Genomic DNA, 72089 nt, shown 5'->3' on the forward strand with positions numbered 1-72089 from the left:
ATCATGTTAATATCACCACATCCGCGTGGTACAAATCACATAATATAATTATCACATTTATGCCCTCAACGGGCTAAAATTACCATTTACCCCTATCACGCAAACGGGGCTCACATGCATATTTATACTACCTAAACATGCATTCTAATCACATACTCATTTAAATTCATATATTATCACATTAGTTCACTTATTGCCCTCCAGGCACGCTAATCAAGGTCCTAAACCTTATTAGCAACTAGGGTGTTACACAAACCTACCTCGATTAGTAGACTAAGGACCTAGATGGTTTTATCACATGCTACAATAATGAGTTAATGGCCATTAATATTGTAGTCCTATGTTTATATGATATACATTTTCATGTTATATGTTTTATAGTATATGTTTTTAGTCTTATGATGTATGTTATGTTTTAGTAGATTTTCCTTGTTGGGCATTAGGCTCCTTCTTTTTTATTTTAGATGGTGCAGAAAAAACAGCTTGGAATGCAGGATGGATTCATGGTAGCTTTGGCATGTGTATTGGGGATGGATTGAATGAGTGGACTGCTGGAAGATCGAGGATGAAGTTGATATTTCAAGTCTTGTAATTTATGTATTTACGTTTTTCCGCACTTGGTATTTGAATAATTAACTAAAGGTTTATGTTTTCTTTATACTTTTATGTAATAACAACGGGATCCTGTACTTTGGATTTTTATAATAAAGTTCTATTATCCTATGTATGTATTTCAAAATAGTAGATATGTCTTAGTAGTTTTTTTTAATGGTCCGAGGTCTTAGGGGGGAATTACAATGAATTCTTACCTCCAATGGTTGATTATGGTCCTAAGTTGCTCCTAGCTTATTCCTAGACACCAAACCTTAAATCCCTAAGCTTTGCATCCTCAAAATCCTCAAAATCTTTAAGTCCCCAAGGAGGGAGAGAGAGAGAGAGTGAGAGCTTTTCCTTTGTTTTTTTTTTTTACTGTTCCTCTGTTTTCCAAAGCCTTCCACACTGTCTAAGTCAAGACAAGGTCTTCCAAAAGACCTAAACTCCCGTAAACCCAATTTTCCTCTCCCATGCTCTCAAGGGAACTTTTATCAATTACCATCATTCCCTCTAGTTCCTAATAAACTCCACAAATCCAAATAAATTCCAACTATCTCCAAGTATAATCATTTATCTCCCATTACCCGATAAACCCCAATAATGTGTTAAATTACCAAATTACCCCTAGGCTCACCCTGAGCTGGGTATTTGACCCGTTGTGACTTTTCTGCTAACTTTCTCACTAGGATCGCCTCGTGCCGAATAACCCAAATATATCCACACAATAATGTGGTTTCAATCATAAAACACACATATTTACAATTTGTTGTACCCTAAAATTAGCACGAGTTCAACTACTCACCTTGGCTAGAGCTAGCAGATGAATATGTAGAAATATAGCAAAGTAGGATATCTGGTTAACAATGATGCGAGCAGCTCAAGACTCAATCGAGTTCGTACACGATCTAGAGGGTATTATCAGACCACCTCTTAGGATAACAATTGAGTTCAAGACCTATAATGGCTAGATCCAAATTTGGGCGCTCTGAGTTTAATACGAGCTAAGGTTTAGATAGTCTTTGAGGACAAGCTCGGATGAAACCTAGACAGAACAACTGAAGGATCCAAAGAGATTTGGAGTCTTCTTATACACTCATTAATGCCCAGGCTATATTGCATATCCACCATTTATTATCTGAGGTGACAGGAGTATATTCTATTCTGTTATCAAATAATATCCCAATGTAAATGGGAATAATCTGTATTAAATGTATTCCTTTTTATTCACGCGGTTACGCGAACTTGTCCATGAAATTCCCCTATAAATATCATGGATAATGGACAGAGAATGGGATGACCTTTTTGTATTACTAAAACTTTGTAGAAATTTAGAGAGAAAATCAATAATATTGTCTCGTAGACAAGGTGGATTTTAACCACTGAACCACGTAAAAGTTGTGTGTGTACGAGAGGGTTCTTTTATTTTTGTTACAGTTTATATTTAGCACTAATCTCCCTATTTGATTTCTTAATCTATTGCTGGCGAAAAACCACGTCAACAATTTGGTGCTTTCATTGAGAGGAAATTAGTGCTTTGAAAGTTTTAGTCTACATTCATCATGGTACTCACTTGATCGATGTATGACAATGAGATGGAACAGCCTGGTGGGTAGGAGGCCCATCATACTGTTGTTCCCACTGAAAAGGGCCCAGATGTTCAACAACGCCCTGGAAAACAACCGGTGGGTCAGGATGACGCTGGGAGTTCAACGTCACTCCCACCAAATCCTTATCAAGGATATTTGAGATGGAAACGCCCAATTAAGGAGCCATCTCGCTAAGGCAATCAAGCAGATCGAGGAGGTCTTGGCTCAGCTACCACCTCTTGTAACCGACGTTAATGTTGGAAAGAGGCAAAGTGGGTCTCATAAGTCCCACAGGAATAACTGGTCTAAACCTAGTCGTTTTTTCAGGACTGCCACTCTGAGTTTTATGCCTTCAGAGTGAAACCACCAGAGTGCTCAACCCACTGGTCATCACAGGGGTCATCATCATCATCTCAGTCAGTCGGTCAGAGCTATGACCCCCAGCTTTGTGCCTTCTTCGTAGATTCCCAGGAATGCCCACAACAACCCACCATAGCGTGCTGGGACAACTTCACGGAGGAGAAATGCTCCAGTGAATTCTCCTGTGCCACGACTAGAACCCAAGGACAAAGAACTTGTGACATTAGGGTGGAGCCGAGGCGATAGCCTCGCCAATAAGGAATCTGCCCTCACTGGTTAGAAATCCTACACCACCTCGCCCATAATGAGATTCTCCAGCTTATGGGAACAGTTGGAGAAATCCTCCCCCATCAGTAGATACTTACGCCCCACGGGCAATTGTTGAGAATCTAGGTCCTTGATCTCAAGCGCGGGCTGTAAGTTTTGCAAATGGAAGTTATTAGACGGGGGAGGCAGCATGGAGGCAAGTCTGAAAGCGACCTAAGGAATCATCTGAGCTTGGCACAAAGTCAGCGGTATGATCCACAACCCGACCTGTGCGATCATTTGAACTCATAAAAAGGTATCCAGCTCGGAATGGGGATGTTAGTTTTACTCGACATGAGGGAGGTATGTCTAACATACGAGACAATAGGAATGTCCCACCTTACAAAGCTTAGTATTGGAGGGAAAACAACCCATCAAATGCATACAATAGGATGGGAGCTGTTGAACAACCCCAACTAACCTAGAGACCAAGGACTTAACTCTTGAGCGACTGGCCTTGATGGAGGAACAAATGAAGAGGCTCTTATCTGGAAAGGGGGTGGATGATTGCAACTCAGATGAAGGGCTTGAACCTTTCTCTCCTTAAAATATGTATCATCAACGTATCCTATTGGCTTTAGGATGCCGAGCATGCCGACATTTGATGGAAACATAGATCCATCCGATCACCTCGGGATGTTCAACACAATGATGATGGCCCACAATGTTGGGCTCGATCTAAGGTACCTATTCCCCGAGACTCAGGTCGGACTTGCCAGACACACTATAAGAAAAAGATTTTTAGTTACAAAGAAATTGGTAGCAAATTATATATATTTAGTAGCTAATACATTTTTAGGTACCAATTTTTTTTGGTATCAACTTCATAGCTAAAACCCCGTCGCTAAAAGTATTTTGCTACCAAATTTTTTGTAGCTAATAGTTCTTATTTGCTACTAAATTTTTAGTAGCAAAATATATTAAATATAGTAGCAAAATAATTACTTTTTGAGACTATTAAAATTGTTTTGCTACTACAATTTGGTAGCAAATTTCTTTTAAACTGGTAGCCAAAGCAATTGTCATTAAAATTTTAAAATCCAACAAAATGATTTTACTACCAAATTTTTGTAGCAAGCAATTATTAAACTAGTAGCAAATAAATCTTAAATAATTTTAAAATATAGTAATTTTGCTACTAAAATTAGGTAGCAAACTTAATATACATTAAATTATGATTTTTAATCTAATATATAATTATTTTGTTATTTTAATATTATAGCATTTTTAATTATTTGTTTATTATATATATATAAAACATTATTAAAATACCCAAACTAATTTTTATAAAATTAATGAGCTATAGTATATATAATTTAAGTGTTTACAATACAAAATCTAAAATATTATACAAACTAATCACATATACAAATCTACACACTACATCAAAAGTTCATGTTACTGCATGTTGATAGTGACTGATCTTTTCCTCATTCCCTTTCCCTTGTGGTTTCCGAAAGAGCTAGAAGTTCTTATATGTGAGTTTTATTTTTATATTCTATCAGTTATAGAGGTCACACAAAATGAAGAGCCTGCAACACTCTTCTTTTTTTCCTTTGGCCCTTTGAAATGTCCATTAATTTCCTCTTGTATTAGTACATCCTCTTGTATATTATCATCACACCCCACATAAGAATAGCATCCTTTTGTTTGTCATGCTCCTTCAAGCCACTCGTTGATGATTGATTCAGGATCTGAATGTGGGTTTTCATATCCCAAGTGTTCTTGCCATTTCATTTTCTGTAAAAATGAAAAACAAATTAACTTTGAAGATAATAGCAACACTCACACTCATAAAATCTATTTTCTATGTCTAGAAAGGTTTCCTAATAAAAAATTTCTTACAAAAAAAAAAAACTATTCATGATAATATGCCCCTTCTTCTGTATTTTTTTTTTAGGATGTTCATCAGTGGTGTTATATTTAAGCAAGACGAATTGTCCTTACTGTAACATAATACTCCAATTTCTCCAAACATTTTCTCCTCCATGAGCTTTTCTAGTAACCAGAAGTAAAGGAACGTAGAATGTAAGGGTTGGGACTATTTTGTTTCTTTCATAATATAGATATATATAAACATGTATTTGCCATTTACAACAACAACAAAAAACTTTACAGCAATATCTGGATCGCTCATTCATATGCTCCACAATTTTATGAATCTTGCTGTCTATGAATTACATAGTATGCTCCAATTCTTCCTATACCTGCACTGTAGTGAAAAAGAAGTTGAAGTCAATTGGGAAAAAGAAGAAGAAGAATTGAAATTTGGAAACTATACATGAAGTATCACTATGAATGAGAAGGAGAGAATACAATTAATCTTGCAAAGTGGGACACGTGTGAAGTGGTTTGATGACTCAACAAAACTGATTAATATGTATTGGACAATAATAAAAATATCTTTGACAAAAATTTAAAAAACTAACCTACTATATATGCATATTCTATTTTTTAATAATAAAAAACTACTAAACTTAATTATTAAATAGTAAATTTAATAATTAATTATTTTTTAACCACACATTTAGGAAATAACAAGCATTAATTATTAAATAGTAAATTTAGTTTTAATTTATCATAAGAGTGGAAAGAAGCAAATAATAAACATTAATTATAAAAATACAGTCTAATATTTTCAAATTTGTATTTCATAAAAGATGCATATCTATATACTTATAATTAAGCATAAATGTAGGAAATAAAAGTATTAATTAAAAAAATAGAAATAACTAATTTGAATTTTAAATTTGAATTTCTTAAAGAGGTTACTAGCTAAGAAAATTAATATATATATATATCTTCTATATATATACAATATTTTTGTTTCAAATTGCTTTAAAATAATAAATAATATTCAATTACGCTAATTGAGGAATTTGAAATCTATGGCTTGATTTTTTTTTAATAAAACTTTCAAACTTACTTTAACCTTGATTTTTTTTATTTAATTTTTCAAACCTACGTTAACATTTTTAAATAAATTCAATAAAAAAATTGATCAATGCCTTTATTTAGTTTTTTGTTTACGTGAATGATAAAAATATCAAACTTGATATTTATGTTTCAAATTTCTTTGCATTAATAAACAATATTCAATTACACTGATTGGTAAATTTGAAATCGAGGCCTTTATTTTAGTATTTAAATTTTTTTTTATTTGAAAAAACTGTGCATAAATATGTAACGACCCAAATTTACTAATAAGGCTTAAGGCCTTGATTAGTGTGTCGGGAGGGCATAATTGTATTATATGTGATTTAATGATTTAAAAGCATGTTATATTATTATTCGAATATCTGAGATGCATGACTATGCGTATTAGTATGCATGTAGACCCTAAGAAGGGCATAATCGTAATTTTGGCTCGTTGAGGGCATAGCTGTATATATATGTGATAAATTTTTAATACCACATTATTATGTGGATATATCTGTAATCTGTGATTCGAGGCGATCTCAGTGAGCAGTTTAGCGAAAAAGTCACGGCGGAGATTTATACCCGGCTCGGGGCGAGCCTGGGGGTATTTTTGGGAATTTAGGTAATATATTGGGGATTATTTGATATTGAGGAATATAATTGGAAACTAGTTAGGTATTGGGAATTAAGCGATAAATATTAGAGATATTTGAGGAATTATCGGGAATTTGGTGAAATGACCAAGATGCCCCTAGGTGGATTAAAAGGCTTAGGAAATTATGGGAGGGTCTTGTGGTCATTTGGCTTATAAAGGATAGGTTTTATACTTAGTGGAATATGTAGAAGGGGCTGGAATTCTGAAGGAAAGGAAGGAAAGAAAGGGAATTAGAAGTCTGTTTTTTCTCTCCATCAGTTTAGGCTTTTCTCCATCAATTCTTGAGGTCTTTTGGAGCAGAAACTCAGGGAAAGTCAGAGTAAAATCTTGAGGCTAGAATCCTTGGTCTAGCTTGAAGAATTGGCAAGGATTTAGCAAGAGCAATCCATTCAGCTGAGGTAAGTTTCTAGGGTCTGCTCTTATGTTTCTGGTTCTGGCTGAGATGATTTTTCTGAATTGAGTTTTTATGGGGAATTAAGGGAATTAATGCTGAGGATTTGAGGAGGAGTTAGCCAAGGAGGTGTAGAGGCTAGCTTAAGGTCGAATCTCCATTGAAGGTATGAAATTCTAGCTCTAAAATCCTGAAGTTTTAGCTATTTTGCTGAGTTTCTTAGTTTGAGGTCCAACCATGGTGAATTTTGGGATTTGGAGTGCATGTGCTTGGATTTTGTGTGGTTGGGTCATTTGGGATGAGTTACACATGTTGATAAGTTTGTTTTTAATTTTGGTTGAAGTTTGGAAAAGTTTTGGAAATGTTTGGCTCGGGAAAATCGAAGGAGGGGAAAATTGCAGGGTTGCTGTTCTGTGACTAGCGCTACAGCGCTAGCCTTTGGGCGCTGTAGCGCTAGGCCATATTCTCTGGGACGTTTTTGGGCTCTGTTTTTAGCGCTGTAGCGCCCTCCAAAGAGCGCTGTAGCGCTACCCTGCTTCCAGAAAAGGGTTTTTGGGTTATTTTCAAGGGTTTTTGCTCGGGGGTTCGGGGTTTGATTCCACCACCCCGTTTGGTGGAATTAGGGCTTCCCCAGGGCTCGGGATTAGTCCCGAGGCTAGGTTTTGAACTTAAGGTTTGGTGATGATTTTGATCTATGGTTTTGACTAGGTGCGCGCTAGGGCTCAAGAGGGATCGTGCTTGAGGATCAATCGATCAAAACTACCAAATCTAAAGGTAAGAAAACTGCACCCGAGTATGTGTTTGTGATGGGACTAAGTGCTCCCGTTAATTGTATAATGTCATAGATGGTATTACGCCATGGGACATGTGATAAACGGCCTAAGGGTGCCATAAATGATACTTGCGCACAGGGTGCGGCTCGGCCACTGGTAACCGAGGACAACTTAATATTCACTGAGCTCGGTTTAAGCAGCATAATGGTGTAGCTCAATTGGATTAGCAATTTCTCGATTCAACCCATTCAAAAACCTTGCCATGGTTGCCTCCCGATCCTCTTCAACATTGGCTCTAATCATAGCCATCTTCATCTCTTTGTAATACTCATCAACACTTTTGTATCCCTGACGAAGACCTTGCAACTTAAGGTATAGATCTCGATAATAATGAGGTGGTACAAACCGTCGCCTCATCACCCTCTTCATAGCCTCCCAAGTGTCAATGGCACGATCTCCATTTCGTATCCTGTTGATGCACAACTGATCCCACCAAACAACAGCATAATCAGTAAATTCAATGGCAGCTAGTTTTACCTTCTTCATGTCAGAGTAATTGTGACAATCGAAAACCAACTCCATCTTCTTCTCCCACTCAAGGTATGCTTCAGGATCGTTCTTCCCCTGAAATGCTGGAATTCTCATCTTGATATATCCTAAATAATTATCTACCTGGTTCCTAGCTTCTCTATCCCGACTATACCTCCTATGGATACCCGCCGACATCCTATCAAACTCTTCATCAGAAACTACCCCTTCCAAATCCCCTTCATTCTCATCCTCCCTTTGGTACACCCTATTCCTCCGTGGCCTCCGTTGTGTTCCCTCTTCTACCCTATCCAACCTCTCATGTATTTGTTCACACTCCTCCCTCAACATCCTCCTCATCTTCCCCATTAAAGCTTCAATTTGTAGATTTGGAACTGTAGGTGGTGGAGTGTCATTGCCTGCATTTCTTTCTCCATTTTGTGACATGATTAAAAATCTGCAAAAAAATAAGGTTAGAACAGTTATAGAAAAAGACCTCACCACACTCCCTCACGTGTTTCACTCGAACAATATTTTCACCCAAATTGATACGAACCACACCAACACTGTGATGAAACCCGACACCAAATATGGAACAGCCACCAAGAACATACGAGATTGGAATGGAACCGCGACCCAATTCTTAGCCAAGCACGAACCTTGGTATGAGGAAGACGCCACAAACGGGGATGGAATCCGTTTGATAAGTCAGGATGAACGCCACAAGGAATCTCCTTGATAAGTTCAAAAGTTTCTTCAAGAACTCAAGAAGAAATAAACTCACAATTTCATTCAACATAATCTGATTTTTTCCAAATGTTTTCAAGGCATTATATAGCCGAAAATTACATCAAGACAAGCCCCTTTGTCTTCCTAAAAACCGAAAATTAAAGACAACCTTTTGTCTTCCTAATGAAAACCGAAATTAAAGACAAGCCTTTTGTCTTCCTAATGAAAACCGAAAAATAAAGAAAAAGGACTCTTGGACTCACACAAGTCAAATGTTTGACTTTTTCACAAAATAAATAAAGACTAAATAAAAATATAAGATGAAAAAATACAATAAGACTCATCAAGCTCCTAAACTGAGGCTTTTGGCTCGCGCCCTCGTCACCAGGCCAACTGGAACTAGACTTGGATCTTTAGTGATAAGAACCACACCAACTTTGTGATGAAACCCGACACCAAATATGGAACAGCCACCAAGAACACACGAGATTGGAATGGAACCGGGACCCAATGCTTAGCCAAGCACGAACCTTGGTATGAGGAAGACGCCACAAACGGGGATGGAATCCGTTTGATAAGTCAGGATGAACGCCACAAGGAATCTCCTTGATAAGTTCAAAAGTTTCTTCAAGAACTCAAGAAGAAATAAACTCACAATTTCATTCAACATAATCTGATTTTTTTCCAAATGTTTTCAAGGCCTTATATAGCCGAAAATTACATCAATACAAGCCCCTTTGTCTTCCTAAAAACCGAAATATTAAAGACAAGCCTTTTGTCTTCCTAATGAAACCGAAAAATAAAGACAACCCTTTGTCTTCCTAATGAAAACCGAAATTTAAAGACAACCCTTTGTGTTCCTAATAAAAACCGAAAATTAAAGACAAAAAGGACTCTTGGACTCACACAAGTCAAGTGTTTGACTTATCACAAAATAAACAAAGACTAAAAAACGTGATTAAAAATAAAAAGACTCATTACAAGAAGCTAAATATTGATCAAGCTCCTAAACTGGTGTCCTCATCATTCCTCCCCTCTTGGCTTGGATCAACTGGAACTTGACTTGGATTTTGAGTCTTGGTGTCCTCATCATTCGGGAATCGTTACCTGCATCAAAAGGACTCAAATCAGAAACATTAAAAGTAGCACTAACAGTATACTTACCTGGTAAATCGAGTCTGTAGGCATTGTCATTGATCCTTTCTAGCACTTGAAACGGCCCATCTCCTCGAGGTAGCAATTTGGAACGTCTTTGTGCTGGGAATCGCTCTTTCCTCATGTGTAACCATACCCAATCACCGAGATCAAAAACCTGCTTGTGACGACCCTTGTTAGCATCAAGTTGGTTAGTGTTTAAAAGAGCCTCCTTAACCTCACTTTTTTTTGCATAAAAATTACTTTGTTTCCTCTCGAATTTTCCCTCATTGATCGAACTCTTCTCTTTCTTTTCTCTCTCACTTGATTCGACCCTTTTCTCTCTTTGTCTCTCTTTTTTCTCACTCTCATTCATCTTTTCACTCTCCTTCTTTTGCTCACTCAATTTTTTTTTATCACTCAATTTTTGCAACCTCACTTGGTCTTCATATACTTGCTTTGGCGTCAATGGAGCTAGAGTGATTGTTCGTTGACGGAACGTGAATGAGTACTTGTTGGTGAAGCCATCATGCTGGACTCGCCGATCAAATAGCCAAGGCCTTCCTATAAGGAGGTGTCCCGCTTGCATGGGAACCACATCGCACAATACCTCATCCTCATACTTGCCAATTCGAAATGATACCAGCACCTGTTTTGTAACCCTCACTTCACCACTATCATTCAACCACTGCAACTTGTATGGACAAGGATGTTTAAGCGTTGGGAGCCCTAGCTTTTCAACCATGGAAGAACTAGCAACGTTAGTGCAACTACCACCATCAATAATAACACTGCATACCTTGTCTTTCACATGACAACGAGTGTGAAAGATGTTCTCCCGCTGCACCTCTTCTTCCTCTTCTTTTGCTTGCAATTTTAAGGCTCTTCTTGTGACTAGTGCAAGCATCTTACTAGATTCTGGCCCATACTCATTGTCAGAAGTATCTTCCAATGGTGGCATGTCAGCAAGATCATCTTCATCTTCAGAATCTTTCTCTCCACTTTCTCGAATCACCATAACTCTCTTGTTTGGACGCTGGCTTGCTATGTGTCCTCGCCCCTGACATTTGAAACACTTTATCTCACTAGAATGGGACGAAGTAGGGGCTGTTTTACCTTGAGGGGTCGTGGCTGGTTTTGGTGTAAAGGATGAAGTAGGTTGGTCTTCTTCCTTCTTTGGATAGTTCGACTGCCAAGGTGTTGCACTTGAATTGTGTGGGCTCAGTCTTGGCTTTGAACTTGTACTACCCCTCTTGAGCTGCCTCTCAACTTTGATTGCCATATGCACCAAATCTTCCAATTCCACATAATGGTGTAGCTCAATTGGATTAGCAATCTCTCGGTTCAACCCATTCAAAAACCTTGCCATGGTTGCCTCCCGATCCTCTTCAACATTGGCTCTAATCATAGCCATCTCCATCTCCTTGTAATACTCATCAACACTTCTGTAGCCCTGACGAAGACCCTGCAACTTAAGGTAGAGATCTCGATAATAATGAGGTGGTACAAACCGTCGCCTCATCACCCTCTTCATGGCCTCCCATGTGTCAATAGGGCGATCTCCACTCCGCCTCCTGTTGATGCACAACTGATCCCACCAAACAATAGCATAATCAGTAAATTCAATGGCAGCAAGTTTTACCTTCTTCATGTCGGAGTAGTTGTGACTATCAAAAACTAGCTCCATTTTCTTCTCCCACTCAAGGTATGCTTCAGGATCACTCTTCCCTTGAAATGCTGGGATTCTCATTTTGATATTCCCCAAATAATTATCTACCTGGTTCCTATCTTCTCTATTCCCACCATACCTCCTACGGTTACCCGCCGACATCCTATCAAACTCATCATCAGAAACTACCCCTTCTAAATCCCCTTCATTCTCATCCTCCCTTTGGTGTACCCTACCCCTCCTTGGTCTCCGTTGTGCCCCCTCTTCTACCCTATCCAACCGCTCATGTATTTGCTCACACTCCTCCCTCAACATCCTCCTCATCTCCCCCATTAAAGCTTCAATTTGTAGATTTGGAACTGTAGGTGGTGGAGCATCATTGCCTGCATTTCTTTCTGTATTTTGTGACATGATGGAGAATCTGCAAAACAATAAGGTTAGACAATTATAGAAAGGACCTCACTGCACTCCCTCACGTGTTTCACTCAAAGAAAATGGTCACTCAAGTACACTCGTGTTTGCACTCAATGATGGCTTTTACTCTCAAATAAGCTCACACCTCTGCCTTTTTCCCCTCTATTTTCTTCTTTAAGCTCTTTGAAAACTAATGAAACGGTGATATGGAGGTTCAAGCAGCCAATTCTACCAAACAAATCAAACGAAAACCGATGAAAAAGTGGCGAAAAATGGTGATTTTTGGAACACTTGTGTGGGGTTTTGGCAAAAGGGCCTCTAGACTATGGGGAACAAGAATAGAACAAAAAATTTTAAGAAGGGTTTCCAGACTTTTTTTTTTTTTTTTTAGTTCGGATCCTCTTGAAATTAAGAACACCAAAGAACCAATCCAAAAACCAAGCACACTGTGGTACTATAACAGATTCAAGAACAATCCCAATAACAGAAAACGATTATTCCCAAAATCTAATCTGTGATTCAACCAATAAGATCAAAACCAAACTAATTTGTGGCACCATAACAGTCTCGGATTCCACAACAAATAAAGGAACCAATTGAAACCAGGGACACAATTGAAACAAGGGAATTATCAATACCAATTTCAGATTTCATAACAAGAACATGAGAAACCCAAGGCAAAATTCGGATTTAACAATAAGAATAAGAGAAACTCAAGCCCAACTCAGATTTCACCATAAGAACAAGAGAAATCTCAAACCCAATTTCAGATTTTACAATAAGAACAAGAGAAACTCAATCCCAATTTCAGATTTCACAATAAGAATAAGAGAATCTCAATCCCAATTTCGGATTTCACAATAAGAATAAGAGAACCTCAATCCCAATTTCAGATTTCACAATAAGAATAAGAGAAAACTCAATGCCAATTCGGATTGCACAATAAGAACAAGAGAAACCCAAAAGCACATTCGGATTTAACAACAAAACAAGAGGACTCAATGAAAATTCGGTTTTCACAATTAAGAACCCTAATTCAAGATTTTAGAAACGAAAAGAAAACAAAATAGGGGAAATTTCATAAACCCTAATTCAATTGCAATATTTGAACAAAGAAACGAAATGGAAAAAACAAGGAAAAAAAAGATAGGCAAACCGTATGAACCTAGGCTCGGATTTCAAACAAGGAAACAATTGAAATAAGGAAAACAACAAGCTCTAGAATAGTTTCAGATTTCACAAGGAAACAAGGACAAAGAAATCAAAACACAAGTAGATGATGAAATTTTATTTTTTTTAATATAGAAACACGAATTGAAAGAAAAAACACAAAGTAAAGGATAGGCCAAACCGGATGATCCTAATCTCTGATACCAACTGATACGAACCACACCAACACTGTGATGAAACCCGACACCAAATATGGAACAGCCACCAAGAACATACGAGATTGGAATGGAACCGCGACCCAATGCTTAGCCAAGCACGAACCTTGGTATGAGGAAGACGCCACAAACGGGGATGGAATCCGTTTGATAAGTCAGGATGAACGCCACAAGGAATCTCCTTGATAAGTTCAAAAGTTTCTTCAAGAACTCAAGAAGAAATAAACTCACAATTTCATTCAACATAATCTGATTTTTTCCAAATGTTTTCAAGGCATTATATAGCCGAAAATTACATCAAGACAAGCCCCTTTGTCTTCCTAAAAACCGAAAATTAAAGACAACCTTTTGTCTTCCTAATGAAAACCGAAATTAAAGACAAGCCTTTTGTCTTCCTAATGAAAACCGAAAAATAAAGAAAAAGGACTCTTGGACTCACACAAGTCAAATGTTTGACTTTTTCACAAAATAAATAAAGACTAAATAAAAATATAAGATGAAAAAATACAATAAGACTCATCAAGCTCCTAAACTGAGGCTTTTGGCTCGCGCCCTCGTCACCAGGCCAACTGGAACTAGACTTGGATCTTTAGTCTTGGTGTCCTCATGTAGAGTCCAAGAACTTTACTTAGCTAATTGTTTAGTAGTATTATAGTATGTATAGTATTATCTTTGTTACTGTGGATTTTTGGTTCAGACCGGGAATTATTTGGACACTCATAGTAGTACTTATAGATTTTCTAAGTTTAACCTATAGTTTAAGAATATTAAGTATAACCTAAGGTTTGATTATATGACTGATATTAAGGATAGTATTTGTTATATTATAAGGTTTAGATATCAACCAATAGGATTTTAAGCACATGTTATGAATGGTAATTAAGGATTAAGTATTTTTGAGGATTAAATTAAATAAGGGTAAAGTTTGAATGATATAGGGTCAGTCAGCAGCTTTGAATACGTTAAAGGCTTAGTCAAGGCTGTTTACTCCATTCAAACTTAGCTAAAAATGTGTAATTTCGTGTTTAAATATTCAGCGTGTGCCGATATATCGCAGCTATAGGGGGCTACGCAGCACGTAGATACGGAAAACACGAAACGATGCACGGTCGCCTCGGGCATACTGGCCCAGGCGATATATCGCCTACAGGGGGCGATATATCGCCTCCACCAGCATGTTTTCAAACACTTTTGAATTCTTTTTCCTTCAGCCATTCAAACTCCTTCATAAGTCCAGCATCTTTTGAACGAGTCTTCAGCCTCTGCTGAACGATTATTCAAATGATTTTCACCTAAAAAGCCATTATTTTTATTCAAGTAAAATCAAGATACTTTCATCCCCAAAATCTATAAATAGGACCTAGTACCCAGCCATTATTCACCTTTTGCTCTAAGTTCAGAAGCTGCTAGTGTTAAGTGAGTGTGAGAGTGTAAACACCTGGTTTGGGAAAATCATAAGCTTAAACATCATAAGCTTATCAAACACTTTGGGAAGTGAGGTTCTATAGTATTTCGGTTGAGGTGTAGATTGGTCTTTCAAGTCTTTGAGGTAACCAAAACTCTAGTTCATTTCTGTATTATGTTATTTTCTTCCTCATAGTCTTTTACTCAGTTCCTAACCTCATTCTTATTTCGGTTAGGGAATCCAAGTTCTTAAGCACATAAGTTGTGGTAAGCATATTTTTCAATGGTTTAGTCTTCCTAGTCATTTTCATTTCTTCTTCTTCTTAAGACTCACTCTTTCTCATATGGTTTTAGGAGTGTTCCAAAAGTCCCAACTCAGTCCATTATATCCCGGTAACTTTGGTAAGGAAAATAGGCTAGAATCTATATGTTTATGTTTATGTTATCTTATGTGTTATGTTATGTTATGTTATGAATATGTTATAAATGTGTTTGTTGTAGGCTTGGGCTTATGCCCTATTTGACTAACAAGACCCCAAAAAGATTGTGGGCATATGCCTATTTAGCTGGTAGGACCCCACTAATCTCATGGGCATAAGCTGTTTAGTCTATGGGACCCCAAGTAATAATGGCCATTATAATAAGTGTATTATGTGTTATGATATGTCTTTACGTTATTATGAAATTGATGTGTATGACTATGTGTTAGATTTTTCCTTGCTGGGCATTAGGCTCATTCTTTTCTGTTTATGTGCAGGAAATAAGGTTTAGAGGCGGAAAGATTCGTGACGCTTAGAGGATGTGTATCGATGGTGAATGGAGTCAAGGGGCCGAGCGTTATTCGATTCGAGGATGTAGTCTTGTTTATGTTTTTTTTTTGGTTTTAGATGTATTTTCCGCATTTTCTATGTAACCCTTTTTACTTTAAGTTATTTTTGTTTTAAAGACAATGGGTACCCATATCCTACTTATTTTTATGAAAGTAACATTTGTTTCTACAAGTTTATAATAAATTATGGTATTTTCGCAAATGTATGTTTTAGTAAGAATTTGTATGTATAGTTCGATAATGGTCCAAGAGTCTAGATTAGTGGGTCATTACACCTCATCACAAATCCCCTCGTGTTTCACTCAATTTCAATGGCTTTTACCCTCAAATAGGCTCACACCTCTGCCTTTTTCCACTCGTATTCTTCTTTAAGTTCTTTCAAAACTAATCACACAATATCATGGAGGATTCAAGTAGCAAATCAAACCAGAACAAACCAAACGAACATAGAAAAACTGATGAAAAATAACGAAAAATGATGATTTTTGGATCACTTGTGTGGGGTTTTGGCCAAAAGGCCTCTAGACCATAAGGGATTAGAACAAAAAAAATTTAAGAGAGGTTTCCAGACTCTTTTTTTTTTTGGTTCAGATCCTCTTGATTTTTCTTTTCCTTTCTTCCTTTCTTTTTTTTTTTATCTCTCAAATTTGATAAACCAAATACTCAATTCCTGAAAAGAAAAAAAAATGAATACCAAAGAGCCAACCCGAAAACCAAGCAATTTGTGTTACTAAAACAGATTCAAGAACAAACCAATCTATGATTCAACAACACTCCCAATAACATGAAAACCCATCTGTGAAAACCAATACTCCCAATAACAAGCTGTGGTACACGCCCAATAACAGAGAACCAATATTCCCCAAAACCAATAATAGAGAACCAATCAATCTGTGGCACCAAAACAATCTCAGATTTCACCACAAATAAAGCAACAATTGAAACCAGGGACACAATTGAAACAAGGGAACTAACAATACCAATTTGTGGCTCTAGAGTACTTTCGGATTTCACAAAAAAAAAATCAATTGAAACAAGGGATAACAAAGGAATTGAAACTTTGTGTAGACTAGTTTCGGATTTCAAGGGATTTCACAAAGAAATAATGGAAACTTTGAAAATAAGGAAATGATTGAACAAGGAAACAATTCAGTTTTTACAATAAGAACCCTAATTCACGAATTCAGAAAAAAAAAAAAAAAAACAAATTAGGGGAAATTTCAGAAACCCTAATTCAATTGCACGATTTGAACAATGAAACGAAAAAAAAAAAGAAAAATAAGGAAATTAACTATATTAGTTTCGGATTTCACAAGAAAAAAAACAAGGACAAAGAACTCAAAACACGACTAGATGATGAATTTTTTTTTTCTTTCAAAAACCTAATATAGAAACACGAATTGAAAGAAAAACACAAAGGAAAGGATAGGGCAAACCGGATGATCCTAAGCTCTGATACCAACTGATACGAACCACACCAACGATTGTGGTGAAACCCGACACCAAATATGGCAGCCACCAAGAACACACGAAATGGGAATGAAGAACCGCGACCCAATGCTTAGCCAAGCATGAACCTTGGTATGAGGAAGACGCCACAAACGGGGATGGGAATCCGTTTGATAAGTCAGGTTGAACGCCACAAGGAACCCCTTGATAAGTTCTAATAGTTTCTTCAAGAACTCAAGAAGAAAAACTCACAAACTTCATTTCATCATAATCTGCCTTTCCCAAACGTTTACAAGGCCTAATATAGCCGAAAATTACATCAAGACAAGCCCCTTTGTCTTCCTAATGAAAACCAAAAATTAAAGACAACCCCCTTTGTCTTCCTAATGAAAACCAAAAATTAAAGACAAAGAAAGACTATTGGACTCACACAAGTCAAGTGTTTGACTTTTCATAAAATAAACAAAGACTAAATAAAAAATACAAGATGACAAAATACAATAAGACTCATCAAGCTCCTAAACTAAGTCTACTTTGATGAGTAGGATTAGTCTTTGTTCTCCTTCAGTGTTGACCACGGTCTCCTCTTGTTTTAGGACTCTGTGAACTAGGCTTTTAAGTTCTTCTTTGAATCTCTTGGCTCGTGCCCTCGTCACCGGACCAACTGGAACTTGACTTGGATCTTTAGTCATGGTGTCCTCATCACAACCTCAACCAAAACTCTTCCAAATCTTTCCCAACCTCAAAAACAACCTTATGACCATACTCCACTCATCCTAAGCACCTCAAATACCTAAAACTCAAGCACATGCATCCCCAAACTCAAAATTCACCATAGCCACTCCTAAACACTAAAACTCACCAGAAATCAGTTGAACAACAAAGTTAGAGTTTAGAATTTATACCTCTGGTGGAATTTCGACCTCAAGTTGCCTCTAGACTTCCTTGGCTTGCTCCTCCTCAGCCTTAGGCCTGAATTCCCTAAAGTTTCCATCCAATTCTACTTAAACACCATAGCTCAAAAACTAGAAACAGAAACTGAAGAACTCTAAAGTCTTACCTCAAGTGTTGATGAATCCTTGCTAAATCTCTGCCAATTCCCCAACCTTAGCTTAGAATCCTTGATGCTTAGTTTATCCCAGCTCCCCTCTGAGCTTTACTCCAAAAATCCTCAAGAAACAGATGAAGGAAATATAAACCGACCTAGAAGACTCTCTGTTTTCTCCCCTTTCTTTTTCCCTTCCTTTTCCTTCTTTTTCAGACTTCTACACTTCTCTACAATTCCCACTAACATAAAGCCTTGGTAATACTTAACTCTTGTAAGCCAAATGACTATTATGCCCTCCCTATTAAGTCTAAACCCTTTAATCCACTTAGGGGCATTTTAGTCATTTTACCCAATTCCCGCTAACTCCTCGAGTGTCTCTAATATTTCCCGCTTAATTTCCGATACCTAATTAATCACCAATAATATTCCTCAATGTCACGATAGACTCCAGTATATTCACTAAATTCCCATTTATACCCCTAAGCTCACCCCGAGCCGGGTATAAATCCCCGCCATAACTTTCTCGCTACTTTGCTCACTAGGATCGTCTCGAGTCACAGATCACAGATATATCCACATAATAATGTGGTCTCGACAATTATCACATATATCAAAGCAGTTATGCCCATAATGGCCAAAATTACGATTATGCCCCTCTAACCTAGTCAGGGCCTACATGCATACTAATACACATAGTCATGCATCTCAAATATTCAAATAGTCATATAACATGCTTTAAACCATAATCATGCATCTTAATCATTAGAATCACACATATTCCCATTATGCCCTCCAAGCACACTAATCAAGGCCCTTAAGCCTTATTAGCGAATTCGGGTCGTTACATTGAATCTTTTGTAAACAGTCTTTAACTTATTACTTTTGAGATCCCATGTATAAAGAATATTGCTTATTTATAAGGAATACAGCTTTGAGACCAAAATGTTTTAACCCTAGCTCAACTATAGTTTCAGTAACACGTTTTGAATTAAATGAATTGATTAGCAAGTCTTGCACCTTTATAAACACTTAGTGTAGCGGTCTTAGCTATCCAGAGCGTTACAAAATAAATAATTAAATCATTTAGAATAAATAATCTATAAATTTAACCCATTCTGTTGAGATCTTTTCAAACAATATTATGTTTAAATTAATATTAAAATAATATTTATAATTTAATATCAAAATCACATTGTTATATAAGAGTTATCATTTTAATTACTTTTATCAACATATAATTTTTCTCTCCAACCAATATCAAGTATGAGAGTACATCATAATTACATCTAACTCAATTTCTTTATAATCATAAATAATTGATTGTTGTATTATTTAAATTGATTTACAACTCTTTTTTTTTTCTCAAATCAGGTGTTCAATCTATGCAAAGTTCCAAGGTAAATGATGAAACAACATTTTTATTACTATGTGAACATAATAATTTTCAGGGAATTAGGTCATTTGAAAAAATATTTAGAAACACGTGAAACTCCCAAATCTCCTCACACCCCTCAACGGTGAAACTCGCAGAAACACGTGATCCCCAACCTGGAACTCCACGTTCCTACGCTTAGGATCAGCGCAGCTTTTCTGTCTACTCTGCGAGGCAAGCATCCTAGCCCGAATCCTTTCAACAGCCTCATTAGTCTTCTGAACCATATCTGGCCCCAAATACCTTCTCTCACCCATCTCATCAGTGAATAGGCGATCTACACTTCCTTCCATATAACATTTGATAAGGGGCCACCCCAATCGTGGACTGATAATTGTTGTTATATGAAAACTCAATCAATGGGAGATACTTACTCCACGAACCCTCGAAGTCAACCACACATGCCCTAAGCATGTCCTCGAACACCTGAATCGTCCTCTCAGACTGTCCATCAGTCTGAGGATGAAAAGCTGTGCTAAACTTCAACTGAGTCCCCATGGCTCTCTGCAGAGCTCCCCAGAACTTAGAGGTAAAGATAGGGTCTCGATCAGATACAATAGACTTTGGAACTCCATGGAGACGAACTATCTCCCTCACATACAGCTCTGCATATTGTTCCATGATATAAGTTGACCTTACTGGTAGAAAATGAGCTGACTTGGTGTATCTATCCACTATCACCCACACCAAGTCATGAAGTCCAACTGTCCAGGGTAATCCTCCCACGAAATCCATCGTAATATCCTCCCACTTCCACTCTGGGATACCCAAAGGCTGAAGCAATCCCGCTGGTCGCTGATGCTCAGCCTTAACCTACTGACATGTCAAACATCTAGAGACATACTCAACTACATCCTTCTTCATCCCGAGCCACCAGTACAATTTCCGTAGATCCTGATACATCTTCGTGGTACCCGGATGAAGTGAGTATGGCATAGTGTGGGACTCATCCAATATCTCACGCCTAATCCCCTCATCCGCCGGAACACATATCTGTCCCTGATATCGGAGCAAACCTGTCTCTGAAGCTGAGTAATCCTTAGCTATCCCCGCTAAGGCATGCTGCCTACTATCCTGCAACTGCACATCTACTAACTGACCCTCCTTGACCTGCTCCAACTGGGTCGACTGTAAAGTGATATTGGCTAACTGGCCCACCACTAGTTCTATCTTTGCCCTAACCATCTCGTCAGCCAATTCTCTCGAGATCTGAGTAGAACTATACAACTGTCCTGGGCCCCTCCGGCTCAACGCATCTGCCACCACGTTGGCTTTCCCAGGGTGGTAAAGGATATCATAATCATAATCCTTAACCAACTCCAACCAACGTCTTTGTCTCATATTCAGATCCTTCTGGGTGAAGAAATACTTCAGACTCTTATGGTCGGTGTATATCTCACTTTTCTCTCCATACAGATAATGACGCCATACCTTCAGTGCGAACACCACTGCCGCTAACTCCAAATCATGAGTCGGGTACCTCTGCTCATACTCCTTCAGCTGTCGAGGCGCATAGGCTATATAACCTTCTCATCCTGCATTAGCACACAGCCTACACCCAACCTCGATGCATCACAGTAGACCACAAACTTCCTTTCCTCTGAAGGAAGACTCAACACAGGCATAGAAATAAGCCGTCGCTTCAACTCCTGAAAGTTGTTCTCACACTTCTCTGACCAGATGAACTTCTGCTTCTTTCTTGTCAACTCTGTCATCGGTGAAGAAATCTTCGAAAACCCCTCTACAAACCGCCTGTAGTAACCAGCCAACCCAAGGAAACTCCGCACCTCCGAGGCATTCCTCGGTCTCGGCCAATCTCTAACTGCTTCTACCTTGGACGGATCCACCTTAATTCCTTTTGCCCCAACTATATGTCCAAGAAAGGTCACCTCTAGTAGCCAGAACTCACACTTCTTAAATTTGGCGTACAACTGATGCTCCCTTAATCTTTGCAAAACCTGTCGGAGATGCCGCTCATGTTTCGCCTCTGAACTGGAGTATACCAAGATGTCGTCGATGAAGACAATGACAAACTGATCCAAAAATTCCTTAAACACCCTGTTCATCAGATCCATAAAAGCCGCTGGGGCATTGGTCAGACCAAAAGACATGTCCAAGAACTCATAATGCCCATATCGTGTCCGGAAAGCTGTCTTCGATATATCCTCATCCTTGATCCTCATCTGGTGATAACCAGATCAAAGATCAATCTTTGAGAACACCATATTACCTTGCAACTAATCGAACAAGTCATCAATCCTTGGTAGAGGGTACTTATTCTTAATAGTCAACTTGTTCAATTATCTGTAATCGATGCACATCCTCAAAGTCTTGTCCTTCTTCTTAACAAACAACACTGGAGCGCCCCATGGAGAGTAGCTAGGCCTGATAAACCCCAAATCCAGAAGTTCTTGCAGCTGTATCTTCAACTCTTTCAGTTCTGCTGGTGCCATCTTGTATGGTGTCCTTGATACTGGTTTTGTCCCCGGTGCCAACTCAATCTCAAACTGTATCTCCCTTCGCGGCGGCAACCCTGGTAGATCCTCAGGGAAGACATCCAAAAACTCACACACCAGCCTGGTCTCTCCCGGCCCTGCCGGCATAACTCTAGTGGCATCCACTACATTGGCCAAGAAACCTATGCATCCCCCCTGCAACAAGTCCCTGGCTCTCAATGCTGAAATCATGGGTATGCGGGGTCCAGACACCGCACCCACAAAGACAAAAGGGTCCTCTCCCTCAGGCTCAAAAGTAACCATCTTCTTCCTGCAGTCAATCGTAGCTCCATATCTGGCCAGCCAGTCCATCCCTAAGATCATATCAAAATCCTCCAAATCCAGTTCAATCAGATCAACCGAGAGTTCTCTATTATCAACCATCACTGGCAGTGCCCTAATCCATCTCCTAGAGACTATTAGTTCCCCTGTAGGCAACAAAGTCCCAAACCCTGCGGTCCAATACTCACTAGGTCTACACAGTCTATCAATCACTCTACACAGTCTATCAATCACATCAATATTTGAGGTAAGCCTTTAAAGTTTTCAATTTATGGTTTGGTTAGTTTAAACTATGGTGTCTAAGCTGAGTTAGGGGAATTCAAGCCAAGGAGTTGAGGAAGAAAAAGCTAAGGAGGTCAAGAAGTTAACTTGAAATCGAATTTCCATCAAAGGTATAAATTTTGAACTTTAAACTTTGAAGTTTTGACTGTGTTTTGCTGAATTCTGAAGTCTAGGAGTGACTATGGTGAATTTTGGGATTGGAGGTGCATGTGGTTAGATTTTATGTGGTTATGATGCTTGGGATGAGTTAGACATGTTAGTGAGCTTGATTTTGAGTTTGGTGAAGGTTTGGAGAAGTTTTGGTTAAGTTTGGCTCGGGGGAAATCACAGGAAAGGAAAATGTGGTGTTGGCAGTCTGTGACTAGCGCTACAGCGCTAGCCTTTGGGCGTTGTAGCGCTAGGCCAAGCTTGCTGAGGGCATTTTGGTTCTGTTTGTAGCGCTGTAGCACCCTCCAATGAGCGCTGTAGTGCTACCCTGTCTTCAGAAAGGGATTTTAGGGTTATTTACAAGGGTTTTTTTACCAAGGGTTCGGGGTTTGATTCCACCACCCTGTTTGGTGGAATTAGTACTTCCCGAGGGCTCGGGATTGTTCCCGAGGCTAGGTTATGGACTTGAGGGTTGGTGATGACTTTGGCCTATGATTGTTATTAGGTTCGCGCTAGGGCTCGGGAAGGATCGTGCTTGAGGATTTCATTGAGCAAAGCTAGCAAACTCAAAGGTAAGAAAACTGCACCTGGTTATATGTTTGTAATGGGACTAAGAGCTCCCGATATCTGTATAATGTCAATGATGGTATTATGCCATGTGATAGCGGCCTAAGGGTGTCGTACACAATATTTGCGAACAGGGCGCGGCTTGGCCACTGGTAGCCGAGGACAACTTTATATTCACTGAGCTCGGTTTAAGCGGGCCGGAGTCAGTGGGATAACGGAGGGTGCGGCCCGAGGGCGCTAACCCTAGTTATCATTTGTGAATTGGTGTATGATATGAGTTGATATGTTTAGTATGTGAATACTTGATTATTGTGAATGTTTATATGGATGAGGACATGCTTATGTGATATGAGATATTGGATTGTATGTTGGATGCTTATGCATTGTTGTTGTGTTTTCTTGCTGGGCCTTGGCTCACGGGTGCTTCGTGGTGCAGGTAAAGGCAAAGGCAAGCTGGACCAATCCTGAGATGGAGATCTGCGAGGTTGAATGTACATAGCCAGCTGTTTGGTCACCAAGGCCAAGTAGTGGATTAGGACATGGATTGCCTAACCGTCTGTTTTGCCTTAGTATGGCCTAGTATTGGATTTAGACCTTGTATCTTTTGTAAATGGTGTTAATTCTATTGTTTTTGGGATCCCGTGTAAACGAAAACAATTTATTTATAAAAAATGCAGTTTTTGATACCAAAATCTTTTAACCCTAGTTCTGCTATAGTTCCGATGACATGATTTTAATTAAACGACTTGATTAGCAAGTCTAACACTTTTATAAACACATGGTATAACGGTCTTGGCTATCCAGGGCGTTACAACCAGTTCCCCAGTAGGCAATATAGTCCCAAACCTTGCAGTACGATACTCACTTGGTCCACACAACCTATCAATCACCTTACTAGAAACAAATGAATGTGTAGCACCAGAGTCAATCAATACAGTAAAAGGAGAGCCAGCACTAGAAAGCTGACCTGTCACCACCGAGGGACTAGCCTCGACCTCTGCCTGTGTCAAAGTGAATACTGGAGCCGGAGTCAAGCTGTCCACCTTTCTTGCTTCCCCTTTCTTCACTATTGGGCAATCCTTCTAGAGGTGCCCCACTGTGCTGCACACATAGCAGGCCTTGGCTCGACACTCGCCCTGATGGCATCTTCTGCACCTCAGGCACTCTGGATAACTCCTCCATGCCTCACCGCATCCCTGACGACCACCCTAAGCACCCCGACCCCTCCTATCAGGACCAGCAGTGGTCAAAGTGTTAGGGGTCTTTCTCTTAAAATCATTGGGGCCTCCACCCCACCAGACCCAGAATAGGGAGGCACCCCTCTGCGACTCTCTCACCTCGTAGCACTTTCCTTCCAAATCTTGTTCTCCGCTTCCTTAGTGGTAAGAACCTTCTCAATAGCTTGGGCATAAGTTATCCCCCAGGCACTGTTGTAATCCTTAAATCCTGGGCTATCATAGCATTAAGCCCTCTAATAAATCTGTCTTGCCTAGTAGCATCTGTAGGCATATGATCTGGTGAAAATTTTGCAAGTCTATCGAACTTTAGGGCATACTCAGTGACTGTCATATTGCCCTACACCAACCCCACAAACTCGTTAACCTTTGCTTCCCTGATGGCAACATTGTAGTATTTCTGGCTGAACAAATCCTTGAATCCATCCCAACTCAAAGTAGTGACATCCCTGGTCTACGATGCCACTTCCCACCAGATGCGGGCATCCTCTCTCAGCATATACGTGGCACATGCCACTCTGTCATAACCTTCTATCCTCATAAAATCTAGGATAGTAGTAATCATAGTCATCCACTGCTCGACCTTTAGTGGATCAGGTCCTCCCTTAAAAGTTGGGGGATACTGCTTCCGAAACCGCTCAACAATGGCTCCCACTTGTTTCCAACTTCCACTGGCTGAGCAACAGGTGCCACTACAGGTGGCACAATAGGAGCAGCACTCCCTGATGGAGCCTGCTATCGTAGAAGACGAATCTGTTCATATTGGCTCTGAAGCCGCGCTTGCATCTCTGCCATAATCTGCTGTCAGTTCTCAGGGACAGGCGGAGGATCTGGTCCTGGTCATCATCTCTAGTCTCAGATCTAGTGCCGACTAGTCGTGTAGATTTTCTTGGATGTATAGCTATCCAAGTTAATCTGCAATCAACAACTCGACAATCAGACCATGATGACAAGGTAAAAGCTTTTCCAAAATCCACCAATGGAACATAATGAATCACAAGCAGTCAAGATATAAGCATTTATCCACATGCACCGGCATTGCTAATAAGCATGCCCCAACAGCACCACACAATAGTTAAGATATAGACATCCATCCATACATTCACCCATATATACGCGATATGTAGTTAATCATTCAGATATTCATTTACATGCACAACAATGCTAATAAGCATGCCTCAATATTATCACACAGCAATCAAGGGCCAGGCCCTATCAGTATCTCATGCTTCCTATTAATCCAACAGATAACAACAATCATAATTCTTTCCAATCACTTAAGAATATAGGCACATATACACATTTACCAAACCCTGAATCGAGCCTGTCTCCAACAATGAATGTACATGTCAATCTGGTGTTTAGGAACCCTTAACCTAGGATGGTCTGATACCAAGTTGTAACGTCTTGGGTAGCCAAGACCATTACAGTGTGTACTTATAAAGGTGCAAGACTTGCTAATCAAGTCATTTAGTTGAAAACATGTCCCTAAAACCATTAATGAACCAGGGTGAAAAGGGTTTTGGTCATAAAAGATACATTTCATATAATTAAATATTTTGTACAAGGGATCCCAAAATAAACAATGTTTGAAAGTCAGTTTACAAAAATTTCAAGGTATAAACAAACGCTAGCCACTCTAAGAGCAAAACAGACATTTATGGTCCTCCTGTTCCTGTCACTTCCTCAACCGTGGCGGTCAAGCAGCTAGTCATGTACATTCTACCTTTAGAGCTCTCCGAATAAGGGTTGATCAAGCTTACCCTTGCCTTTACCTGCACCACGTAGCACCTGTGAGCCAAGGCCCAGCAAGGAACATAATATCATAACACAAACATTGATAGTTATCATATAATTCTTAAAGCATGTTTATACATGTAGCAGTCCATATTAATCACATAACTCATAACCATGAGCTCACAAGCTAATACTCGGCTATTCAGCACGTCATATTCAACAGTTAACAATGATAATCAGATCACACAATAATCAGGGTTGACGCCCTTAGGTTGCACCCTCTGTTTACCTCACTGACCCTGGTTCACTTAAACCGAGCTAAGTGAATATTAAGCTGTCCTCAGCTACCAGTGGCTGAGCCGCGCCCTGTGCGCCAATGTAAACTATGGCACTCTTAGGCCGTTGGTTTAATATTCTCATGGCATAACACAACCTTTCATAATGCATACAAGAATAGGGAACCCTTAGTCCCATTATAAACTCACAACTGGGTTCAATTCACTTACCTTTAACTTCCAAGTGTTCTGATTACGAGAGATGCCCCTTGAGCACGATCCGTTTCCCGAGCCCTAGCTTTTACCTAGTCACAACCAAGATAAGGGATTCTATTAATAATTGTATAAAGGTTTCCGGTTAAAGTTCTAACCTCCAGGACATCGAATTCCACCAAACACGGTAGTGGGATCGATCCCGAGCACCCTATGTTCCCGCGCCTAAAATCTCCAAAAGACCAAATATGTCCTTAAGGGTCGCAGCCCAAGCTTCCTATGTCGCGGCTTGCCCCTGACCAGAGGCCCAGCCTCACCAAAAACCAGACACGGGCCGCAGCTCAGCATTCCCCATGCCGCGGCCCACCCTTCTTCCCCAACTCCTATCTGTTTCAAAGGGTCGCAGCACACGAAGAACTGAGCCGCGGACCGACCCCATCGAACCCAGAAAAATCCACCATTTTTAACACTGAAACCTCACTCATATCCACCAAAAACCATCCTAATGATATAATCCAATTATCACAAACATTCTAACATGTTTTTAGGAACATAACCCAGCAAAAACCTAGTCTAGAAACTCATCAAAACAACATTCTAATCTTGGAAACACACAAGCTCAAGAACACCTAAACCAGCCAGGAAAACCCAGAATTGAAACACTAAACCATAAATTGAAGCTTATCTTCACTAAAGAACCAATCCTTAAAGAAATTGCTGAGCTAACTCCCAAGTCTTCTGCGTTAATTTAACATTTAAATTCAGAACCCAAGAACTCTTAGAATCCAGCCCCAAAACTACATAATCAAATGACCAAAAATAAAATTCAAGGCTTACCTCAGTTCCTGGTTAGATTCCTTAGCTACTACTAGGTTAATCTTCCCAAACCTCAACTCAATTCATTGAGTTTCAAGCCAAATTTCCTTAGTTTATGTAGTTTCCCTTGAGAGAGAGAGAGAGAGAGAAGAGAGAAAATGGTCGGTTTGGGTAAGTTCCACTGCTTTCCTTAGTTCTGTTTAGTCTATTCTTAATTAATTAAGTCAATCCCGAGGCTCGGGGTACCAAAAACGTCCCCGAGGGAAAAATGGTAAAATTCCCCCAGTATTTCCCACCTAGGCTTCCTAACCCCATACTGCAAATATATATGCACATCATAACATGGTCTCCACAATTATAACATGTAATCACATTTAACAGGGCCTACATGCATACTAATACTCTTAGACATGCATTTCATATATCCATATACTCATACAAGCATGCTTATCACAAAATCATGCATTAAACTATTTAATTCACACATAAACCAATCGTGCCTTCCCGACATTCTAATCAAGGCCCTTGAGCCTTATTAGTGATTTTTGGGTCATTACACATGGGCTGGTCATTTGAGTCTCATTTGGAGGCGCTCAGGGGATGTTGGCGAAGCATTGGCATCTGTCGCATTTCTTGACGTAATCCATCGCGTCTCCATTGATGATGGGCCAAAAATACCCTTGCCTTAAGATCTTCTTGGAAAGGCTTTGCCCCTTGGCGTGATCACCGCAAAAACCTTCATGTACCTCTCGCAGTATTAAACTGGCTTCTTGCTTGGACACGCACTGAAGCAAAGGCAAAAAATATCCCCGCCTGTAAAGCCTATTATCCATAATTATGTACCGCAACACTTGGTACAGTAACTTTCGAGTTGCTTTCTTGTCTTGGGGAAACTCCCCGGAGACGAGGTATTTAACTATTGGCTCCATCCACCCATTTTGGGTTTGTACTGTTTCCACCTTGTCTGGAGCCAAGATACTCGGAGACTCCAAGTAGTCAATGGTGACCACATTGATTAATTTGGCATCTTTGGTCGTAGCCAACTTTTCCAGGGTGTCTGCATTAGAATTTTGCTCTTGCAGCACTTGCCGAATAGTGAAACTTCAGAAGTTGTGGAGCATTTCTTAAGCCTTTGCCAAGTATCCTGCCATCTTTGTTCCCCGGGCTTGGTATTCTCTGAGAATTGTGTTCACCACGAGTTGGGAATCACTAAAGATCTTGAGTCCTTCGGCCTTGAGCTCCAGTGTCACGCGAAGCCTAGCGATTAAGGCTTCATATTCCACTTCATTATTAGAGGAGCTAAACCTGAAGCGGAGAGCACTATGCACCCAATGCCCCTCAGAGGAAAACAAAATAAGTCTTGCCCCAGCATCATTCTCGTTTGAAGACCCATCCACAAACAACTTCCATGCTGGTCGGACCATTGGGGTGCACTCGGTTCTCTCTTGATCCCAGTGCACTCGATGATGAAATCGGCGAGCGCTTGACCTTTTATGGCGGTCCTTGGGTGGTAGGTGATGTCGAACTAACTCATCTCCACTGACCACTTCAAGTGCCTTCCTAAAGACTCAGGCTTCTGAAGGACTTGCCTGAGTGGGTGGTTCATGAGGACTTTAATTGGATGCATCTGGAAGAAGGCTCTTAGCTTCTGAGAGATAATCATCAAGCAGAAGGTTAACTTATCCATCAGCGGGTACCTAGATTCTTGCTGATGTAATAGACGGGGTGTTGAATGTGACTTTCCTCCCTTACCAACACAACACTGATGGCGTCTTCTGAAATAGCCGTGTAGAGTAGGAGGGGTTCTCCATCTACTAGCTTGGACAGGATTGGAGGGTTTGCCATGTGTGCCTTGAGCAATTGGAACACATGTTCGCACTCTTCTATCCATTCAAATCTCTAATTCCCTCGGAGAACATTGAAGAAGGGGATGCACTTGTCTGTTGTCTTGGAGACAAAACGGCTCAAAGCTGTGATCCTTCCTGTCAGGCTTTGAACATCTTTAAGCTTCTGGGGAGAAGGCATTTTGATTAGAGCCTTGATTTTTTGGGGGTTAGGCTCAATCCCCCAAGCACTTACGATGAAGCTTAGGAACTTGCTAGAGGCTACCCCAAATGTGCACTTTTGGGGATTGAGGTTCATCCCAAAATGGTGGAGCATCGTGAAGACCTCAGTCAGGTCGCCTACATGATCTAGGGCGGTCTGGGACTTAAACAATATATCGTCCACATAGACTGATACGAACCACACCAACATTGTGATGAAACCCGACACCAAATATGGAACAGCCACCAAGAACATACGAGATTGGAATGGAACCGCGACCCAATGCTTAGCCAAGCACGAACCTTGGTATGAGGAAGACGCCACAAACGGGGATGGAATCCGTTTGATAAGTCAGGATGAACGCCACAAGGAATCTCCTTGATAAGTTCAAAAGTTTCTTCAAGAACTCAAGAAGAAATAAACTCACAATTTCATTCAACATAATCTGATTTTTCCAAATGTTTTGGCAGTCCTTATAAGGACGAAAATTACATGAAAACAAGACCCTTGGTCTTCCTAATGAAACCGAAAAATTAAGGACAGCCCCTTTGTCTTCCTAATGAAAACTGAAATTAAAGACAAGCCTTTTGTCTTCCTCATGAAAACCGACAATTAAAGACAAAAGGACTATTGGACTCACACAAGTCAAATGTTTGACTTATCACAAAATAAACAAAGACTAAAAAACGTGATTAAAATAAAAAGACTCATGAAGATAAGACTCATGAAGCTCCTAAACTCAGTCAACTTTGATGAGTAAGATAAGTCTTTGTTCTCCTTCAATGTTGACCACGGTCTCCTCTTGTTTTAGGACTTTGTGGACTAGGCTGTTAAGTTCTTCCTTGAATCTCTTGGCTCGTGCCCTCGTCACTGGACCAACTGGAACTTGACTTGATACTTGGGTCTTGGTGTCCTCATCAATTTCTTTTATGACATTTATTTTGCTTTAATTTTGAAAAAGAGAACTGGTAATTCTGTTAACTAAAACTCAAAGTCTGCGCACACGATCTTTTTAAAAGTTCTTATATGGATTTTCAGTACAATGAATTAAAGTAAAAATTTAGATTTCCGTATGTTTTGGTCTTGTATGTTTTGAGGGTCGTTACAACGACGAATTAATAAGGTAGTAACATTATTTGATATAATAATTTTACGGTAACTTATTGGAGCTTGAATTCATGGGTCTATGGTCCCCACAATGCCTTTGATTAAATCATCTATATTAATGATTTAATTATCAAATTAGGATTGTCAAAATTGTTTTGTGTCAATTTTGGAGAATTTTACTAAGATGTTGAATTTAGAGAAGAAAAGAGAAATTTGGGCAAATTTATTAATTATGACAAATTGGTGTCAAATTGATAAATAGTATTAAATCAAGGTTCAAATTATAATTGTTTAGTTTGAATAAATAATTCATTAATCAATTATTTATTGTTTATATATATATAATTATATTTATGTATATAAAGTTTTAATAAAACTTTAAAGATTTGTATATAAGATTTCGAAATAGTTTATATAAATTATATTATATTTATTTAATTAATTATAAGTATTTTGTTTTATTATATAATTATAGATTATAATAGTATTTTAATTTAAATATTTTTACGCTTTGAATTTAAAATTGGAAAAATCTAAAGGTTTAACAAAATAACAAATATTCAGATATATAGGGATTTTTAAACTATTATTTTAATTATTTAATTAAATTGAATTAACCCTAAAGTGTTGCTATAAATAGGAACTTAAGTCTAGGGTTTTGTGATGTGAACAAATATTTTGAAAAAACAAAAGCATAGACTCAAGAGACCTATTATAGGCGTTTGTTGACCCTCGATTTGGTCAACAACACGGAGTCAATAAAAACAATAGAAATAAGATCAAGAAGATAAACGACACCAAAGTTTATAGTGGTTCAACCCCAAATAATGGTAATGAGTTACATCCACTTCGTGTTCTTATTATTATAGAAGAACTCCAAAACCTGCAATCAGTGAACTAGGATTCACGACTTTCACAAGCTTGGAGGTGAGTACAAATTTTGTGGATAAAAGCACTATATTTCTCTCTCTTGATTACAAAAAAAAAAATGCCCCCTCTGGGAATCCTATTTATAGGCTCAAGGCCCTCTTTACGGGCTGATGGGCTGTGTATTTATTTTGATACAAACATATTTAAATAATAACATAAATTACAATCTTTAAATAAAAATAGGATCAAATAACTTATTTGTTACGACCAGCTTGATCGCATATGAAACACGTCTTCTGTTGTACGATTAAGCATCTTCTTGATTTATCGAGTAACTTCACCTCTGGTCGATGGTCGACCTGAACGTAACCACTTAAATAGTCACGTGAAACCTACATGTGTACTAATTTTGTCACGTCAGCAAGTAAGTATTTTTGTTGTTGTAAACATTTCCCCCCCAAGTTTATTTTACTGCGACCAGCATTTAATAAATTACTCGACAAGCTACCCGTCTGACCTATCACATCTGTCGGTATCTTTTTGAGAGAGCAAGCAATCATGTCCTTTAACTGTGTTCCCAAACTTTGTTTGATAGTTATTGCAATTCCCCATACATCGAAATCCATCCCCATCATTACTCTTCAATAATGCCCCGAGTAGTATAAATATGTTACTCTTCAACCTTTTCATTTTTTACTGAAACTCTCTCTCGTCAAGAACTCAGAAAAAACTTTCTGGAAAATCCATAATGCCTCTATCATCCAAGACGTCTTCGACCAACTCCAAACAAAAATATTTGTGATTCCTCCTACAACTCATATTCCAAGTAAGTTTCGAACCCAATTCCTTTTATGTAATCCAGTCTTACTTGCGTCTCTATTGTTCTTGAGAAAATGTTTCTGGGTAATCTCGTTTAGACAAAGATACATAGAAAAAGTATGCAAGAATAGGGATTTTAGGTAGTATTAAATACTAAGTCATGCTTAGAAAGCAATGTGGGATATAGGAGTACTGATTTCGGGTAAAAAATCAAAGTGAAATTCGATTTTAAGCTTTTTGGAAAAACTGGGTTTTTCCCGCCTGTTTTTGGAGTTAAAAAGTTTTTCTTTTCACTTTTGCTTTTTAATCTATTTTTTCAAATTGCTCGCATGTTTATGATGTTTTTATCAGGATGCTACTGGTAGTATAAAAGCTTAACTTTTATACACGGGCAACATTATCTTTGCTTTTCTCTTCCTTCTATCTATTGGTTGATACGAACCACACCAACACTGTGATGAAACCCGACACCAAATATGGCAATGTTTTCAAGGCCTTATATAGCCGAAAAATACATTAAGACAAGCCCCTTTGTCTTCCTAAAAACCGAAAAAATAAAGACAACCTTTTGTCTTCCTCATGAAAACCGACAAATAAAGACAACCCTTTGTCTTCCTAATGAAAACCGAATATTAAGGACAAAAGGACTCTTGGACTCACACAAGTCAAGTGTTTGACTTTTCACAAAATAAACAAAGACTAAATAAAAAATACAAGATGACAAAATACAATAAGACTCATCAAGCTCCTAAACTGAGTATTTTGGCTCGCGCCCTCGTCACCAGACCAACTGGAACTAGACTTGGATCTTTAGTCTTGGTGTCCTCATCATTCCCCCCCTCTTGAGAAGGATTTGTCCTCAAATCTTCACCTGCATCAAAAGGACTCAAATCAGAAACATTAAAAGTAGCACTAACAGTATACTCACCTGGTAAATCGAGTCTGTAGGCATTGTCATTGATCCTTTCTAGCACTTGAAACGGACCATCTCCTCGAGGTAGCAATTTGGAACGTCTTTGTGCTGGGAATCGCTCTTTCCTCATGTGTACCCATACCCAATCACCGGGGTCAAAAACCTGCTTGTGACGACCCTTGTTAGCATCAAGTTGGTTAGTGTTTAAAAGAGCCTCCTTCACCTCACTTTTTTTTGCATAAAAATTATTTTGTTTTCTTTCTAATTTTCCCTCATTGATCGAACTCTTCTCTTTCTTTTCTCTCTCACTTGATTCGACCATTTTCTCTCTTTTTCTCTCTTTTTTCTCAATCTCATTCATCTTTTCACTCTCCTTCTTTTGCTCACTCAATTTTTTTTTATCACTCAATTTTTGCAACCTCACTTGGTCTTCATATACTTGCTTTGGCGTCAATGGAGCTAGAGTGATTGTTCGTTGACGGAACGTGAATGAGTACTTGTTGGTGAAGCCATCATGCTGGACTCGCCGATCAAATGGCCAAGGCCTTCCTAGAAGGAGGTGTCCAGCTTGCATGGGAACCACATCGCACAATACCTCATCCTCATACTTGCCAATTCGAAATGATACCAGCACAACTGATCCCACCAAACAATAGCATAATCAGTAAACTCAATGGCAGCAAGTTTTACCTTCTTCATGTCGGAGTAGTTGTGACAATCAAAAACTAGCTCCATCTTCTTCTCCCACTCAAGGTATGCTTCAGGATCGCTCTTCCCCTGAAATGCTGGAATTCTCATCTTGATATTTCCCAAATAATTATCTACCTGGTTCCTAGCTTCTCTATCCCGACCATACCTCCTATGGTTACCCTCTGACATCCTATCATATTCTTCCTCTAAATCGCCCCCATCAAACTCTCTTTCACCCTCAACATCCCGTTGTTGCACCCTATTCCTCCGTGCCCTCCATTGCGTTCCCTCTTCTACCCTATCCAACCTCTCATGTATCTGCTCACACTCCGCCCTCATCATCCTTCGCATCTCCCCAATTAATGCTTGCATTTGTAGATTCGGAACCTCAGGTGGAGGAATATCATTACTTGCATCTTTCTCTGGATTTTGTGCCATGATGGAAATCTGCAAAATAAGGTTAGAATAATATGGAGAAAAAGACCTCACCACACTCCCTCACGTGTTTTCACTCAAAAATTGTCACTCAAGTCCACTCGTGTTTCACTCAACTTTGATGGCTTTTACCCTCAAATAAGCTCACACCTCTGCCTTTTTCCACTCGTATTCTTCTTTAAGTTCTTTCAAAACTAATCACACAATATCATTTAGGATTCAAGTAGCAAATCAAACCAAACGAACATAGAAAAACTGATGAAAAATGACGAAAAATGATGATTTTTGGATCACTTGTGTGAGGTTTTGGCAAAAAGGCCTCTAGACCATAAGGAACAAGATTAGAACAAAAAAAAAAAAAAAATTTAGGTTCGAATCCCTTTGAATTTTTCTTCTTCTTTCTTTTCTGTCTTTTCTTTCCTCTTGGTCCTCAAACGTAGGTACAAGACACAAGAAAAAAAAATCAGACTTGGATTCGAAAACAAAACAACTCGGATTTCACAAAAGAGCAAGAGATTCTCAATGCAAATTCGGATTTTCACAATGAAAAACTAGAGAAACTCACTGTCCATTCAGATTTCACAATAAAACAAGAGAAACTCGATGCCAAATCAGATTTCACAATAAAACAAATTCGGATTGTACAATAAGAACAAGAGAAAAACTCAATGCCAATTCGGATTGCACAATAAGAACAAGAGAAACTCAACCCCAATTCAGATTTCACAATAAGAACAAGAGAAACCCAAGGTAAAATTCGGATTTCAAAAGCAAAGCAAGAGAAACTCAATGAAAATTCGGATTTCACAATAAGAACTAGAGAAAACCAATGCAAAGTCAGATTCCACAAGTAGAACAAGATAAAACTCAAAGCCCTAATTCACGTTAAGAACCCTAATTCATGATTTCAGAAATGAAAAGAAAACAAAATAGGGGATTACAAAGGAATTGAAACTTTGTGTAGACTAATTTCAGATTTCAAGGGATTTCACAAAGAAATAATGGAAACTTTGGAAATAAAGAAATAATTGAAACAAGGAAACAATTGAAATAAGGAAATCAACAAGCTCTAGAATACTTTCTCAACAAATAAGGGAAACAAGGAAACAATTGAAACAAGGAAATTAACAAGCTCTAGAATAGAAAAACACGACTAGATGAACACGAATTGAATATAGGAACACAAATTGAATTTTTTTTTTTCAGAAATCCTAATATAATAACACGAACTGAATAGAAAAAAATGAAAAAGGATAGGCCAAACCGGATGATCCTAATCTCTGATACCAACTGATACGAACCACACCAACACTGTGATGAAACCCGACACCAAATATGGCACAGCCACCAAGAGCACACGAAATGGAATGAAGAACCGCGACCCAATGCTTAGCCAAGCACGAACCTTGGTATGAGGGAGACGCCACAAACGGGGATGGGAATCCGTTTGATAAGTCGGATTGAACGCCACAAGGAATACCCTTGATAAGTTCGAATAGTCTCTTCAAGAACTCAAGAAGAAAACCTCTCTATTTTCATTTCATAATAATCTGATTTTTTCCAAATGTTTTCAAGGCCTTATATAGCCGAAAAATACATTAAGACAAGCCCCTTTGTCTTCCTAAAAACCGAAAAAATAAAGACAACCTTTTGTCTTCCTCATGAAAACCGACAAATAAAGACAACCCTTTGTCTTCCTAATGAAAACTGAAATTATAGACAACCCTTTGTCTTCCTAATGAAAACCGAATATTAAGGACAAAAGGACTCTTGGACTCACACAAGTCAAGTGTTTGACTTTTCACAAAATAAACAAAGACTAAATAAAAAATACAAGATGACAAAATACAATAAGACTCATCAAGCTCCTAAACTGAGTATTTTGGCTCGCGCCCTCGTCACCAGACCAACTGGAACTAGACTTGGATCTTTAGTCTTGGTGTCCTCATCATTGGTAGTAGATTATCACTTCCCCTTTGCTCTTCTCGGATATTCATTCATGATCCCTGGGGAGGTGAGAGACCAATAGACAACAATCTTCTCGCGTTGCTGTTTGAGGATCAAGAACAGCCTTCTTTGCTCTTTCCCGAGCCTTCATCTTCACAACAAAACCCTACGACCAGTCCTTCAGCCAGTCAACCAAACATGGGTCGTGGCAAATACACTGCTCACAGAAAAAGAAAAACAACATATTCGCCTTCTAACCAACCTGCAACCAACATCGAGGCCCTGGCATCATGCATATGTTAACTCATTCACCATGCTCTATATAAAATAAGCAGGCAAACAGGGCATTTAAGCACATAATCAGGCATATAGTTCAATCATTACCAACCAACCCTGAGTCAGCACAATAAACCACAAACTTCTCATTATTTGTAGGCAAACTCAACACTGGCGCGGTGATCAGTTGCTGCTTCAGTTCCTTGAAACTATTCTCACACCTGTCTGTCCATACATACTTGGTCTTCTTCCTCGTCAATTCTGTTAATGGCGTAGCTATCCTGGAGTACCCTCAACAAACTGCTAATAATACCCTGCCAATCCCAGAAAATCCTAACTTCAGGATCAACCCTAACTTTAGGAACACTGCTCGGTCTAGGCCAATCTCTCACTGCCTCAATCTTACTTGGATAAACCAAAATCCTTTCCTTACTAATGATATGGCCCAAAAATGTGACTTGCGGTAGCCAAAACTCGTACTAGCTGAACTTAGCATATAACCTATGCTCTCTCAACCGCTACAATACTAAAAGTAGATGTTGCTCATGCTTTGTTTCTGACTGAGAGTACACCAGAATGTCATCGATAAACACAATCACGAACTTGTCCAAGTAGTCCTTGAAAACCCTATTCATCATGTCCATAAAAGTTGCTAGGGCATTGGTCAATCCAAAGGACATAACCAGGAATTCATTGTGTCCATACCTCGTGCGAAAAGCGGTCTTTGGTATATCCTCTTCTTTGATCCTTAACTGATGATAGCCTGACCGGAGATCAATCTTGGAAAAAACTATCTTTCCCTGTAGTTGGTCAAATAAATCGTCGATCCTAGGCAGTGGGTATTTATTCTTAATGGTCAACTTGTTCAGCTCCCTATAGTCGATACACATCCTAAGAGATCCATCTTTCTTCTTGACAAACAACACCAGAGCACCCGTGACGAGAAACTCTGTCTGATGAATCCCAAATCCAGTAACTCCTGCAACTGAATATTTAACTCCTTCAACTCCGCCGGGGCCATTCTGTAAGGTGTCCTAGATACTGGCTCCGTCCCTGGTGCCAACTCTATAACAAACTCAATCTCCCGCTGTGGCAGTAACCCTGGCAAGTCTGCTGGAAATAAATTTGGAAACTCACATACCAATTTGGTCTCACCTGGTCCAACCGACACAACCCTAGAGGTATCCACAATGTTCTCTAGGAATCCTATGCAACCTTCCTACATTAGGTCTCTAACCTTCAGTGTTGAAATCATAGGTACTCGCAGTCCACTAACTGTCCCCATAAATACAAAGGGCACCTCCCCTTTTGGTTCAAAAGTCACCATCCTGCGCTTGCAGTCAATCATCGCCCTATACTTCGTTAACCAATCCACCCCTAGGATCATATCGAACTCATCCATCATCACTAGCTCAATCAGATCAATAGAAAACTCCCTACCATCTATCTCTACTGGCAATGCTCTAATCCATCTCCTAGAGACTACGAGTTCCCGAGTCGGCAAAAAAGTGTGAAAACCCCTAGCATACAAAACACTAGGTCTACACAGCTGATTTATCACTCTAGTAGACACAAGTGAATGAGTAGCTCTCAAATTAATCAATGCAGTATAAGAAAACTCAGCACTAGAAATCTGATCTATCACAACCGAGGGGCTAGCCTCCGCCTCAGTCTGAGACAAGGTGAACACTTTGGCAGGAGCGAGACTATCGCCCTGCTTCGGCTCCTCTTTCCTGGCTTGTGGGCAGTCCTTCTTCAGATGATTGGCACTCCCACAGATAAAGCAGACCCTAATCCTGCACTCACCCTCATGTCGTCGTCTGCACCAAGGACACACTGGAAAACTCCTCCAGTTGTCACCTTCGCCCTGACGGCCACTAAAAGCAACCCGTGCCCTCCTATCCGAGCTAGGAGGAATAAAAGAATCTGGGGCCTTTCTGTTCTGCTCACTGGAGCCACTACCCCAACTGGATCCAATAAAAGGAGGCACCGTCCTCCTTGCATCGCGCCAAACAGTGCTTTCTTTCCATATCTGATCTTCGGCCCCCTCAGCTATAAGGGCCTTGGCCACCACCTGGGCATAAGTAGTAGTCTCTGGATCAAAAGTAATCTTCACTTCACGGGGGATCATAACATTCAACCCTCGTACGAATCTATCCCTTCTTGTCGCATCAATCGGTACCAAATCCGACGCAAACTTCGCCAATCGATCGAATCTCAGAGCATACTCAGTAACTGTCAACTGGTTCTGAGTCAGGTTGATGAACTCGTCAACCTTCGCAGCTCAGACTGCAACACTGTAGTATTTCTCGTTAAAGATGTTTCTAAACTCTTCCCAAGTCATAACTTCCACATTCCTCCTCTGAGTCACTACATCCCACCAGATGCAGGCATCTTCTCTGAACATGTAGCTGGCACAAGTTACCCTCTCGTTCCCTTCCACCCTCATAAAATCTAGGATGAAGGAAACCATATTCATTCACTGCTCTGCCCGTAGTGGGTTTGGTCCACCCTCAAAGGTGGGAGGATGCTGCTTCCTGAACCTCTCATACAAAGGTTCCCACCTATTTTCCATAACAGGCTGAACCGGCACTGGCACCACGACCTGCTGAACTGGCAACCCAGTGGTCTGGGGATGGGCCTGCTACCTCAACTATCGAAGCTCTTCCTCAGTTTGTTGCAGTCTTGCTTCCATTTCGGCAAACATCTGTTGTCAATTCTGTGGGGCAGGTGGAGGGTCCTGACCCTGATTGTCATCCTCGGCCCTACTGCCACGGAGTCTAGATGATTGTTGAGGCATCTCAACAATAAGCCTGCAATCAATGATGCCGCTCATCAGGCATGATAGAAAAATCCAAAACCACCACCCAATCACATCAGCCAACCATAACAGCAATCCACATAACATACAAATAACATATAACACTCAACGAGCCATGCCCTGGCATCATGCATATGTTAACTCATTCACCATGCTCTATATAAAATAAGCAAGCAAATATGGCATTTAAGCACATAATCAGGCATATAGTTCAATCATTACTAACCCACCCTGAGTCGAGCTTGTCACTGACAACGAGCATACATGTTCAGTCAATCTCCAGGAACCATAAACCTTAGCTACTCGGATACCAAGTTGTAATGCCCTACTTCCTTAGAGCCATTACTAAGTGAGTTTAAAACGTGCAATTAACTCGCTAATCAAGATTTTAAGACAAAAGTGTAGCTAAACCATAAGCAAAGTCACATAATTTGAAAATATATCCATTCATTGAAAATTACAAAGCATTTAACATTTGGGATCCCAAAATACTCTCTAGAAATATTTACAACTTAAAAATATAATTAAAGTCGGCTAAACGACAAAATTAGGTTTAATACAAGCGTCTCCCAAAAATACCCCTGGCCGTGGCAGCCAGGCAGACCAAACATGTACGCATCGCTTCACGCTCTCCGTACTCATGGTTGGTCGACTTCCCCTTGCCCTTACCTGCACTATAGAGCACCCATGAGCCGAAGGCCAGCAAGAAAACTCACACAAGCAAATAACATATGCATATCTATCATTCTACATATATAATCAAGCCGCCAATAGGCTAAACACATACGGCCATGCCGTCCCAGGTGCTTTACTAGGCCCTGAGTTCGCGGTCTACACTGTGAGGATATCCCAGGTATCCTTTAGGGTCTCGCCCTGGCAACTCGCACTCTGCGTGCAAAATTCTGCTCCCGGCCCCTTGCCGTACTCGGCCTTGCTGTTCTCAGCCTTCACCGTTCCTGACTCTTGTCGTTCATTCACATATATGCACACATAGCATAACTAAACATGTAACGACCCCAAATTCTCTAATGAGGCTTAAGGGCCTTGATTAGTGTGTCGGGAGGGCATTATTGGGTTAAATGTGATTTGAATGATTTTATTGATTTAAATGCATAATTGTATGATTATATTTGTATTAATGTGATATATATATGGTATTGTGAGAACCACATTATTATGTGGGTAGGTCTACAGAGCACGACTCGAGGCGATCCTAGGGCTAGATAGCGGGAAAAATCACAACAGGGCTTAACAGTTGACTTTGGATAAGTCAAGGGTATTTTAGGTAACTGGCAGTTATTTAGACTATCGGGTTATGAAAATAAATATATGGAGATATATTTGAGGTTAGGAAGTCTAGGTGGGAGTATTGGGGGATTTTACCATTTTTCCCTCGGGGACGTTTCCGGCACCCCAAGCCTCGGGATTGACTTAACGGGATAAGATTAGACTGAAGCTTAAGGAAAACAGTAGACAGAAAATTAAATCGACCCTTTGTTCTCAGCCTGGACTCTCTATTCTCTCTCAAGGAAAACACAAGAAGTTAATAGAGGATTTTGAAGGATTTGAGCTGGAATTTAGCTGAAGTTTAGTGGATTGAAGAAGTGATTTAGAGGCTTAGCTCAAGAATCAATCAGGAATTTAATCAGGACTAAGGTAAGCACTGAATTTCCTTTTCTGTGGTTAGAAATTCTGGGTTTTGGCCAGGTATTGAGGTAATTGTGATTTTGATGTTTAAGGGCATAATTAAGGAGGAAAGCTTGGGAATTAGCTTTGATTTGGCTTGGAGAAGTGGTTCAGCAGAAGAGGTAAGTATCAATTCGTGATTTGGAGGTTTCAATCTGAGTTTGTATGGTTGGTTTTAGTGTTTGAAGTTCTTGAGTCTCAGAAATTGGAAATGGGATTCTAGTGGGTTTTTGGGCTAGATTTTTGTTGGGATGTGTTGTTAGAATCATGATAAAAGTGTTGTGATTAAAGGGTTTTGAATTGGGGAGCTTTGGGATGGCTTTGGATGAGGTTTAGATGTTGGTAATGGTGGGTGGGTTTTCTGGGCACGAAGGGAAGGGCCGCGGCTCTGTTCTAGAGCGCTGCGACCCTAGGACGAAGATGAGCCAGGAGGGCTCGGCCAAGGGTGAGTGTTGCGTCGCCCAAAGCAAGGGCCGCAGCCCTTACGTGTGTACTTGAACGTTTAGGGTTTTTAAGCTTGGGAATCGAGCCTAGTGTGCTCGGGATCGATTTCACCACCATGCTTGGTGGAATTTGGATTCCCGGAAGTTAGTTTTGTATCCGGAAACTCTTATCTAAATATTCATGGAACCCTATACCTTGGTTGTGAATAGGTGATAAAAGCTAGGGCTCGGGAACGGATCGTGCTTGAGGAGCGTTGCTCGAAATCAGTAACCGCAAATATTAAAGGTAAGAAAACTGCACCTGGTTGAATATCTGTAATGGGACTAAGGGTTCCCTATTGTATATGCTTGAAAAGATGGTATTATGCCATGCAAGCTATTTAGTGAACCAACGGCCTAAGGGTGCCAAGGGTTACACTAGCGCACAGGCGGCTTGGCCACTGGTAGCTGAGGACAGCTTAATATGCACTGAGCTCAGTTTAAGCGGGCCGGAGGCAGTGGGGTAAACAGAGGGTGCGACCTAAGTTGTCGGCCCTGATTATTGTGTGATATGAATGTTATAGTGTTTGATTGCACCCTTGATTCTGAATATACGCTGAATGATTAATGTGGATTATTTGATGAGAGTTCATGCTTAGTGAATTTACTATCTGTTATTACTGTTTGTGTTGCACATGTTTTCTTGTTGGGCCTTGGCTCACGGGTGCTACATGGTGCAGGTAAAGGCAAGGGCAAGCTTGATCAGCCTTGATTGGAGAGCTCTGCGAGCGGAATGTACATGGCCGGTTGCTCAGCCGCCACGGTTGAGGTTTAGACAGGAACGCGAGACCCAGAAATTGTCCATTTTGCCTTAGTATGGCTGACAGTTGTTTGTATTATTTCGGAACTCTGTAATCCAACTTTTATACTATGTTTCTTTTGGGATCCCATGTATATAATAACTGCTTAATTATATAAAATGAAACTTTTGAGACCAAAACCTTTTTAACCCTAGCTCATACATGCTTAGTGACACGTTTTAAATTAATGAATTGATTAGCAAGTCTTGCACCTTTATAAGTACACAGTGTAGCGGGCTTGGCTATCCAGGGCGTTACAACTTGGTATCAGAGCGTCCTAGGTTTAAGGATTTATGAAGACTGGCTGGACATGTACATTCACTGCACTAGTTCCGGGACCGGGGGTGATGACCATTCCTCCGCCAGTCCCTGAGAATTGGCAGCAGTTGATTGCAGATATGTAGGCTCGATTATAGATTCAGGATGAGCAGATCCATATTCTGCGATAGCAGGCCCATCAGGGAGCGATGCCCCTATCGTACCACCTGCAGTGGTACTAGTTGTGCAATCTGGGGAGGTTTGGAAACAGATGGGAGCCATTGAGGTTGGAAACAGATGAACGGTTTAGGAAGAAGCAACCCCCAATCTTTGAGGGTGGATCGGATCCATTGAAAGTCGAACAATGGCTAACTATGATTACTATAATTCTGGATTTCATGAGGATAAAGGGGCATGATAAAGTGGCCTGTGCCACTTATATGTTGAGAGAGGATGCCCGCATCTGGTGGGAAGTGGCATCGCAAACCAGGGATGTTACTACCTTGAGTTGGGAAGGTTTCAAAGACTTGTTCAGTCAGAAGTACTACAATGTTGTTGTCAGAGCAGCAAAGGTCAATGAGTTCATGAGTCTTGTGCAGGAAAATTTGACTGTTACTGAATATGCCCTAATATTTGATAGGCTTGTGAAGTTTGCACCAGATCTTGTGCCTACTGATGCTGCTAATATCGATTTAATAGGGAGCTTAATGCTATGATACCCCGGTATGTCAGGATCACAACGGTACCTGGAGGAACAACTTATGCCCAGGCCTTTGAGAAGGCTCTTACCGCTGAGGAAGCGGAGAAGAAGATATGGAGGGATAGTGCGGTGAGGCGTGACGGCCGTAGAGCGGTGCCTCCTTATTCAGGGGCAGGTAGGGGCGGAGGCCCCAGTGACTTCAAGAGAAAGGCTCCTGACACTTCGATCGTTGCTGGTCCTGATAGGAGGGGTCGAGGTGGTCAGGGTGGCCGTCAGGGTGGCGGCGAGGCATGGCGAACCTATCCAGAGTGCCCGAGGAGTAGAAGACGCCATCTGGGCGAGTGTCGGGCCAAGGCCTGCTTTGTGTGCGGAACAGTGGGGCGTCTCAGGAAAGACTGCCCAATGGTGAAGAAAGGAGAAGCAGGGAAGGTGGATAGCTTGACTCCAGCTCGAGTATTCACCTTGACTCAGGTAGAGGCCGAGGCTAGTCCCTCGGTAGTGACAGGTCAGCTTTCTAGCGCTGGCACTCCTTTTACTGTATTGATTGATTCTGGTGCTACACATTCCTTTGTTTCTAGTAGAGTGATTGGTAGATTGTGTAGACCTAGTGAGTATCGGAGTGCAGGGTTTGGGACTTTATTGCCTACAAGGGAACTGGTAGTTTCTAGGAGATGGATTAGGGCACTGCCAGTGATGGCTGATAGTAGGGAACTTTCAGTTGATCTGATTGAGTTAGATATGGAGGATTTTGACATGATTCTGGGGATGGACTGGTTGGTTATATATGGGGCTACGATTGACTGCAGGAAGAAGATGGTTACTTTTAAGCCTGAGGGTGAGGACCCTTTTGCTTTTGTGGGTACAGTATGTGGACCCCGCGTACCCATGATCTCAGCGTTGAGAGCCAGAGACTTGTTGCAGGGGGGATGCATAGGTATTTTGGCCAGTGTAGTGGATACTGCTAGAGTTTTGCCGGCAGGGACGGGAGAGACTGGATTGGTGTGTGAATTCTTAGATGTATTTCCTGAGGATCTACCAGGGTTGCCACCACGCAGGGAGATTCAGTTTGAGATTGAGTTAGCACCGGGGACAGAACCAATATTTAGGACATTGTACAGGATGGCACCAGCAGAACTGAAAGAGTTGAAGATACAGTTGCAAGAACTTCTGGATTTGGGATTCATTAGGCCTAGTTATTCTCCATGGGGCGCTCCAGTGTTGTTTGTTAAGAAGAAGGATGGGACTTTGTGGATGTGTATAGATTATAGAGAATTGAACAAGTTGACTATTAAGTACCCTCTACCAAGGATTGATGACTTGTTCGATCAGCTGCAGGAAAAGACGGTGTTCTCAAAGATTGATCTTCGATCTGGTTATCACCAGTTGAGGATCAAAGATGAGGATATACTGAAGACGGCCTTCCGGACACGGTATGGGCATTATGGGTTCTTGGTAATTGTCCTTTGTGCTGACCAACACCCCAGCAGCTTTTATGGATCTGATGAACAGAGTGTTCAGGGACTTCTTGGATTAGTTCGTCATTGTCTTCATCGACGACATCTTGGTTTACTCCAGTTCAGAGGCAGAGTACGAGCAGCATCTCTGACAGGTTTTACAGAGGTTAAGGGAGCATCAGTTGTACTCCAAGTTTAAGAAGTGTGAGTTTTGGTTGCCAGAGGTGACTTTTCTTGGGATTAAGGTGGATCCGTCCATGGTAGAAGCAGTAAGGGATTGGCTGAGGCCGAGGAACGCCTCGGAGGTGCGAAGTTTCCTTGGGTTGGCTAGTTATTACAGACGGTTCGTAGAGGGGTTCTCAAAGATTTTTTCACCAATGACAGAGTTGACAAGAAAGAATCAGAAGTTTGTTTGGTCAGAGAAGTGTGAGAAAAATTTTCAAGAGTTGAAGCGACAGCTTATTTCTGCACCTGTGTTGAATCTTCCTTCGGAGGAAGGAAAGTTTGTGGTCTATTGTGATGCATCGAGAATGGGATTAGGCTGTGTGCTGATGCAAAATGAGAAAGTTATGGCCTATGCATCTCGGCAGCTGAAGGAGTATGAGCAGCGGTATCCGACTCATGATTTGGAACTAGCAGCAGTGGTATTCGCACTGAAGGTGTGGTGTCATTATTTGTATGGGGAGAAGTGCGAGATATACACTGACCATAAGAGTTTGAAGTATTTCTTTACTCAGAAGGATCTGAACATGAGGCAAAGACGTTGGTTGGAGCTGGTTAAGGATTTTGTTTGTGATATCCTTTACCACCCTGGGAAGGCCAATGTGGTGGCAGATGCGTTGAGCCGGAGGGGCCCAGGACAGTTGTTTACTTCCACCCAGATCACGAGAGAGTTAGCTGATGAGATGGCTAAGGCAGAGATAGAACTGGTGGTAGGCCAGTTAGCTAATATTACCTTGCAGTCGACCCTGTTAGAGCGGGTCAAGGAGGGTCAGTTGGTGGATGCGCAGTTGCAGGAGGTTAGACAATGAGTCTTAGCGGGGAAAGCTAAGGATTATTCTGTTTCTGAGACAGGTTTGCTTCGATATTAGGGAAGGATATGTGTTCCAGCAGATTAGGGGATTAGACGAGAGATACTAGATGAGTTTCACACTACGCCATACTCACTTCATCCGGGTACCACGAAGATGTATCAGGATCTACAGACATTATATTGGTGGCCCGGGATGAAGAAGGATGTGGTAGAGTATGTGGCTAGATGTTTGACATGTCAGCAAGTTAAGGCTGAGCATCAGCGACCAACGAGATTGCTTCAGCCTTTTGGGTATCCCAGAGTGAAAGTGGGAGGATATTACGATGGATTTCGTGGGAGGATTACCCAGGACAATTGGACTTCATGACTCAGTGTGGGTGATAGTGGACAGATACACCAAGTTAGCTCACTTTCTACCAGTGAGGTCGACCTATACAGTGGAATAGTATGCAGAGTTGTATGTGAGAGAGATAGTTTGTCTTCATAGGGTTCCAAAGTCTATTGTATCTGATCGAGACCCTATCTTTACCTCCAAGTTTTGGGGAGCTCTGCAGAGAGCCATGGGGACTCAGCTGAAGTTTAGCACAGCTTTTCATCCTCAGACTGATGGACAGTCTGAGAGGACGATTCAGGTGTTGGAGGACATGCTTAGGGCGTGTGTGATTGATTTCGAGTGGTCTTGGAGTAAGTATTTACCATTTATTGAATTCTCGTATAACAACAATTATCAGTCCACGATTAGAGTGGCCCCTTATGAGATGTTATATGGGAGGAAGTGAAAATCACCCATTCACTGGGATGAGATGGGTGAGAGAAGGTATTTGGGGCCAGACATGGTTCAGAAGACCAATGAGGCTATTGAAAAGATTCGAGCTAGAATGCTTGCTTCGCAGAGTAGACAGAAAAGCTACGCTGATCCTAAGCGTAGGAACGTGGAGTTCCAGGTTGGGGACCACGTGTTTCTGTGAGTTTCACCACTGAGAGGGGTGAGGAGGTTTGAAGTGAAGGGCAAGCTGAGCCCTCGGTTTGTTGGACCTTTTGAGATCCTAGAGAGGATTGGATAGGTGGCTTATAGGCTGGCCTTCTGATACGAACCACACCAACGATTGTGGTGAAACCCGACACCAAATATGGCAGCCACCAAGAACACACGAATCTGGAATGATGAACCGCGACCCAATGCTTAGCCAAGCACGAACCTTGGTATAAGGAAGACGCCACAAACGGTGATGGGAATCCGTTTGATAAGTCAGATTGAACGCCACAAGGAATACCCTTGATAAGTTCGAATAGTCTCTTCAAGAACTCAAGAAGAAAACCTCTCAATTTTCATTTCATCCAAATCTCAATTTCCCAAACGTTTACAAGCTAATATGGCCGAAATTACATGAAAGAAAAGCCCCTTTGTCTTCCTAATGAAAACCCTAACAATCACAATAGAAAGACTCTTGGACTCTCGCTAATGAGGCTTAAGGCCCTTAAGCCTCAATTTCCCAATTATGCATTTGGTTAAATGTGATTTGAATGATTTAATTGATTTAAATGCATAATTGTATGATTATATATGTATTAATGTGATATATATATATGGTATTCTAAGAACCACATTATTATGTGGGTAGGTCTACAGAGCACGACTCGAGGCAATCCTAGGGCTAGATAGCGGGAAAAGTCACAACAAGGCTTAACAGTTGACTTTGGATAAGTCAGGGGTATTTTAGGTAACGGGTAGTTATTTAGACTATCAGGTTATGAAAATAAATATATGGAGATATATTTGAGGTTAGGAAGTCTAGGTGGGAGTATTGGGGGATTTTACCGTTTTTCCCTCGGGGACGTTTCCGGCACCCCGAGCCTCGGGATTGACTTAACGGGATAAGATTAGACTGAAGCTTAAGGAAAACAGTAGACAGAAAATTAAACCGACCCTTTGTTCTCAGCCTTGACTCTCTATTCTCTCTCAAGGAAAACACAATAAGTTAATAGAGGAATTTGAAGGATTTGAGATGGAATTCAACTAAAGTTTAGTGGATTGAAGAAGTGATTTAGAGGCTTAGCTCAAGAATCAATCAGGACTAAGGTAAGCACTGAATTTTCTTTTCTGTGGTTAGAAATTCTGGGTTTTGGCTAGGTATTGAGGTAATTATGGTTTTGATGTTTAAGGGAAGAATTAAGGAGGAAAGCTTGGGAGCTTTGATTTGGGTTGGAGAAGTGGTTCAGCAGAAGAGGTAAGTCTCAATTCGTGATTTGGAGGTTTCAATCTGAGTTTGTATGGTTGGTTTAGTGTTTGAAGTTCTTGAGTTTTAGAAATTGGAAATGGGATTCTAATGAGTTTTTGGGCTGGATTTCTGTTCGGATGTGTTGTTAGAATCATGATAAAAGTGTTGTGATTAAAGGGTTTTGAATTGGGGAGCTTTGGGATGGCTTTGGATGAGGTTTAGATGTTGGTAATGGTGGGTTTTCTGGGCACGAAGGGAAGGGCCACGGCTCTGTTCTAGAGCGCTGCGGCCCCAGGACGAAGATGAGCCAGGAGGACTCGGCCAAGGGTGAGTGCCGCGACGCCCAAAGCAAGGGCCGCGGCGTGTGTCTTCTTTCAAGCATGCCCTTGGTCCTGTTTTGAGGGCAGGGCTGCGGCTAGGCTTCAAGGGCCGCAGCCCTTACGTGTGTACTTGAACGTTTAGGGTTTTTAAGCTTGGGAATCGAGCCTAGTGTGCTCGGGATCAATTTCACCACCGTGCTTGGTGGAATTCGGATTCCCGGAAGTTAGTTTTGTATCTGGAAACCCTTATCTGAATATTAATGGAACCCTATACCTTGGTTGTGACTAGCTGATAAAAGCTAGGGCTCGGGAACGGATCGTGCTTGAGGAGCGTTGCTCTTAATCAGTAACCGCAAAGATTAAAGGTAAGAAGCTGCACCTGGTTGAATATCTGTAATGGGACTAAGGGTTCCCTATTGTATATGCTTGAAAAGATGGTATTATGCCATGCAAGCTATTTAATGAACCAACGGCCTAAGGGTGCCAAGGGTTACACTAGCGCACAGGGTGCGACTAGGCCACTGGTAGCTGAGGACAGCTTAATATGCACTGAGCTCAGTTTAAGCGGGCCGGAGTCAGTGGGGTAAACAGAGGGTGCGGCCTAAGTTGTCGGCCCTGATTAGTGTGTGATATGAATGTTATAGTGTTTGATTGCACCCTTGATTCTGAATATACGTTGAATGACTAATGTGGATTATTTGATGAGAGTTCATGCTTAGTGAATTTACTATCTGTTATTACTGTTTGTGTTGCACATGTTTTCTTGCTGGGCCTTAGCTCACGGGTGCTACGTGGTGCAGGTAAAGGCAAGGGCAAGCTTGATCAACCTTGATTGGAGAGCTTTGCGAGCGGAATGTACATGGCCGATTGCTCAGCCGCCACAGTTGAGGCTTAGGAAAGGACGCGAGACCCAGAAATTGTCCATTTTTCCTTAGTATGGCTGACGTTTGTATTATTTTGGAAGTCTGTAATCCAACTTTAAAACTCTGTTTCTTTTGGGATCCCGTGTATATAACTGCTTAATTATATAAAATGAAACTTTTGAGACCAAAACCTTTTTAACCCTAGCTCATACATGCTTAGTGACACGTTTTAAATTAATGAATTGATTAGCAAGTCTTGCACCTTTATAAGTACACAGTGTAGCGGTCTTGGCTTTCCAGGGTGTTACAAAACAGATAGTTAAACACGTATAAACATAATCATATAGGGTCATGCTCTGCAACATAAACTATAGGGCCTCACCCTGCTCTACGGGTACAACCGTTTTCTTACTTGTGTCCCAAGCTTTCCAAGCACCGATGCCCCGAGCACAGTCCCCTAGTTTGAGCCTCACTGAAAACCTAGTCACAACGTATCAACAACATCCATCCATCAAGTTCTAATCCATTAAATATCTTTGTGTCATAATTCTAGTCTCTGACACCTTGAATTTTATCAATCCGAGTGATAAAATCCATCCCAAGCCCTAACTTTTGGATTCCCGAGCATAAAACCTCCTTGAAGCCCAAAAACACACTAAGTGTCACAGCCCCATGAACCCATGTCGCGGCCCACCTCAACCATAGACCCCAAATCCAAAAACAGGGTAGGCGCGCCGCGGCCGAAGCTAGGGTGTGTCGCGGCCCACCCCTCTTTTTGGCCTCCAACTTGTTCTAGAGGGCCGCAGCTCAGCAAGAACAATGCCGCAGCCCGACCCTTCGAACCCAGCAAAATTCTCCATTTTTACCTCCAAAACCAAGCCAATTTGCCCCCAAAATCAACCCAACAATCCAAATCATTCATCACAGAAGTTCCACTACTGTCTCAACAACAAAACCTAACAAGAACTAACCCCAAACCTCATCTAGAACTCAAGGATGAGTCTTCATCTAACTCACATGCATAACTCTGAAATATTAGCAGAAATTCAATCATAATTCAGTTAATTAAACACTAGAATCCTTAACTTAACTGATAACTGGGCCCTGAGCTAATCCTCAATTACAACCAGCTTCAATTCTAAGCCAAAATCCTCCTATAGACCAAAGTCTCCAAGCTTCCAAAGAGAGAAAACTCCAAGAGAGAGAGAGAGAGAGAAAAAAGTTCGGTTCCTTAGTTCTAATACTTCATTTGTTTTATTTAACTTAAGTCTCTAAGGTTACCTCAAAGGCTCGGGTTACCAAAAACGTCCCCGAGGGCAAAGTGGTAAATTTTCCCAATATTCCCTCCTAAACATTCTAATTTCAAATATATCTCAAAATATTTATTTTCATAACCTGATAACCACATAAAACGTCCAATGCCCGAAATACCCATCGACTCGCCCCGAGTCGGGTATTCGACCCCGTTCTGAATTTCTAGCTAAATTGCTCCCTAGGACTATCTCAGATTGTGCAACACAGATATATCATAAATATATCACAATATTCACAATTATTACATTTATACCCTCAACGGGCTAAAATTCAAAACATGCCCCTAATAACCAAATGGGCCCACATGCATATTTAATTAACCTAAACAGGCATCTCTAATCACATACTCATAAAATTTCACATATTATAGTAATAAATCATTTATTGCCCTCCAGGCACGCTAATCAAGGCCCTAAGCCTTATTAGCAAATTTTGGACCCTACAATCCCTTTGTTTTTGTGGGTGTGGTATGTGGACCCCGCGTACCCATGATATCAGCGCTGAGAGCCAGAGACTTGTTACAAGGAGGATGTATAGGCTTTCTGGTGAGTGTGATGGATACTACTAGGGTTTTGCCAGCAGGGCCGGGAGAGACCAGATTGGTTTGTGAGTTCTTGGATGTATTTCCTGAGGATCTACCAGGACTGCCGCCGCGCAGGGAGTTTAGTTTGTTATTGAGTTAGCACCGAGGACATTACCAGTATCAAGAGCACCATATAGGATGGCACTGGCAGAGTTGAAGGAATTGAAGATACAGTTATAAGAACTTCTGGATTTGGGGTTCATCAGGCTTAGCTACTCACCATGGGGTGCTCCTGTTTTGTTTGTGAAGAAGAAGGGCGGGACTCTGAGGATGTGTATAGACTACAGAGAATTGAACAAGTTGACCATCAAGAATAAGTACCTTCTACCAAGGATCGTTGACTTGTTCGATCAGCTACAGGGAAAGACGGTGTTCTCAAAGATTGATCTTAGTTCTGGTTATCACCAGCTAAGGATCAAGGATGAGGACATACCGATGACGACCTTCCAAACGAGGTATAGGCACTATGAGTTTTTGGTCATGTCTTTTGGTTTGACCAATGCCCCAGCAGCCTTTATGGACTTAATGAATAGGCTGTTCAAGGACTTCTTGGATCAGTTCTTCATTGTCTTCATTGACGACATCTTAGTGTACTCCAATTCAGAGGCAGAGCACGAGAAACATCTTCAACAGGTCTTGCAGAGGTTAAGGGAACATCAGTTATATGCCATGTTTAAGAAGTGCGAGTTTTGGTTGCCAGAAGTGACCTTTCTTAGACATATAGTTGGCGCAGAGGGGATTAAGGTGGATCCATCCAAGGTGGAGGCAGTGAGAGATTGGCCGAGGCTAAGGAATGCCTTGGAGGTTCGGAGTTTTCTAGGGTTAGTAGGTTACTATCGATGTTTTGTGGAAGGGTTTTCGAAGATTGCTGCACCAATGACAGAATTGACACGGAAGAATGAGAAGTTTGTTTGGTTAGAGAAGTGTGAGAAAAATTTCCAAGAATTGAAGCGACGACTTATTACTGCACCTATGTAATGTCTTCCTTCGGAGGAAGGAAAGTTTGTAGTATACTGTGATGCATCAAGGTTAGGTTTGGGCTGTGTGTTGATGTAGAATGAGAAGGATAGAGCTTATGCATCACGATAGTTGAAGGAGTATGAGCAACGGTATCCTACCCACTATCGTGAATTAGCAGCAGTGATATTCGCATAGAAGGTGTGGCGACATTACCTGTATGGGGAGAAGTGCGAGATAAACACTGATCACAAGAGTTTGAAGTATTTCTTCACCCAGAAGGATCTGAACATGAGACAGAGGCATTGATTGGAGTTGGTAAAGGATTATGACTGTGACATTCTTTATCACCTAGGGAAATCCAATGTAGTGGCGGATACATTGAGCCGGAGGGGCTCGGGGCAGTTATTTAGTTCTGTTCAGATTTCTAGAGAGTTGGCTGATGAGATGACAAGGGCAAGGATAGAACTGGTGGTGGGTCGATTGGCCAATGTTACTTTGCAGTCAACCCTACTAGAGCGGATCAAGGAGGGTCAATTGGTGGATGCGCAGTTACAGGAGATTAGAGAGAATGCCTTAGCGAGGATAGCTAAGGACTATTCTATCTCAGAGGTTGGTATGTTACAGTATCAGGGGTGGATTTGTGTTTATACGCCCATGATTTTCAACGGGCTATTAGCAAGCTGAGATATGGAATAATTGTGTATTAGCCACGAGGATGATGTTTACCCCAGAGGTGCTTCCCCCAGGTCCCACCTCTTTAGCTCGAGGTAACCACAGGTTCGCCAGAGCTGCTATGGAGTCGGATCAGGAGGATGGACACCGCAGACTAAGAAGAAGTCCAACTCGAGGTACGGGCTTGAGCTGGCATCTGTGACCCCTTATAAAGTCAACCACGCAATGTTAACGTGCATATATCAGACATCACGTGTTTGATATATCCCTGAATTCTCAGACACGCAGCATGAATGTGCGTGTTCAGGCACCCACGACTGGGTTGGGACGTGCGGCCCATTATCCCCTTTACCTATTGATTAGACCACACTTCATCTATCAGGTTTTAGGAATTAATCATGAATGTCACAGAAGTGACATGATGGGTAAGAAGGTCACGGGATGACCCCTCTTACCAACTCTCAGGTGCCCTCTCCTATAAATATGGAGACCCTAGGAGTTGCAAAGGGTGGGATTCTATTGTGTAACAAAATTCCCTGTAAAGAATACCAGAAATATAGCAATAATATTAGTTGGTGGAGTAGAAGGATTTTAACCTTTGAACCACCTAAAAAAGTATTTGTATCATCAGTTCATTTTAAGATCATTCATCTGTTTCGGTTCATTACTTAGCACTAATCTCATTCTCTTATTTTCTTAATTATTTGTTGGCGAAGAACCGCGTCAACAGTTTGGTGCTTTCATTGAGAGTCTGACAGATTGGTGCCATCCCATATTCCCAACCATGGTGGTCACTCGCTCGAGAAATGGTAACAAGGCAGACCGGCATGATGGGCAGGAGGCCCATCATGCCGCCATCTTCAGTGACCAAAACCTTGAAGTTCAACAGCGGCCAGGCAAGCAGCTGGAAATAAAACAGGATGTTATTCATTTGGAAAAAGATTTTCACTTATTACAATCATAAAAAAAAAGTAAATAAAACAAACAATAAAAACTATTAATCTAAAAATCGGGATCTTCTACATCTGATCCTTCATCTAGCATATCATCATCTATCTCCTCATAATCATCATTGTCATGAGCATCAAAATGTCCTCTAGGAAAGTTTGTGAGAATCCTATGTTTTTTCTCATTTGTGAACTGAAACTCGAATTTTGCAGTGAACCTAACTAAGAGGAAATAATAACGCATTGCTAATGGTAGTTCATCCTCATCATTCATGTTTTCCCATATTTCTTCTAAGGCTGCTATTACAGGATGGAAATCTTTAAATAGCCTAATTATTAGTACATATTGTTCCGTTGATCTTAACATTATTTGCTTAGCCTCTTGAAGGTGACCTATCTCATTGTGGAACAAGAGAAATCTTCGAGTGATTCTTTCTAGTGCTCCTACAGTGTTTCTTGGCTCCCTTATTCTTTTTAAGGCCTTAATGGCTCGATATCTTGGTAGGTTAAAGCTCCGTTCATACTTAACTGAAAACATAAACACTAAAGTTGTTAGCTATACACATAAGCAAAATAACTTATAACTTAAATACTTACTTGGCGGTCAGATTTGGAGCTTTTGAGTGTGTGTATCGAGGAGAACTTCATGCAAAGGAATCGTTGCTCTGATACCAACTGTAATGACCCACTACTCTATACTTTTGGACCATTAACGAAACTATACATACAAATCCTTAATAAAACTTACATTTGCGAAAATACCATAACTTTATTAGAAAAACTTGTAGAAATAAGAGTTACTTACATAAAATATCAAGAAGGATATGGGATCCCATTGTCTTAAAAACAAAACATAATTTAAAATAAAAGGAATTACATAGAAAGTGCGGAAAAATACATATAAAACCATAAAACAAGACTACATCCTCAAAAATCGAACTCTCGACTCCTTGAATCCATTCACCACCGATACACATTCCCCAAGCATCCACGAACCTTACCGCCACTATAGCTATTTTCCTGCACATATAAACAAAAAGGAATGAGCCTAATGCCCAGCAAGGAAAAATCTAACACATAGTTCATATACATAAATTTCATAAGAAACATAAAAACTTAACATAACACTTATATCATACACATACTATAATGGCCATTATTACTTGGGGTCCCATAGACTAATCAAGTCATATGCCCATTAGATTAGTGGGGTCCTACTAGCTAAGTAGGTCATATGCCCATAATCTATTTGGGGCTTGTTAGTCAAATGGGTCATATGCCCAAGCCTACAAACATACATATTTTATAACATATTTCATAGCATAAAACATAAGATAACATAAGCATATAACATATAGATTCTATCCTATTTTCCTTACCAAAGTTACCGGGATATGAGGACAGAGTTGTGACTTTTGGAACACTCCTAAAATCATATATAAAGGGTGAGTAGATTTGAAGAAAAAGAAATGAAAGGAATGGAAGGACTAAACCTTGAGAAAAATACTTACCGAAACCTTTTTGCTCAAGAACTTAGATTTCCTAACCAAAATAAAAATTAAGGTTAGAGGCTGAGTAGAAGACTATGAGAACTTAAAAGAACAAGTACAGAAATGAACTAGAGTTTTGGGTTACCTTGAAGACTTGTAAGACCAATCTACACCTCAAACCGAAATACTATAAAACCTTACTTCCCAAAGTGTTTGATAAGCTTATGATGATCAAGCTTATGATTTCCTCACCCAAGTGTTTAACTCTCACACTCACCTAGCAACTTGCAGCCTCTGAACTTAGAGTAAAAGGTGAATAATGGCTGGGTACTAGGTCCTATTTATAGAGTTTAGGAATGAAAGGATCTTAATTTTACTTGAATAAAAATAATAGCTTTTTAGGTGAAAATAATTTGAATTATTGTTCAGCAGAGGCTGAAGACTCGTTCAAAAAGATGCTGGACTTATCAAGAGGTTGAATGGCTGAATGGAAAACGATTTCAAAATATTTCAAAATATACTGAAGGAGGCGATATATCGCCTGGGCCAGTATGCCCGAGGCTGTTGTGCATCGTCTTGTGTTTTCCGTATCTACGTGATGCGATATATCGCCCCCTATAGCTGCGATATATCGGCACACGCTGATTATTTAAACACGAAATTACACATTTTTAGCTAAATTTGAGTGGGGTAAACAGCCTTGACTAAGCCCTCAACGTATTCAAAGCTGCTGACTGACCTTATAGTATTCAAACTTTACCCCTTATTAAATTTAATCCTCAAAATACTTAATCCTTAATCACCCATACATAACATGTGCTTAAAATCCTATTGGTTCTTATCTAAACCTTATAGTATAATAAATATTATCCTTAATATCAGTCATATTAATCAAACCTTAGGTTAACATCAATATTCTTAAACTATAGGTTAAACTTAGAAAATCTATAAGTACTACTATGAGTGTCCAAATAATTCCCGGTCTGAACCAAAAATCCACAGTTACAAAGATAATGCTATAAATATTATAATACTACTATCTATCTTAGCTAAGTAAAGTTCTTAGACTCTACAGACGGTGTAGGTCGCCGTCTTGTACACCGTCTCCCGAAAGACGTCGGGAATTTTCTCCAAGGCCTGGGGGTCCACCGGAACACGCACCTCGGGGACTGCGGTTGCCAAAGTCCCGGGCTCCACCTCCATATCCCGAACAGAGGTAGGAGCTCGTGGAGGGGGCGGGGGCATCTTCTCCACTGTTGTAGGAGAAGGAGGTACCTTGGCCTGGGCAGCTAGGGTCTAGTCTTTCCCCTTTGCATGGGACTTGGATGTTGTCCCAACGGCTTTCTTCGCCACCCGGAGCTTCTTCACCATGGGCCTAGAGGCCCCAGCAGAAGAGTTCCCTCCGGTGAACATAGCTCGTAGGTCTTTGTTTCCGGGCTGAGACATCTCCTCTGGCAAAACAAAGACAACATTAGTATACAAGTAAGCATTTATGGTCAAGTATATATCGAAAGGGATCCTACCCCCCGAGCTAGAAGAGGAATCTATGGTCACGACCATCGGCCCCGGAGCTTCTGCGGGGGAATCTAAGACAATGACTTCGCGAGCAGGAACAGGTTCTGGGTCCGAATCTGGCTCGGGACTAGACTCTTCTACATATTGCCTAAGACCCGGAGCTACAGTACCCTCCCAAAGAGAGGGCCACGACCGGAGATTAGTTCCATACTCCTCAAAGAAGGCTGACCTAAAGGCTAAGGTGTTGTCTACGACTACAATACCCCTAGGGCGGCTACTCTCGTAATCTAGCATGAGTCGGTCGACACACTGGAGTAAGGTTATGTCGAGGTCTGGGTCGTTTCGATGGCATTGGATGGGTTGGTTGGGATTAAACCTAGCTAACCGAGGATCGGTGGTGGCCCTATCTAAGTCCCTGAACATGTAAGGATCCTTGCCCAGAGGGACCTGCGGCTGCTCCGGACCGGACCCTCTCCTCGTCCGTTTCTTGGGCGACCTCCAGCGCCCGCTTCCTCCTCGTCCTCCTCGTCCTCGTCCTCTCCTTCCCCCGCGGCCTCCTCCTCGGGGATGGGTGCCATCTTGCGGGCTGGAGGAGGACCCCGGGGTCTCCTCAAGGCCAAAGTCTGGCCCAGAGAGATCAGCTTGCATGCCAGCATCGTCTCGTCTGTCACGAGCTGGTGATAGTCCTTCGCACTGGGGGGCAGACCCACCAGTGTCTCATACTGACTCCCGAGGATCACAGACTTGTCTGTCCTCGCGAAAATGGCTGCAGAATTGTTCTAAGTCAGAAACTGATAAAGGGGAGCTAATCAATACTTAACTTACGAGATAAGAGTGAAGGGTACTTATGAGGGCGGTTGAAGTAGTGAAGTCGTTGGGGTGGCTGGGTAGCTTGATGACCGCAGGGGTGTTTGGAAAACGGGTCAAGTAGTAGAACCCATCGCCTTGCCCCCGCTGCTCCGGGCTGGCCTTGAGGCAGAAAAAATATAAGATGTCCGCTGGGGTGGGGACCTCCCATTCCTGTTTCAGGAACAGATATCTCAACCCCGCCAACAAACGGTAGGAGTTGGGGGGGAGCTGGAAAGGAGCCAACTTCACGTAGTTGAGGAAGTCGGCAAAGTATTGGTCCAGCGGGAGGAAGGCCCCAGCCTTGAAGTGCTCGTCACTCCAAGCCGCGTATTCCTCGTCGAGCGGCGCGTAGCTCCGCTCACCTTCTAGGGGAGGTCGGGCGATCAGGGCGCCCCTCCCCAGCTCGATATTGTGGGAAAGGAATATTTTATTCACTTTCCCCTGGTCAGTGATCTTCGATACGATCTTCTCAGCCTCGAAGAAAGCGTCGGCCGCCACCTCAAGCTCCCGCTCCACGGCCGGCCCGAAAATGGGGATTGGAGAGTCTGTCACCACCTCATTTCCTTTGGATTGTTGACAAAATGAGCTGCCTGCGGTCTTCTTAGGGGCGTTCTTCTTGGGTCCCATCGGGTCGCCTAGCGAACAAAAGAAGAAAATTTTAGAAAAGGCGACCTAAGCATAAGAAAGAATCTGAAGAGGTGTTTCCTTTGCACGGGCTGAGGTAATCTCAGCCCGTGGAGAGTGAGACCACGCGGTTCTATGAACATGCGCCTGTGCTCCCAACGGATCCCCGATTACTCGGAATTCGTTTGTCAGGAGGGTCAGGATAAAAAGCTTTCCTTGGAAGGAAAGTTTCAGTAGGCAAGAGGTGAAAAATCGCCTGTGAAGCGTGTCCCCTAAGCTACCCGGTTTTGCACCCAAAAGGTTGGATATTTTAAACAAGCATACCAAAAAATCCTACTCAGAAGATTTCCCCAGAAAGCGTACCCTATGAGCCATGCTCCTAAATGGTTTTCTTCTACAATCGATGCCCTAAAATAAAAACCTACACCCTTCATACCCATAAAATACCAACAGAATGTTGCATGCAGCTACAGGAACTATTTACCTAGGCTACAGTGAAGAAGAATTCAAAGCATGCACAGTCTGAAAACTTACGGAGTGTTTTGCTGTGGAGGGGATGAAGGGATCGTCTGGGTTGGAGCCTCGCCAGAATAACTAGTACCAAAGCCTCAAAGGAGCCCTTGCACCTGAACTTCTGGAATGCTGGGAACGGTAACTGGGAGAAAAAGAGGGTTGTTTTTGAGGATGTGAAGAGAGAAGAAGATGGGAAATTTGGAAAACTTTCAAATAAACGGGTGGCCCATGCGTAAGGTGGTCACCCCTTTTATATACGTGAAAGGCCATGTGAGGAGGGCCGTTGGATTGCCCTGATGTGGGATCCGAGGCTCTCTACTCGAAAGGCGAAACGACGGCCGAGTATAGGCTAGGCCATTTAATGCGGTTCTTGGAAGACGTACCGTCACCAACCACGATGCTCCACGTACTCGACGCCTGCGCAATGGGCGGAATGTGAAAGTCCACAACGAAGCCTAAAAGCCCCCACTGTGGCCCCAGATGATGTCATGTGTCACGTGCAGGGCCTTGGGGGGCAAATGTACGCCCATAATTTTCCACGGGCTATTAGCAAGCTGAGATATGGCATAATTGTGTATCAGCCGCGAGGATCATGTTTACCCCAGAGGTGCTGCCCCCAGGTCCCACCTCTTTAGCTCGAGGTAACCACAGGTTCGCCGAAGCTGCTATGGAGTCAGATCAGGAGGATGGACACCGCGGACTAAGAAGAAGTCCAGCTCGAGGTACGAGATTGAGCTGGCGTCTGTGATCCCTTATAAAGTCAACCATGCAATGTAAATGTGCATATATCAGACATATATCCCTGAATTCTTGGACACGCAGCATGAACGTGCGTGTTCAGGCACCCACGACTGGATTGGGCCGTGCGGCCCATTATCCCCCTTACCTATTGATTAAACCACACTTCATCTATCAGGTTTTAGGAATTAATCATGAATGTCACAGAAGTGACATGATGGGTAAGAAGGTGATACGAACCACGCCAACAAGTGTGACGAAACCCGACACCAAATATGGAACAGCCACCAAGAACACACGAGATTGGAATGGAACCGCGACCCAATGCTTAGCCAAGCACGAACCTTGGTATGAGGAAGACGCCACAAACGGGGATGGAATCCGTTTGATAAGTCAGGATGAACGCCACAAGGAATCTCCTTGATAAGTTCAAAAGTTTCTTCAAGAACTCAAGAAGAAATAAACTCACAATTTCATTCAACATAATCTGCTTTTTCACATTGTTTTGGCAGTCCTTATAAGGACGAAAATTACATGAAAACAAGACCCTTGGTCTTCCTAATGAAACCGAAAAATTAAGGACAGCCCCTTTGTCTTCCTAATGAAAACCGAAATAAAAGACAAGCCTTTTGTCTTCCTCATGAAAACCGAAAATTAAAGACAAAAGGACTATTGGACTCACACAAGTCAAATGTTTGACTTATCACAAATTAAACAAAGACTAAAAAACGTGACTAAAAATAAAAAGACTCATTAAGCTCCTAAACTCAGTCAACTTTGATGAGTAAGACAAGTCTTTGTTCTCCTTCAATGTTGACCACGGTCTCCTCTTGTTTTAGGACTTTGTGGACTAGGCTGTTAAGTTCTTCCTTGAATCTCTTGGCTCGTGCCCTCGTCACTGGACCAACTGGAACTTGACTTGAAACTTGGGTCTTGGTGTCCTCATCATTCCCCCCCTCTTTAGAAGGATTTGACCTCAAATCGTCACCTGCATCAAAAGGACTCAAATCAGAAACATTAAAAGTAGCACTAACATTATACTCACCTGGTAAATCGAGTCTGTAGGCATTGTCATTGATCCTTTCAAGTACTTGAAATGGACCATCTCCTCGAGGTAGCAATTTTGAACGCCTTTGTGTTGGGAATCGCTCTTTCCTCATGTGTAACCATACCCAATCACCGGGCTCAAAAACCTGCTTATGACGACCCTTGTTAGCTTGCTTAATGTATTGTTCAGTCCTTCTCTCTATGTTGAGTCGCGCCCTCTCATGGATTTTCTTCACAAATTCTGCCTTCTTCTCGCCATCTAAATTCAAATGCTCAGAAACAGGTAAAGGTGATAAATCCAAAGGAGTTAGAGGATTAAAACCATAAACAATTTCAAATGGTGAAAATTTAGTAGCAGAATGCATTGAACGATTATAAGCAAACTCAACATGTGGCAAACAATCTTCCCAAGTCTTAATATTTTTACTTATGATAGCCCTCAACAAGGTGGATAGGGTCCTATTAACTACTTCTGTTTGACCATCGGTTTGAGGGTGACAAGTAGTAGAAAATAATAGTTTTGTCCCAAGTTTTCCCCACAATGTTTTCCAAAAATAGCTTAAGAACTTTGCATCCCTATCTGATACAATTGTTCTAGGCATACCATGTAATCTCACAATCTCCCTAAAGAACAAATCTGCAACGTTAGATGCATCATCAGTTTTATGACAAGGAATAAAATGAGCCATCTTAGAGAATCTGTCTACAACCACAAAGATTGAATCCCTCCCACGCTTACTTCTAGGTAAACCCAACACAAAATCCATTGAAATGTCAACCCATGGTGAACTAGGGATAGGTAGGAGTGTGTAAAGGCCATTTGGCTGAACTCTTGATTTAGCTTGCCTACAAGTGACACACCTACCACAAATTCGCTCAACATCTCGTTTCATGTGGGGCCAAAAGAAGTGCTCTTGCAACATAGCTAGGGTCTTAGCAACTCCAAAATGTCCCATCAACCCTCCCCCGTGGGACTCTCTAACTAGCAAATCTCTCAAAGAACAATTAGGTACACACAACCTATGCTCTCTAAACAAGAAACCCTCATGCCTATAAAATTTTCCTTCAGCAGATTTTTCACAAACACCATAAATTTCCCCAAAATCATGGTCAGCAGAATACAGCTCCTTTATGTGTTCAAACCCAAGTAATTTAGCATCAAGAGTGGAGATTAGGGCATACCTGCGAGAAAGGGCATCAGCAACCACATTCTCCTTACCTTGTTTATAGCGAATGACATAAGGAAATGTCTCAATGAACTCAACCCATCTTGCATGTCTCTTGTTGAGCTTGTGTTGGCCTTTCAAATGTTTCAAGGATTCATGATCTGTGCGAATCACAAACTCCTTTGGCCACAAATAGTGCTGCCATGTTTCTAAAGCACGCACTAGTGCATACAATTCTTTGTCATAGGTGGGGTAATTGAGGGCAGCCCCGCTTAGCTTTTCGCTAAAGTATGCAAGTGGTCTCCCATCCTGCATAAGAACAGCGCCAATACCTATTCCAGAAGCATCACATTCAACTTCAAAAGTGTTAGAAAAGTTAGGCAAAGCAAGTAAAGGAGCATGAGTAAGCTTGTATTTCAGTAGCTGAAATGCCTCCTCTTGAGCTTCGCCCCATTTAAATATCACATTCTTTTTGATAACTTCTGTAAGTGGTGCGGCGATGGTGCTAAAATTTTTCACAAACCTCCTGTAGAAGCTAGCAAGTCCATGAAAACTTCTAACATTACCTATAGTTGTAGGGGTCGGCCACTCTTGGATGGCTTTGATCTTTTCTTCATCCACCTGAATACCTATAGCACTTACAACAAAGCCTAGGAAAACAAGCTTATCGGTGCAGAAAGTACACTTACTGAGGTTAGCATATAAACTCTGTTTCCTAAGAACATCCAAAACAGAATGCAAATGAAAAACATGGTCATGCAAATTCTTACTATAAATAAGAATATCATCAAAATACACAACCACAAATTTTCCAATGAAAGCACGCAATACATGATTCATTAAGCGCATGAAAGTGCTAGGTGCATTAGTTAGTCCAAAAGGCATGACTAACCACTCATACAATCCATGTTTAGTTTTAAAAGCAGTTTTCCACTCATCCCCTTCTTTCATACGTATCTGATGATACCCACTTTTAAGATCAATTTTGGAAAACACACAAGAACCATGCAATTCATCTAACATGTCATCTAAACGAGGAATGAGATGTCGATATTTTACCGTTATATTGTTGATGGCTCGACAGTCAACACACATCCTCCATGTTCCATCCTTCTTGGGAACTAGAATCACTGGAACAGCACAAGGGCTCATGCTTTCTCTCACATGCCCTTTCTCCATCAATTCTTCAATTTGCCTTTGCAATTCCTTTGTTTCATCAGGATTACTTCTGTAGGCTGGTCGGTTTGGGATGGAAGCACCTGGAACAAAATCAATTTGATGTTCTATTCCTCGAACAGGTGGCAATCCATGTGGTACTTTCTCAGGAAACACATCCTCAAATTCCTGCAAAATAGACACAACAACACTTGGCAGCGAAGAATCAAGTTGGTTAGTATTTAAAAGAGCCTCCTTATACATGAGTAAAATCATGGGCTGTTTTGTACACAATGCTCTCTTAACCTCACTTTTTTTTGCATAAAAATTATTTTGTTTTCTCTCACTTGATTCCACACTTTTCTCTCTTTGTCTCTCTTTTTCCTTACTCTCATTCATCTTTTCACTCTCTTTGTGCTCACTCATTTTCTTTTTGTCACTCAATTTTTGCAACCTCACTTGATCTTCATACACTTGCTTTGGTGTCAAAGGCGCTAGAGTGATTGTTCGTTGACGGAATGTGAATGAATACTTGTTGGTGAAGCCGTCATGCTGCACCCGCCGATCAAATTGCCAAGGCCTTCCTAGAAGGAGGTGTCCAGCTTGCATGGGAACCACATCACACAACACCTCATCTTCATACTTGCCAATTCGAAATGAGACTAGCACCTGTTTTGTAACCCTCACTTCACCACTATCATTCAGCCATTGCAATTTGTATGGACAAGGATGCCTAAGAGTTGTAAGCCCCAGCTTGGCAACCATGGAAGCACTAGCAACATTAGTACAACTACCTCCATCAATAATGACACTACATACCTTGTCTCTCACATGACAACGAGTGTGAAAGATGTTCTCTCGCTGCACCTCTTCTTCCTCTTCTTTTGCTTGCAAATTCAGGACTCGCCTTGTGACTAGTGCAAGCATCTCACCAGATTCTGGTCCATACTCATTGTCAGAAGCATCTTCCAAAGGTGGCATGTCAGCAAGATCATCTTCAGAATCTATCTCTCCACTTTCTCGAATCACCATGACTCTCTTGTTTGGACACTGGCTAGCTATGTGTCCTCGCCCCTGACATTTGAAACACCTTATCTCACTAGAATGAGACTTAGTAGGAGTTGTTTTACCTTGAGGTGGTGTGGCTGTGGTGGCTGGTTTTGGTGTAGATGATAAAGTGGGTTGGTCTTCTTTCTTTGGATAGTTCGACCTCCAAGGTGTTGTACTTGGATTGTGTGGGCTCGGTCTTGACCTCGAACTTGAACTACCCTTCTTGAGCTGCCTCTCCACTTTGATTGCCATATGAACCAAATCCTCCAATTCCACATAATGGTGTAGCTCGATTGGGTCAGCAATCTCTCGGTTCAACCCATTCAAAAACCTTGCCATGGTTGCCTCCCGATCCTCTTCAACATTGGCTCTAATCATAGCCATCTCCATCTCCTTGTAATACTCATCAACACTCTTGGAACCTTGACGAAGGCCCTGCAACTTAAGGTATAGATCTCGATAATAATGAGGTGGTACAAACCGTCGCCTCATCACCCTCTTCATTACCTCCCATGTGTCAATAGGACGATCTCCACTTCGCCTCCTGTTGATGAACAACTGATCCCACCAAACAATAGCATAATCAGTAAACTCAATGGCAGCTAGTTTTACCTTCTTCATGTCGGAGTAGTTGTGACAATCAAAAACTAACTCCATCTTCTTTTCCCACTCAAGGTATGCCTCAGGATCGCTCTTCCCCTGAAATGCTGGAATTCTCATCTTTATATTTCCTAAATAATCATCTACCTGGTTCCTAGCTTCTCTATCCCGACCATACCTCCTATGGTTACCCGTCGACATCCTATCAAACTCATCATCAGAAACTAACCCTTCCAAATCCCCTTCATTCTCATCCTCCCTTTGGTACATCCTATTCCTCCGTGGCCTCCGTTGTGTTCCCTCTTCTACCCTATCCAACCTCTCATGTATCTGCTCACACTCCGCCCTCATCATCCTTCGCATCTCCCCAATTAATGCTTGCATTTTTAAAATTCGGATCCTCTTGGTTTTCTTCTTCTTTCTTTTCTTTCTTTCTTCTTTTCTTTGATTTCTCAAATGCAGATGCAAGGAACGAATTTGAAAGCAAAAATGAATCGGTACCAACTGATACCAACTGATACGAACCACGCCAACAAGTGTGACGAAACCCGACACCAAATATGGAACAGCCACCAAGAACACACGAGATTGGAATGGAACCGCGACCCAATGCTTAGCCAAGCACGAACCTTGGTATGAGGAAGACGCCACAAACGGGGATGGAATCCGTTTGATAAGTCAGGATGAACGCCACAAGGAATCTCCTTGATAAGTTCAAAAGTTTCTTCAAGAACTCAAGAAGAAATAAACTCACAATTTCATTCAACATAATCTGCTTTTTCACATTGTTTTGGCAGTCCTTATAAGGAAGAAAATTACATGAAAACAAGACCCTTGGTCTTCCTAATGAAACCGAAAAATTAAGGACAGCCCCTTTGTCTTCCTAATGAAAACCGAAATAAAAGACAAGCCTTTTGTCTTCCTCATGAAAACCGAAAATTAAAGACAAAAGGACTATTGGACTCACACAAGTCAAATGTTTGACTTATCACAAATTAAACAAAGACTAAAAAACGTGACTAAAAATAAAAAGACTCATTAAGCTCCTAAACTCAGTCAACTTTGATGAGTAAGACAAGTCTTTGTTCTCCTTCAATGTTGACCACGGTCTCCTCTTGTTTTAGGACTTTGTGGACTAGGCTGTTAAGTTCTTCCTTGAATCTCTTGGCTCGTGCCCTCGTCACTGGACCAACTGGAACTTGACTTGAAACTTGGGTCTTGGTGTCCTCATCAGAAGGTCACGGGATGACCCCCCTTACCAACTCCCAAGTGCCCTCTCCTATAAATATGAAGACCCTGGGAGTTGCAAAGGGTGGGATTCTATTGTGTAACAAAATACCCTATAAAGAATACCAGAAATATAGCAATAATATTGGCTGGTGGAGTAGAAGAATTTTAACCTTTGAACCACCTAAAAAAGTATTCGTATCATCAGTTCATTTTAAGATCATTCATCTGTTTCGGTTCATTACTTAGCACTAATCCCATTCTCTTATTTTCTTAATTACCTGTTGGCGAAGAACCGCGTCAACAGTGTTCCAGTTGATGTAGGGATCAGACGAGAGATACTAGATGAGTCTCATACTACACCATACTCGCTTCATCTGGGTACCACGAAGATGTATCAGGATCTACAGACATTGTATTGGTGGCCTAGGATGAAGAAGGATGTATTGGAGTACATGGCCAGGTGTTTGACTTGTCAGCAGGTGAAAGCTGAGCATCAGCGACCAGCGGGGTTGCTTCAACCTTTGGGTATCCCTGAGTGGAAATGGGAGGATGTTACAATGGACTTAGTGGGAGGTTTACCTAGAACAGTGGGACTATATGACTCGGTGTGGGTGATAGTGGACAAATACACCAAATCAACTCATTTTCTACCAGTGAAGTCGACTTACACAGTGGAACAGTATGCAAAGTTGTATGTGAGGGAGATCGTTCCTCTCCATGGGCTTCCTAAGTCTATTGTGTCTGATTGGGATCCTAACTTTACCTCCAAGTTTTGGGGTGGTTTGCAGAAAGCCATGGGGACTCAGTTGAAGTTGAGGGATCTTGGGGTAAGTATCTCCCATTGATTGAGTTTTCATATAACAACAGTTATCAGTCCACGATTGGAGTAGCTCCATATGAGATGTTATATGGGAGGAGATGTAGGTCGCCCATTCATTGGGATGAGATGGATGAGAGGAAATATTTGGGACCAGACATGGTTTAGAAGACTAATGAAGCTATTGAGAAGATCCGAGCCAGAATTCGTGTTTCACAGAGTAGACAGAAAAGCTATGCTGACCCTAAGCGTAGGGACGTGGAGTTCCAGGTTGGGGACCACATGTTTCTACGAGTTTCACCACTGTGTGGGGTGAGGAGATTTGAGATGAAGGGCAAGCTGAGCCCTCGATTCATTGGACCTTTCGAGATTCTAGAAAGGATTGGACAGGTGGCTTATAGGTTAGCTCTGCCACCATCTGATACGAACCACACCAACGATTGTGGTGAAACCTGACACCAAATATGGAACAGCCACCAAGAACATATGAGATTGGAATGGAACTGCGACCCAATGCTTAGCCAAGCACGAACCTTGGTATGAGGAAGACGCCACAAACGAGGATGGAATCCGTTTGATAAGTCAGGATGAACGCCACAAGGAATCTCCTTGATAAGTTCAAAAGTTTCTTCAAGAACTCAAGAAGAAATAAACTCACAATTTCATTCAACATAATCTGCCTTTCACATTGTTTTGGCAGTCCTTATAAGGACGAAAATTACATGAAAACAAGACCCTTGGTCTTCCTAATGAAAGCACCATAAACAAGACCTTTCGGCTCACACAACTCTTCAGCTCACAAAACAAGACCTTTCGGCTCACACAACTCTTCAGCTCACACAAGTCAAGTGTTTGACTTTTACAAAATAAAGAAAGATCAAATAACAACAATAACGTAAATAAATTAAAATGACAAATACAATAAGACTCATGAAGCTCCTAAACTCAGTCAACTTTACTCTTGGTGTCCTCATCAATCAGTTCCTGAGCTAATCCTCCAGATTATTCCCTTCAATTCTCAAAGATACAGCTTAATTCCAGCAGTTCCCCCTTAAGTTTCAGTGTTTTTTCCCTTCCTTAGGAGAGAGGTGAGAGAGAAGACTGAGAAAGAGTTGGTCTAATTTCTGTCTAGTGTTTTCTAAGTCTTCCAAGTATATCCTTAGGTTATTAGACTAATCCCAAAGCCCTGGGTGCCAGAAACGTCCCCGAGGCCAAAACAGTAAAATCCCCCAATATTCCCGTCTAGACTCCCTAACCTCAAATATATCTCCAATTATTTATTTTCATCACCATATAGTCTAACTCGCTACCCGATACCTAAAATACTCCTTGACTTGTCCAAAGTCAATTATAATGCCCCGTTGTGACTTTTCCCGCTGTCTAGCCCTAGGATCGCCTCGAGTCGCCGGCTGCAGAATTATCCACATAATAATGTGGTTCTCGCATATATCTCATACATATATATATCACATCATCATATATCATGAGCACACTATTAATCATATAATTACACATTTAAATCAATAACATTCATTCTAATCCCAATTATGCCCTCCCGGCACACTAATCAAGGCCCTTAAGCCTTATTAGCAAATTTGGGTCGTTACAGTGCGGCCTAAGGTGTCGGCCCTAGCATTTGTGAAAATTGAATACTGTATTTGGCTATAGATGAAGTTGTTGAGTAATCTAAGTGTGGTTGAATAGGTTGTACCCTGAAATATGCTTATATGCCATAGATTTGATAATTGAACATGCTTACTAGAATATCTGTTTGAGATTACTGTATATATTGTATATGTTGTTTTCTTGCTGGGCCTTGGCTCACGGGTGCTGCTTGGTGTAGGTAAAGGCAAAGGCAAGGGCGATTATCCCTAATTGGAGAGCTCTACAGGGTGAATGTACATGGCAGGCCGCTCAGCCGCCACGGTTGAGGAGGTTACAGGGACAGGAGGACCAGAACCTTGTATTTTGCCTTAGTATGGCTAATATTTACTTTTAACTGTTGCGTTTTGTAACCAGCTTTTGAACACTGATGTTTTGGGGATCCCTACTGTAAACTGTTTATAACTTATAACACGTATATTTTGAGACCAAAATGTCTTTTAACCCTAGAACACCTAAACTAATGACACATTTTAAAACTGATGTCTTGATTAGCAAGTCTTGCACTTTATAATTACACGGTGTAGCGGTCCTGGCTATCCAGGGCGTTACACAAGAGGTTTTGGTTCGAGGAAAATCGAAGAAAAATAGGGTGTTGCTGGTCTGTGACAAGTGCTGTAGCGCTAGCCTTTGGGCGCTACAGCGCTAGGCTTGGGTTTCCTGGTGCCTGTGGCTCTGCTTGTAGCGCTATAGCGCCCTCTTTGAAGCGTTGTAGCACTACCCTGTCCCCAGAAGTGGGTTTTTGGGTTATTTCTTAGGGTTTTCGCCCGGGGGCTCGGGGTTTGATTCCACCACCCCATTTAGTGGAATTAGGGCTTCCCGAGGGCTCAGGATTGGTCCCAAGGTTAGGTTTTGGTATTGAAGTTTAGTGATGGTTTTTATTTGTGGTTGTGACTAGGTGTGTGCTAGGGCTAGGACGGGATTGTGCTTGAGAGTTGACTCCATCAAACAAGCTAGCGGAATCAAAGGTAAGAAACTGCACCTGGTTATGTGTTAATGGTGGGACTAAGAGCTCCCTATATCTGTTTAAATGTCGTAGATTGTATTATGCCATGGGACATGTGATAAACGGCCTAAGAGTGCCGAAATCAATATTTGCGCACAGGGCGCGGCTCGGCCACTGGTAGCTGAGGATAGCTTAATATTCACTGAGCTCGGTTTAAGCGGGCCGGAGTTAGTGGGATAAATATGGGGTGCAACCTAAGGGTTTTGACCTTAGTTGATGAGGACACCAAGACTAAAGATCCAAGTCTAGTTCCAGTTGGTCCGGTGACGAGGGCGCGAGCCAAAAGACTCAGTTTAGGAGCTTGATGAGTCTTATTCTATTTTGTCATCTTGTATTTTTTATTTAGTCTTTGTTTATTTTATGAAAAGTCAAACACTTGACTTGTAAGAGTCTTTTTTTTGTAATTTTCGGTTTTCATTAGGAAGACAAAGGGCTTGTCTTTAATTTTCGGTTTTCATTAGGAAGACAAAGGGCTTGTCTTTAATTTTTGGTTTTCTTTAGGAAGACAAAGAGGCTTGTCTTGATGTAATTTTCGTCTATATTAGACCTTGTAAACGTTTGGGAAAGTCAGATTAGGATGAAATGAAAATTGAGAGGTTTTCTTCTTGAGTTCTTGAAGAGACTATTCGAACTTATCAAGGGTATTCCTTGTGGCGTTCAATCCGACTTATCAAACGGATTCCCATCCCCGTTTGTGGCGTCTTCCTCATACCAAGGTTCGTGCTTGGCTAAGCATTGGGTCGCAGTTCTTCATTCCCATTTCGTGTGTTCTTGGTGGCTTCCATATTTGGTGTCGGGTTTCACCACAATCGTTGGTGTGGTTCGTATCATTAGTTAATATGTGAATTGATTATTAATGTTAAATAATGAACTTGGTATGCTGAATGCCTGACTATATAGCTGTTATGGATTGATGAGAATGTGTTTATGCGTATGAGTTGTTTGATTGTTGATTTGTAAATTGACTGCTTAATGGTTATGCTCTGCTATTTGGTTTCTTGCTGGGCCTCGGCTCACGGGTGCTACGTGGTGCAGGTAAAGGCAAGGGCAAGGTGCAGTCCTGAGTTGGAGAGCTTTGGAGTTGAATGTACATAGTCAACTGATTGGCTGCCACGGTCGAGGAGTGACACAGGACGGGACAAGCCTAAATGTATGTTTTGCCCTTAGAGTGGCTAGTAGCTGTACTTTTGTTCTGAATTTTGTAAACTGTCTTTTAAATGTTATTACTTTTGGGATCCCATGTACTAAAATGTTCAAATATATGAAAAGCAACTTTTGTGGCCAAACTCTTTTAACCCTAGCTCAATTATAGTTTCAGTAACACATTTTTTTAACTAAATGGCTTGATTAGCAAGTCTTGCACTTCCGTAAACAGACAGTGTAACGATCTTGGCTATCCAGGGCGTTACACATGTTGACCCACTTTCTTGGGCAAGCCTCCCACAAAATCCATAGTAATATATTCCAATTTCCACTCGGGAACACCTAAAGGCTATAACAACTTCGTTGGCCGTTGGTGCTCAGCCTTTCCTACTGACAAGTTAAACACTTCGCTACATAGTCGACCACGTCCTTCTTCATCCCAGGCCACCAATACAACGACCATAGATCCTGATACATCTTCATGGTGCCTGGATGTAATGAATATGGTGTGGTATGAGATTCATCAAGGATCTCTTGTCTAATATCTACATCCATCGGAACACAAATCTGATCATTATATCTCAGCAAACACATCTCTGAAATGGAATAGTCCTTAGCTAACCTGGCTAAAACATCCTCTCCAAGCATCACCATCTATGTATCATTCATTTGGCCCTTTTTTATTCTCTCCAAGAGGGTGGAATGTAAGGGAATATTGGCTAACTAGCCAACTACCAACTCTCTCTTCACTCTGGTTATGTCTTCTACCAATTCCTTAGATATTTGCTTCGAAATGAACAACTGTCCTTGGAACCTCCAACTCAAGGCATCCGCCACCACATTGTCTTTTCCTAGATGGTAAAGGATTTCACAGTCATAATCCTTCATCAACTCTAGTCAACATCTTTGTCTCATGTTTAGGTCCTTCATTGTGATGAAATACTTCAAGCTCTTGTGAACGATATATATTCGCACTTCTCTCCATATAAATAGTGTCGCCACATTTTCAGAGCAAATACCACTGCTGTTATTTCCAAATCGTGAGTAGGGTACTGTTGCTCATATTCCTTCAGTTTTTGCGATGCATAGGCAATAACCTTCCTAATCTGCATCAACACACATCCTAACACCAGTCTTGACCTGTCGCAGTATACCACGAACTTAACCCAATCTGAAGGGAGACTGATCACTTGAGTAGTAATCACTAGTCACTTTAGCTCCTTGAAACTATTCTCACATCTGTTTAACCACACAAACTTCAGATTCTTCCATGATAATTGTGTGGAAATCTTTGAGAATCCTTCCACGAATCACCTGTAATACTCCACCAACCCAAGGAAACTCTTAACTTCCGAGGCATCCCTTGGCCTTGGTCAATCTCTGATTACTATCACCTTGGCTGGATCTACCTTAATACCGTCTCCACTGATAATGTGGCCTATGAATGACACATGTGGTATCTGAAACTCACACTTCATAAACTCAGCGTACATCGATGTTCCCTCAATCTCTGCAAAAAAAGCCGGAGATGTTGCTCGTGCTATTCCTTTGAACGGGAGTAAACCAGGATGTCATCGATGAAGACAATCACGAACTGATCTAAACAATCCTTGAA

Source organism: Humulus lupulus, chromosome 2 (genome assembly GCF_963169125.1).
Source record: "Humulus lupulus chromosome 2, drHumLupu1.1, whole genome shotgun sequence".
NCBI lineage: Eukaryota > Viridiplantae > Streptophyta > Magnoliopsida > Rosales > Cannabaceae > Humulus > Humulus lupulus.